The sequence below is a fragment of the Triticum aestivum genome, chromosome 1D (genome assembly GCF_018294505.1).
Source record: "Triticum aestivum cultivar Chinese Spring chromosome 1D, IWGSC CS RefSeq v2.1, whole genome shotgun sequence".
Lineage (NCBI taxonomy): Eukaryota > Viridiplantae > Streptophyta > Magnoliopsida > Poales > Poaceae > Triticum > Triticum aestivum.
Window position 1 is genome coordinate 278,564,999 of NC_057796.1, and position 72,089 is coordinate 278,637,087.

General features: G+C 47.6%; 1 protein-coding gene across 1 annotated transcript; it reads right to left on the reverse strand.

The window, feature by feature from the left end:
• Nucleotides 1-22,234: 22,234 nt before the first annotated feature.
• On the reverse strand, nt 22,235-24,478 carry LOC123181462 (uncharacterized). Its single transcript, XM_044593721.1, has 2 exons — nt 24,171-24,478; nt 22,235-23,551 (listed from the first exon to the last, which is right to left on the reverse strand). The coding sequence occupies exons 1-2, from the start codon at nt 24,228-24,230 to the stop codon at nt 22,811-22,813; spliced, it is 801 nt and encodes a 266-aa protein (XP_044449656.1). The 5' UTR covers nt 24,231-24,478; the 3' UTR covers nt 22,235-22,810.
• Between the last annotated feature and the right edge of the window lie 47,611 nt (nt 24,479-72,089).

A 72,089-nucleotide genomic window follows, 5' to 3' on the forward strand; every position in this document is an offset into this window, starting at 1 on the left:
GAATTGATCTTTCATGACAAGATTCAGCAAAGTAGAATTAATTTCACAAGATTCAGCATCGGTAAGAGGAGCAATCGGAGTGCTAAGAAAATCATTGTTGTTGGTATTGGCAAAGTCGCACAATTTAGTATTATCTTGAGCCATCGTGACAAGCAAGCAATCCAACACACAAGTAAACAAGAAGCAAGCAAAAAAGAGGCGAACGGAAAGAGAGGGTGAATAAAACGGCAAGGGTGAAGTGGGGGAGAGGAAAATGAGAGGCAAATGGCAAATAATGTAATGCGAGGGATAAGAGTTTGTGATGGGTACTTGGTATGTATTGACTTTTGTGTAGACTCCCCGGCAACGGCGCCAGAAATGGCTCGTTGTCGGGAAATCAAATATTGACTTGACTTGGTGCACACCTCCCCGGCAACGGCGCCAGAAATCCTTCTTGCTACCTCTTGAGCACTACGTTGGTTTTCCCTTGAAGAGGAAACGGTGATGCAGCAAAGTAGCGTAAGTATTTCCCTCAGTTTTTGAGAACCAAGGTATCAATCCAGTAGGAGGCCACACGCAAGTCCCTCGTACCTACACAAACAAATAAGAACCTTGCAACCAACGCGATAAAGGGGTTGTCAATCCCTTCATGGCCACTTGCAAAAGTGAGATCCGATAGAGATGATAAGATAATATTTTTGGTATTTTTATAATAAAGATAAAAAGTAAAGATTGCAAAATAAACGGTGCAAGGAATAACTTGATAACGAGAGATTAATATGATGGAGAATAAATCCGGGGGCCATAGGTTTCACTAGTGGCTTCTCTCAAGATAGCATAAGTATTATGGTGGGTGAACAAATTACTGTCGAGCAATTGATAGAAAAGTGCATAATTATGAGAATATCTAGGCATGATCATGTATATAGGCATCACGTCCGCGACAAGTAGACCGACTCCTGCCTGCATCTACTACTATTACTCCACACATTGACCGCTATCCAGCATGCATCTAGAGTATTAAGTTCATAAGAACAGAGTAACACATTAGGTAAGATGACATGATGTAGAGGGATAAACTCAAGCAATATGATATAAATCCCATCTTTTTATCCTCGATGGCAACAATACAATACGTGTCGTTTCCCCTAATGTCACTGGGATCGAGCATCGCATGATTGAACCCAAAGCTAAGCACTTCTCCCATTGCAAGAAAGATCAATCTAGTAGGCCAAACCAAACTGATAATTCGAAGAGACTTGCAAAGATAACCAATCATACATAAAAGAATTCAGAGAAGATTCAAATATTGTTCATAGATAATCTTGATCATAAACCCACAATTCATCGGATCTTGACAAACACACCGCAAAAAGAGTTACATCGAATAGATCTCCAAGAAGATCGAGAAGAACTTTGTATTGAGATCCAAAGAGAGAGAAGAATCCATCTAGCTATTAACTATGGACCCGAAGGTCTGTGGTAAACTACTCACACATCATCGGAGAGGCTATGGTGTTGATGTAGAAGCCCTCCGTGATTGATGGCCCCTCCGGCAGAGCGCCGGAAAAGGCCCCAAGACGGGATCTCACGGGTACAGAAGGTTGCGGCGGTGGAATTAGGTTTTCGTGGTGCTCTTCGATGGTTTGGGGGTACGTAGGTATATATAGGAGGAAGAAGTAGGTCGGTGGAGCCATGAGGGGCCCACGAGGGTGGAGGGCGCGCCCAGGGGGGTAGGCGCGCCCCTGCCTCGTGGCCTCCTCGGTGATTTCTTGACGTCCACTCCAAGTCCTCTGGATCACGGTTGTTCCAAAAATAACTCTCCCGAAGGTTTCATTCCGTTTGGACTCCGTTTGATATTCCTTTTCTGCGAAACACTGAAATAGGAAAAAAACAACAATTTGCACTGGGCCTTGGGTTAATAGGTTAGTCCCAAAAATGATATAAAAGTGTATAAATAAGCCCATTAAACATCCAAAACAGAATATATAATAGCATGGAACAATCAAAAATTATAGATACGTTGGAGACGTATCAAGTGGTAGCAATCATAGAAGACTATATGATGGTTAAGTATGTGGACTTGCCTAAAGGCTCCGATACGTGACCCTTCCTGAAAAGATGATGAATTGTAGTTTCAAAGTTGACTGAGAACATAGTTTGTTGGTTTTTAATACAGTTTTGCTTTATACTTCAATAGTGTGATGAATTGTCACTTATTCATGAGAAGTCTATGAGAAGAGTCTTATGTTTAAATTTGTTGTTGTTATAATAATGAACATGATGCTTCTATGTCCGTATTTTGTTTTTATCGACACCTCTCTCTCTTAAAGCATGTGGACATGTTTTTCGATTTCGGTTTTCGCTTGAGGACAAGCAAGGTCTAAGCTTGGGGGAGTTGATACGTCCATTTTGCATCATGTTTTCTTACTGTTATTTATGATGTTTTTATCCATAGTAATGCTTTTTGGAGTAATTCTAATGGCTTTTCTCTCATAATATGCAAGGTATACACAAAGAGGGAGAATTCCGGCAGATGGAAATCTGGACCTGGAAAAGCTATGTTGGGCTACCTATTCCGCACAACTCCAAACAAGCTGAAACTTCACGGAGATTTTTTATGGAATATTTGAGGAATATTGGAGAAAATAACTTCTAGAGGGGGCCCACCAGGTGGGCACAACCCACCTGGGCGCGCCAGGGAGCCCAGGCGCGCCCTGGTGGGTTGTGCTCAACCAGGCCCACCTCCGGTGCCCATCTTCTGGTATATAGGTCACGTCGACCTAGAAAGAATAAGGAGAGGACTTTCGGGATGGAGCACCGCCGTCTCAAGGTGGAACTTGGGCAGGAGCACTTTTGCCCTCCGGCGGAGCGATTCCGCCGGGGGAACTTCCCTCCCGGAGGGGGAAATCATCATCATCATCATCACCAACAACTCTCCCATCTTGGGGAGGGCAATCTCCATCAACATCTTCAACAGCACCATCTCATCTTAAACCCTAGTTCATCTCTTGTGTTCAATCTTGTTACCGGAACTATAGATTGGTGCTTCTGGGTGACTACTAGTGTTGATTAAATCTTGTAGTTGATTACTATATGGTTTATATGGTGGAATATTATATGCTTAGATCGAATATGCTATTTAATACTCCTTTGATCATGATCATGATTATCATTTGTGAGTAGTTACTTTTGTTCTTGAGGTCACGGGAGAAATCATGTTGCAAGTAATCATGTGAACTTGATATGTGTTCGATATTTTGATAGTATGTATGTTGTGATTCCCTTAGTGGTGTCATGTGAACGTCAACTACATGACACTTCACCATATTTGGGCCTAAGGGAATGCATTGTGGATTAGCAATTAGATGATGGGCTGCGAGAGGTACAGAAGCTTAAACCCCAGTTTATGCGCTATTCCGTAAGGGATAGATTGGATCCAAAAGTTTAATGCTATGGTTAGAATTTATTCTTAATACTTTTCTCGTAGTTGCGGATGCTTGCGGGAGGGTTAATCATAAGTAGGAGGTTTGTTCAAGTAAGAACATCACCTAAGCACCGGTCCACCCACATATCAAATTATCAAAGTAGCGAACACAAATCGAACCAACATGATGAAAGTGACTAGATGAAAATCCCGTGTACCCTCAAGAACGCTTTGCTTACCATAAGAGACCGTTTTGGCCTGTCCTTTGCCTCAAAAGGATTGGGCTATCTTGCTGCACTTTTGTTACTAGTATCATTACTTGTTCGTTACAAATTATCTTGCTATCAAACTACTCTACTACTTACAATTTCAGCACTTGCAGACATTACCTTACCGAAAACTACTTGCCATTTCCTTCTGCTCCTCGTTGGGTTCGACACTCTTACTTCTCGAAAAGAGCTACAATTGATCCCCTATACTTATGGGTCATCAGGAGCGAGCTAGTGTGCTTGACACGTCGGCTGTGGACTGTAGCCGACGCACCTTCTCGCGTAAGCCATAGGCGTACTATACACCGACGGTGCTCCAGGATATTTTGTACTGCATCTCACATGGTTGGTGATAATAAACTGTGTGGGATCTACTTGATTTTTCATCTTGATTTGAATTACATAATGGGGTCAGAGCGGCAATGGACGGCGTTTGAATTGCTAGAACTTTTATCTGCAATGAACATGCAACTATATGTGTGTCATAAAATAATTGGAATTATTCAGGGTTCATTTGGAAATTTTATACATTACATTGGTTTTCTAACCATTTCAGGTGCACAATTCAAAATTAAACTACATGCACATGCTCTGGTGCAACAACATGGGTTGTAAAATCATATATGTGTCCATGGGTTTATGCTTATGTCCCATGCAAGAAATGGGGATGAATTTCGAACACCACGGCACCGTGGCTCTTCGGCAAAAATCGACGTACTTGCTTTTGTAATTCTAGTAAATCCAAAAGTCATCTGAAATTCATGAAATTTGGCATGCTATCATGGAGCAGCATCAATATGTCGTGGTAAAATTTTTGTCCCATTTGGGGCAGGTTTGGGTATATGCTTCTCACAAACCAGAGCTTCTCACAGCAAGTGTGATGGTTTCGGTAGGGAACGTTTCACCTTTCTGGACGAAACGATATTCGTTGCCTCTTCTTGATTTCAATTATTTTCCTAGTGTCAACATAGAACAACAGGAGTGTTGTGTTAATTTTTGGAATTTTTTGGGGTTCATTTGGGCATTTTTATACATTAATTGAGTTTTCAATGCATTTATGTGCAGAATTCAGATTTGAACTACATGCACATGCTCTAATGCATATAAATTGGTTTAAAATTCAAATTTGTGTCCTTGGTTGAATGCTTAGGTCCCATGCAAGAAATGGGAATGAATGTCAAACACCCTGCCACTGTCACTCGGCCGCAAACGTTGAGATACCTGGTTTTTGAATTCTAGTAAATCCAAAACTCATCTGAAATTCATGAAACTTGGCATGGTATCATGGAGCGACATCAACATGCTGTGGTAATATTTTTGTCCCATTTCGGGCAGGTTTGGTATAAGCTTCTCACAACAAGCATGATGGTTTCGGTAGGGAACGTGCCACCTTTGGGGACGCAACGATATCCGTTGCCTCTTATTGCTTTCAAAAAATTTCTAGTGTCAACATAGAACAACAGGAGTGTTGTGTTAAGTTTTATAATTTTTTGGGGTTCGTTTGGAAATTGTTATACATTAACTGGGTTTTCTAGGCATTTTATGTGCATAATTCAAATTTGAAATACATGCACATGCTCCAATGCATATAATTGGTTGAAAAAACAAATATGTGTCCTTGGGTGCATGCTTAGGTCCCATGCAAGAAATGGGAATGAATTTCAAACACCAGGGCACTGTTAATTGCCGGCAAAACATTGAGATACCTGGTTTTTAAATTCTAGTAAATCCAAAACTCGTCTGAAATTCATGAAACTTGGCAGCTATCATGGAGCGACATCAACATGTCGTGGTAAAATTTTTGTCCCATTTGGGGCAGGTTTGGGTATAAGCTTCTCACAAACCAGAGCTTCTCACAACAAGCCTGATGGTTTCGGTAAGGAACGTGCCACCTTTGGGGATGAAACGATATCTGTTGCCTCTTATTGCCTTCAAAAAAAATTCTAGTGTCAACATAGAACAACGGGAGTGTTGTGTTAAATTTTGGAATTTTTCGGGGTTCGTTTGGACATTTTTACACATTAACTGGGTTTTCTAAGCATTTTATGTGCATAATTCAAATTTGAAATACATGCAGATGCTCCAGTGCATATAAATTGGTTGAAAAATAAAATCTATGTCCTTTGGTGCATGCTTAGGTCTCATGCAAGAAATGGGAATGAATTTCAAACACCAAGGCATTGTTGATTGCCGGCAAAACGTTGAGATACATTGTTTTGAAATTCTAGTAAATCCCAAACTCGTCTAAAATTCATGAAACTTGGCATGCTATTATGGAGCGGCATCAACATGCCGTGGTAAATTTTTTTACACTGGCATGCTATCATGGAGCGGCATCAACATGTCGTGGTAAAAAAATTTACACAGGCATATTAGACCAAATAGAAGTATCGTGCTAAATTTTGGAATTATTCCGGGTTCGTTTGGCCTTTTTTATACATTAATTGAATTTCTGGACATTTAATGTGCATAATTCAAATTTGAACTACAAGCACATGCTCCGCACCAAAGTTGGTTGAAAAATCACATCTGTGTCCTTGGGTGAATTTCTAGGTCCCGTGCAAGAAATGGGAATGAAATTCAAACATCTGTGCATCGTGGCTCGACCGGAAAGATTGAGAAACTTAGTTTTTTAATTCATGTAAATCCAAAACACGCCTGAAAATCATGAAACTTGGCATGGTGTCATGACATGGCACCAACATGTTGTGGTAATTTTTTGGCCGAATTGGGACAAGCTTTGGTATAAGCTTCTTGCAAACCGGAGCTTCTCTCAAGAAGGCTCGTGGTTCCGAGAGGGAACGTGTCACCTCCGTGTTCGAAATGCATACGTACACTGCCTTCTCCCACCTTAATTTTTTTACACATGTAGATTAGACCAAACAGAAGTATCGTGCTAAATTTTGGAATTATTCCGGGTTCGTTTGGCCTTTTTTATATATTAATTGAATTTCTGGCCATTTAATGTGCATAATTCAAATTTGAACTACAAGCACATGCTCCAGTGCACCAAAGTTGGTTTAAAAATCGCATGTGTGTCCTTGGGTGAATTTCTAGGTCCCATGCAAGAAACGGGAATGAAATTCAAACATCTGGGTGTCGTGGCTCGGCCGGAAAGATTGAGAAACTTGATTTTTTAATTCCTGTAAATCCAAAACATGCCTGAAAATCATGAAACTTGGTATGGTGTCATGACATGGCACCAACATGCTATGGTAATTTTTCTGTCCGATTTGTGAAGGGCACACATTAAAAATCAACAAAGCCATTTTGGAACAAGCGTTGTCACGTTACAAAACGGAAACACAAGTATTATTGAAATCGTGGGTGTTCTACTTACCAATTACGTGTCGTGCGGGGTAGCTATTTGAGTACGAGAGGCGTGCGATCAGACCCCTGCGCGTGCTCATCGGGAGGAGAGCCCCTTGACCTCTATCCGCCGCGCATCTCCCTCCCAACGTCTCCATTAATGGCGCCTGAGCCCCTGTTTCACGGCGTGGCTATGTCTCACTGGACTGAGATTTAAGAGAGAAAAATGAAAATCTGAAAAGAAAGTTTTGCATGGATCTTGATGTAAGATCCAACGGACCTATATAGCATCGACTGTGACTTATAGCAAGCATGATGAATATAAGGACAATGACAGTGAATAATAATTGTCTTACATATTTAGGAACATAATTTAAAAAAGCCACATGTGGCAACGCCCGAAATACACAAGGGTAAAATAAGAAGGAAGACAACGATCTGGCTCGCTGATCTCTACTTTCTTGATGCGTTGATGTAGGCCGCGGGAACTAGTCTCCGCGGCGAGCGGTGATGAGCTCTTTCTTGTCCTCAAGATGCTGCTTGAGAGCATCCATGGATTCCTCCACCAGCCTTGTGCGCTCGATGCGTAGCATGGCATTCTCGTCTGTAAGTTTCTCGACGATGACGCTGGTCCTCTTTAACAAGGCAGTGGTCTCCTCCTGATGCTCCGCACTTCCGACGATCTTCGCCCTCAGCAGGTCGCGCTCGGCCAGGAGGTTTGCATTGCTCTCATTTAGTTGCCGGATGACGCCGGTAGCCTGTTCAAAAGAGGCTTTCATGTCTTCCTGCAACCTCGCCCAGCCGGAGATCTGATCCATCTGACTATGGACGATCGCATGCATGCACCTGTAAGAGTCCTCGCCTGCCCGCGAGACATTTTCCCAGGCCGCCGCCGCGCGGGAGGACATCTCTGTTGCATTTGCGGCACGGTAGGACATCTCTTCTGCTTCCGCGGCGCGGCCGGACCAGTCTGCTGCATCGACGGCGCGGCGGGACCTCTGTGCTACTACGACCGCGCGGCGGGACATGCCGGCTGCTTCCGCGGCGAGGCGGGACATCTCTCGTGCTTCCGCTTCCATGCTCGCCTCTCCCTGGTGGCAATGTCTCGACCCAGAACTTACGGTGGCCATGGTAGATGCAAGGGAACGATGATGAATAACTTGTTTATTTTTGTGGATGAGGAGTTGAGGAGGAATGTGCAGTCATCTTGGAGCAGTAGTATTTATAAACAAGTACTAATACGCTCCTAAGTGTGAAACCGTTTAGGTTTTGATCGGTGTGAAAAGGTTTGCAATTAAATAACGTGTGGCAGTAATTTGGAATGTGACGGGACGCAAGCTCAAAATTTATTGACGGTTCTAAGTGCGACACTATTCCTGAAAGGCGTAACGTGGGCACACTTTCTCCGCCGTGTACGTGGCGTTAGCACCATAGGGTGCACCGCAATAGGCAATGTCAGCACACGTCTTGTTCCAAGAACCGTGCGCGCTCGTTATTAACACCGCGCATGCTTATTTTAATTAGAATGTGTGCCCGTCTAGCGCACACACATTGATCTGTCTAACTGTTTCTGTTTGTTGTGGCTAATCGCAAACAGTTCATCCGTGTGAAGTGTATGCGATCAATCGCAGACACTTTGATCTGGCTGACCGTTTATGTTCTGTTGCCTAATCGCAAACAGTTAATCCTTCTGACGCGTATGCCTTCAATCGCACACACCTTTATGTAGCTGCCCGTTTCTGTTGTTCCGCCTCATCACAAACAGTTAATGTGAGTGAACTGTATGCCGTATATCACACACGCCTTCATCTGGCTATCCGTTTTTGTTCTTCTTCCTCATCACAAATAGTTCATTGAACTGAAGCGTATGCCCTGCATCGCACACGCAACCAAAATCTAAACCGTTTTTTATCCATCCGTCATCGCAAACGTTTTGCACCTTTTTTGACGGGTTTTTTACACCACCACTTGCAATTAATGCATCGCACACAGTTTCGTCGAAGGGTCTCTGATCGTAGTGTCGCGTTAGCAGCATCCTACAGTAGTGTTGGCTGATGCCAGGGGTAAGGTTTTCTCCCCCCTTGTGGTGCCCCTCCCCTCTCCTCCAACCTATATATACTTGAGGATTCTGGCCCTTGAAGTGTTGGGAACGTTGCATGGAAAACAAAAATTTTCTACGCACATGCAATGATCTATCCATGGATATGCATAGCAACGAGAGGGGAGAGAGTGTCTACGTACCCTCAGAGACCGTAAGCGGAAGCGTTCACAACGTGGTTGACGTAGTTGAACTTTCTTTGCGCTCCAACCGATCTAGTACCGAACACACGGCACCTCCGCGTTCTGCACACGTTCAGCTCGATGACGTCCTCCACCTTCTTGATCCAGCAAGATGGCGAGGTAGTAGATGAGTTCCGGCAACACGACGGTATGGTGATGGCGATGGTAATGTGATCTCCGCAGGGCTTCGCCTAAGCACTACGAAAATATGACCGAGGGAGTAAACGGTGGACGGGGGCGCCGCACACGGCTAAGACAATGTTGTATCCTTGTGTGGCAACCCCTTGATGGGGAACGTAGCAGAAATTCAAAATTTTCTACGCATCACCAAGATCAATCTATGGAGTTTACTAGCAACGAGAGGGAAGGAGTGCATCTACATACCCTTGTAGATCGCGAGCGGAAGCGTTCAAGAGAACGGGGTTGATGGAGTCGTACTCGTCGTGATCCAAATCACCGATGATCCTAGCGCCGAACGGACGGCACCTCCGCGTTCAACACACGTACGGAGCAGCGACGTCTCCTCCTTCTTGATCCAGCAAGGGGGGAGGAGAGGTTGATGGAGATCCAGCGGCACGACGGCGTGGTGGTGGAAGTAGCGGGATCCCGGCAGGGCTTCGCCAAGCGCAAGCGGGGAGAAAGAGGTGTCACGGGAGGGAGAGGGAGGCGCCAGGGCTTAGGTATTGCTGCCCTCCCTCCCCCCACTATATATAGGGCCAAGGGAGAGGGGGGCGCAGCCTTGGCCCTTCCTCCAAGGAAGGGTGCGGCCAGGGAGGAGTCCATCCTCCCCAAGGCACCTCGGAGGTGCCTTCCCCCTTTAGGACTCTCCCTTTATCTTATCTCTTGGCGCATGGGCCTCTTGGGGCTGGTGCCCTTGGCCCATATAGGCCAAGGCGCACCCCCTACAGCCCATGTGGCCCCCCGGGGCTGGTGGACCCCCTGGTGGACCCCGGACCCCTTTCGGCACTCCCGGTACAATACCGATAAAGTGCGAAACTTTTCCGGCGACCAAAATAAGACTTCCCATATATAAATCTTTACCTCCGGACCATTCCGGAACTCCTCGTGACGTCCGGGATCTCATCCGGGACTCCGAACAACTTTCGGGTTACCGCATACTAATATCTCTATAACCCTAGCGTCACCGAACCTTAAGTGTGTAGACCCTACGGGTTCGGGAGACATGCAGACATGACCGAGACGACTCTCCGGTCAATAACCAACAGCGGGATCTGGATACCCATGTTGGCTCCCACATGCTCCTCGATGATCTCATCGGATGAACCACGATGTCGAGGATTCAATCAATCCCGTATACAATTCCCTTTGTCTATCGGTATGGTACTTGCCCGAGATTCGATCGTCGGTATCCCGATACCTTGTTCAATCTCGTTACCGGCAAGTCTCTTTACTCGTTCCGTAACTCACATCATCCCGTGATCAACTCCTTGGTCACATTGTGCACATTATGATGATGTCCTACCGAGTGGGCCCAGAGATACCTCTCCGTTTACACGGAGTGACAAATCCCAGTCTCGATTCGTGCCAACCCAACAGACACTTTCGGAGATACCTGTAGTGCACCTTTATAGCCACCCAGTTACGTTGTGACGTTTGGTACACCCAAAGCATTCCTACGGTATCCGGGAGTTGCACAATCTCATGGTCTAAGGAAATGATACTTGACATTAGAAAAGCTCTTAGCAAACGAACTACACGATCTTGTGCTAGGCTTAGGATTGGGTCTTGTCCATCACATCATTCTCCTAATGATGTGATCCCGTTATCAACGACATCCAATGTCCATGGTCAGGAAACCGTAACCATCTATTGATCAACGAGCTAGTCAACTAGAGGCTTACTAGGGACATGGTGTTGTCTATGTATCCACACATGTATCTGAGTTTCCTATCAATACAATTTTAGCATGGATAATAAACGATTATCATGAACAAGGAAATATAATAATAACCAATTTATTATTGCCTCTAGGGCATATTTCCAACAGTCTCCCACTTGCACTAGAGTCAATAATCTAGTTCACATCACCATGTGATTAACACTCACAGGTCACATCACCATGTGACCAACATCCAAAGAGTTTACTAGAGTCAACAATCTAGTTCACATCACTATGTGATTAACACTCAATGAGTTCTGGTTTGATCATGTTATGCTTGTGAGAGAGGTTATTAGTCAACGGGTCTGAACCTTTCAGATCCGTGTGTGCTTTACGAATATCTATGTCATCTTGTGGATGCTACCACGCGCTACTTGGAGCCATTTCAAATAATTGCTCTACTATACGAATCCGGTTTACTACTCAGAGTCATCCGGATTAGTGTCAAAGTTCGCATCGACGTAACCCTTTACGACGAACTCCTTTTCACCTCCATAATCGAGAAAATTCCTTAGTCCACTAGATACTAAGGATAAGTTCGACCGCTGTCATGTGATCCATTCCCGGATCACTATTGTACCCCTTGACCAACTCATGGCAAGGCACACTTCATGTGCGGTACACAGCATAGCATACTGTAGAGCCTACGTCTAAAGCATAGGGGACGACCTTCGTCCTTTCTCTCTCTTCTGCTGTGGTCAGGTCTTGAGTCTTACTCAATACTCACACCTTGTAACACAGCCAAGAACTCCTTCTTTGCTGATCTATTTTGAACTCTTTCAAAATCATGTCAAAGTGTGCATTCTTTGAAAGTATCATCAGGCGTCTTGATCTATCTCTATAGATCTTGATGCCCAATATGCAAGCAGCTTTATCCAGGTCTTCCTTTGAAAAACTCCTTTCAAACAACCCTTTATGCTTTCCGGAAATTTTACATCATTTCGGATCAACAATATGTCATTCACATATACTTATCAGAAATGTTGTAGCGCTCCCACTCACTTTATTGTAAATACAAGTTTCTAACAAACTTTGTATAAACCCAAAAACTTTGATCACTCCATCAAAGCGTATATTCTGACTCCGAGATGCTTGCTCTTAGTCCATGGAAGGATCGCTGGAGTTAGCATACCTTTTAGCATCCTTAGGATCGACAAAACCTTTCTGATTGTATCACATACAACCTTTCCTTACAAAAACTGGTAAGGAAACTTGTTTTGACATCCATCTTCCAGATTTCATATATGCAGCTAATGCTAACATGATTCCGACGGACTTAAGCATCGCTACGGATGAGAAAATCTCATCGTAGTCAACTCCTTGAACTTGTGGAAATACTCGTTGCCACAAGTCGAGCTTCATATACGGTAACATTACCGTCCACGTCCGTCTTCTTCTCAAAGATCCATTTATCTCGGATTTCATGGCTTCTAACCATTTGTCAGAATATGGGCCCACCATCGCTTCTCCATAGCTCATAGGTTCATCGTTGTCCAACAACATGACTTCCAAGACAGGATCACGTACTACTCTGAAGTATTACGCATCCTCGTCGTCCTACGAGGTTTGGTGGTGACTTGATCCAAAGTTTCATGATCACTATCATAAGCTTCCACTTCAATTGGTATAGGTGCCACAGGAACAACTTCATGTGCCCTGCTACACACTAGTTGAAGTGACGGTTCAATAACCTTATCAAGTCTCCACCATCCTCCCACTCAATTCTTTCGAGAGAAACTTTTCCTCGAGAAAGGACCCATTTCTAGAAGCAATTACTTTTGCTTCCAGATCTAAAATAGGAGGTATACCCAACTGTTTTGGGTATTCTTATGAAGATGTATTTATCCGCTTTGGGTTTGAGCTTATCATCCTGAAACCTTTTCACATAAGCTTCGCAGCCCCAAACTTTTAAGAAACGACAACTTAGGTTTCTCTAAACGGTGTCGTCTCAACGGAATTGCGTGGTGCCCCTTTTAAAGTGAATGCGGTTGTCTCTAATGCCTAACCCATAAACGATAGTGGTAATTCGATAAGAGACATCATGGTAAGCACCATATCCAATAGGGTGCAGTTATGATGTTCGGACACACCATCACACTATGGTGTTCCAGGCGGTATTAATTGTGAAACACTTTCCACAATGTCTTAATTGTGTGACAAACTCGTAACTCAGATACTCATCTCTATGATCATATCACAGAAATTTTATCCTCTTGTCACGACGATCTTCAACTTCACTCTGAAATTACTTGAACCTTTCAATAATTCAGACTTGTGTTTCATCAAGTAAATACACTCAGCATCTACTCAAATCATCTGTGAAGTAAGAACATATCGATATCCACTGCGTGCCTCAGCACTCATTGGACTGCATACATCAAAATGTATTACTTCCAATAAGTTGCTTTCTTGTTCCATCTTACTGAAAACGAGGCCTTTCAGTCATCTTGCCCATGTGGTATGATTTGCATGTCTCAAGTGATTCAAAATCAAGTGAGTCCAAACGATCCATCTGCATGGAGTTTCTTCATGCATATATACCAATAGACATGGTTCGCATGTCTCAATCTTTTCAAAAACGAGTGAGTCCAAAGATCCATCTACATGAAGCTTCTTCATGCGTTCTATACCAATATGACTCAAATGGCAGTGCCACAAGTATGTGGTACTATCATTAGTATTTTATATCTTTTGGCACGAACATGTGTATCACTGCGATCGAGATTCATTTTAGGTGCAAGACCATTGAAGGTATTATTCAAATAAACAGAGTAACCATTATTCTCCTTAAATGAATAACCGTATTGCGATAAACATAATCCAATCATGTTCAACGCAAACACCAAATCTCGATGGCAGAGGGAGCATGCGATGCTTGATCACATCAACCTTGGAAACACTTCCAACACATATCGTCATCTCACCTTTAGCCAGTCTCCGTTTATTCCGCAGCTTTTATTTCGAGTTACTAACACTTAGCAACCGAACCGGTATCCAATACCCTGGTGCTGCTTGGAGTACTAGTAAAGTACACATTCATATAATGTATATCCAATATACTTCTGTCGATCTTGCCTGCCTTCTCATCTACCAAGTATCTAGGGTAGTACTGCTTCAGTGACCGTTCCCCTCATTACAGAAGCACTTAGTCTCGGGTTTGGGTTCAACCTTGGGATTCTTCACTAGAGCAGCAAATGATTTGTTGTTTCATGAAGTATCCCTTTTGCCCTTTCCCTTCTAGAAACTAGTGGTTTTACTAACCATCAACAATTGATGCTCCTTCTTGATTTCTACTTTCGCGGTGTCAAACATCGCGAATAGCTCAAGGATCATCATAACTATCCCTGATATGTTATAGTTCATCACGAATCTCTACTAGCTTGGTGGCAGTGACTATGGAGAACCATCACTATCTCATCTGGGAGATTAACTCCCACTCGATTCAAGCGATTGTGGTACTCAGACAATCTGAGCACATGCTCAACGATTGAGCTTTTCTCCCTTAGTCTGCAGGCTTAAGAAACTTGTCAGAGGTCTCATACCTCTTGACGTGGGCACTAGTCTGAAATCCCAATTTCAGTCTTCGGAACATCTCATATGTTCTGCGACGTTTCAAAAACGTCTCTTGGTGCCACAATTCTAAACCGTTAGCATTACGCACTGAACTATCACGTAGTCATCAAAACGTGTATGTCAGATGTTTCGCAACATCTACAGACGACGCTGAGGTTCAGCACACCGAGCGGTGCATTAAGGACATAAGCCTTCTGTGCAGCAATGAGGACAATCCTCAGTTTACGGACCCAGTCCGCATAATTGCTACTACCAACTTTCAACTAAATTTTTTCTAGGAACATATCTTAAACAGTAGAACTAAAGCGTATGACATAATTTGCAAAGACCTTTTGACTATGTTCATGATAATGAAGTTCATCTGATTATTGAACTCCCACTCAGATAGACATCCCTCTAGTCATCTAAGTGATACATGATCCGAGTCAAACTAGGCCGTGTCCGATCATCACGTGAGACGGACTAGTCATCATCGGTGAACATCTCCATGTTGATCGTATCTACTATACGACTCATGTTCGACCTTTCGATCTCTTGTGTTCCGAGGCCATGTCTGTACATGCTAGGCTCGTCAAGTCAACCTAAGTGTTTCGCATGTGTTCCGAGGCCATGTCTGTACATGCTAGGCTCGTCAACACCCGTTGTATTCGAACGTTAGAATCTATCACACCCGATCATCACGTGGTGCTTCGAAACAACGAACCTTCGCAACGGTGCACAGTTAGGGGGAACACGTCTCTTGAAATTTTAGTGAGGGATCATCTTATTTAGCTACCGTCGTTCTAAGCAAATAAGATGCATAACATGATAAACATCACATGCAATCAAATAGTGACATGATATGGCCAATATCATTTTGCTCCTTTGATCTCCATCTTCGGGGCACCATGATCATCTTTGTCACCGGCATGACACCATGATCTCCATCATCATGATCTCCATCATTGTGTCTTCATGAAGTTGTCACGCCAACGATTACTTCTACTTCTATGGCTAACGCGCTTAGCAATAAAGTAAAGTAATTTACATGGCGTTATTCAATGACACGCAGGTCATACAAAAAATAAAGACAACTCCTATGGCTCCTGCCGGTTGTCATACTCATCGACATGCAAGTCGTGATTCCTATTACAAGAATATGATCAATCTCATACATCACATATATCATTCATCACATCTTCTGGCCATATCACATCACATAGCACATGCTGCAAAAACAAGTTAGACGTCCTCTAATTGTTGTTGCAAGTTTTTACGTGGCTTGTATAGGTTTCTAGCAAGAACGTTTCTTACCTACGTAAAACCACAACGTGATATGCCAATTTCTATTTACCCTTCATAAGGACCCTTTTCATCGAATCCGTTCCGACTAAAGTGGGAGAGACAGACACCCGCTAGCCACCTTATGCAACTAGTGCATGTCAGTCGGTGGAACCTGTCTCACGTAAGCGTACGTGTAAGGTCGGTCCGGGCCGCTTCATCCCACAATGCCGCCGAAACAAGATAAGACTAGTAGCGGCAAGAAGAATTGGCAACATCTACGCCCACAACTACTTTGTGTTCTACTCGTGCATAGAAACTACGCATAGACCTAGCTCATGATGCCACTGTTGGGGAACGTAGCAGAAATTCAAAATTTTCTACGCATCACCAAGATCAATCTATGGAGTTTACTAGCAACGAGAGGGAAGGAGTGCATCTACATACCCTTGTAGATCGCGAGCGGAAGCGTTCAAGAGAACGGGGTTGATGGAGTCGTACTCGTCGTGATCCAAATCACCGATGATCCTAGCGCCGAACGGACGGCACCTCCGCGTTCAACACACGTACAGAGCAGAGACGTCTCCTCCTTCTTGATCCAGCAAGGGGGGAGGAGAGGTTGATGGAGATCCAGCAGCACGACGGCGTGGTGGTGGAAGTAGCGGGATCCCGGCAGGGCTTCGCCAAGCGCAAGCGGGGAGGAAGAGGTGTCACGGGAGGGAGAGGGAGGCGCCAGCGCTTAGGTATTGCTGCCCTCCCTCCCCCCACTATATATAGGGCCAAGGGAGAGGGGGGGCGCAGCCTTGGCCCTTCCTCCAAGGAAGGGTGCGGCCAGGGAGGAGTCCATCCTCCCCAAGGCACCTCGGAGGTGCCTTCCCCCTTTAGGACTCTCCCTTTATCTTATCTCTTGGCGCATGGGCCTCTTGGGGCTGGTGCCCTTGGCCCATATAGGCCAAGGCGCACCCCCTACAGCCCATGTGCCCCCCCCGGGGCTGGTGGACCCCTTGGTGGACCCCCGGACCCCTTTCGGCACTCCCGGTACAATACCGATAAAGTGCGAAACTTTTCCGGCGACCAAAATAAGACTTCCCATATATAAATCTTTACCTCCGGACCATTCCGGAACTCCTCGTGACGTCCGGGATCTCATCCGGGACTCCGAACAACTTTCGGGTTACCGCATACTAATATCTCTATAACCCTAGCGTCACCGAACCTTAAGTGTGTAGACCCTACGGGTTCGGGAGACATGCAGACATGACCGAGACGACTCTCCGGTCAATAACCAACAGCGGGATCTGGATACCCATGTTGGCTCCCACATGCTCCTCGATGATCTCATCGGATGAACCACGATGTCGAGGATTCAATCAATCCCGTATACAATTCCCTTTGTCTATCGGTATGTTACTTGCCCGAGATTCGATCGTCGGTATCCCGATACCTTGTTCAATCTCGTTACCGGCAAGTCTCTTTACTCGTTCCGTAACACATCATCCCGTGATCAACTCCTTGGTCACATTGTGCACATTATGATGATGTCCTACCGAGTGGGCCCAGAGATACCTCTCCGTTTACACGGAGTGACAAATCCCAGTCTCGATTCGTGCTAACCCAACAGACACTTTCGGAGATACCTGTAGTGCACCTTTATAGCCACCCAGTTACGTTGTGACGTTTGGTACACCCAAAGCATTCCTACGGTATCCGGGAGTTGCACAATCTCATGGTCTAAGGAAATGATACTTGACATTAGAAAAGCTCTTAGCAAACGAACTACACGATCTTGTGCTAGGCTTAGGATTGGGTCTTGTCCATCACATCATTCTCCTAATGATGTGATCCCGTTATCAACGACATCCAATGTCCATGGTCAGGAAACCGTAACCATCTATTGATGAACGATCTAGTCAACTAGAGGCTTACTAGGGACATGGTGTTGTCTATGTATCCACACATGTATTTGAGTTTCCTATCAATACAATTTTAGCATGGATAATAAACGATTATCATGAACAAGGAAATATAATAATAACCAATTTATTATTGCCTCTAGGGCATATTTCCAACACCCCTCCCCATGTATATATAGGTGGGAGGGGAGGGAAGGCAGCCAGGTGCGCCCTAGGGCTGGCCGCCGGCCCCTAGGGCCCCTACCTTGCCCTGCGCCCCCTTTCCTTGTATGAACAAGGGGAAAGGAAAGAGGGGGAGAGGGAAGGAAGAGGGAGTCCAACTCCACACTTGCCTTTCCTCCTCCCCTTTCCTTTCCCTCCCCATAGGCCGGCCCTATAGAGGGCGCACCAACCCCTTGTGGGCTGGTGTGTTCCCTCACATGGCCCATAAGGCCCATATAATTGCCGAGGGTGCCCGAAACTCCTTCCGGTGACCCGATAAGTACCCGGTACCCTCCGAAACACTTCCGATGTTCGAATACCACCGTCCTATATATCAATCTTGATCTATCGACCATTTCGAGACTCCTCGTCATGTCCTTGATCTCATCTGGGACTCCATCCAACATTCAGTCACCAAATCATATAGCTCATATAATACTATATCGTCAACGAACGTGAAGCGTGCGGACTACGGTTTCGTGAACTATGTAGACATGCCCGAGACACCTCTCCGGTCAATAACCAATAGCGGAACCTGGATGCCCATATTGGCTCATACATATTCTATGAAGATCTTTATCGGTTGAACCGTTATGACAACATACGTATTTCCCTTTGTCCGTCGGTATGTTACTTGACCGAGATTCAATCGTCGGTATCTCCATACCTAGTTCAATCTCGTTACCGGCAAGTCTCTTTACTTGTTCCGTAATACATTACCTCGTGACCAACTCCTTAGTCATTTGCTTGCAAGCTTATGATGTGTCTTACCGAGAGGGCCCAAAGATACCTCTCTGATACTCGGAGTGACAAATACTAATCTCGATCTATGCCAATTCAACAAACACCTTCGGAGATACCTGTAGAGCATCTTTATGATCACCCAGTTATGTTGTGACATTTGATAGAACACAAGGTATTCCTCCAGTATACTGGAGTTGCATAATCTCATAGTTGGAGGAATATGTATTTGACATGAAGAAAGCAATAACAATAAAACTGAACGATCATTATGCTAAGCTAATGGATGGGTCTTGTCCATCACATCATTCTCCTAATGATGTGATCCTGTTATCAAATGAAAACACATGTCTATGGTTAGGAAACCTTAACTATCTTTGATCAACGAGCTAGTCTAGTAGAGGCTTACTAGGGACACGGTATTTGTTTATGTATTCACACATGTAATTAAGTTTCCGGTCAATACAATTCTAGTATGAATAATAAACTTTTATCATAAATAAGGAAATATAAAATAACAACTTTATTATTGCCTCTAGGGCATATTTTCTTCATGAAGACACAAGTTTTGGAGCCTCCTCTAGTTCTCTAGTTCTAGGTCTAGTCGATCCAATTAGAGCTAGATCTAGATCCTCCCTAATCCTCATAATTAGAAGCCAAGTGTGGTTCTAATTTCCTCCATCTAATTCTCTGACAGCGATTAGCTCTTGACGGTGAAGCATTGTCGGGTCGTGAAGATCGTACGCTTGCAAACTGTGGAGAAGTCGTGCTTTTGGCCTTCCGTTCGAGGGATCGTTCGTGAAAGGTAGGAGGGACTTCAAGTACGATCTACACCGGCTTGTCTTCTTTCGCTGCAACTCGGAGTTGGTAACGATCCGACCTAAACCGTTATCGCATCTTCATAGTTTTCCTGGTTGATCATAGGGTGATTTATTTTCTTTTTTTACTACGTTTCCAACAGGGAGCACCTGGCGTTGCAGAGAGCGCTGCACCTGAGGCGTCATTTTCTTCCTGCGATCTCCGGAGGCGATGTTCCAACGCAAGGCTCGATGTTGGAAGCCCAAGATCTCGTGTGGTGTTGTAACCGTTGACTAGCGCTGCAACTGCAAATCTCGCCGAGTAGCAGCTGATGCAATGCAGCGCTTGCTGGTGGTGCTGCAACCATGGATCTTATCGGGGCGGTGGGGATGCTGCAATGAAGCGCTTGCCTATGGCTTTGTAACTGTAGATATCGTCGACAGACGGGAACGCTACAATGCATCGCTTGTCCGTGCCTCCCATGGTGATGCAACTCTGGATCTCGCCGGCGGCGAGGATGGTGGAATGCAGCGCTTGCTCAACTTCAGTATCTCATCAGCGCTGCAAGGAGGTGGTCGTGGCAGCAGACGGTGTTGCAAGGCGGGTTGTGTCGTCACTGTGTTCCAAGGGCGTAACTGGATACACAAGCAAAAGCGAAGGTGCTGCGTGTCACCATCTCGCCGAGTGTTGCGGGAGAGAGTGGGAGATGACCAGTTGTCGTGACGGGCCGTGCAGGGCTTGAGGTGCTGCGGAGACGACGGATCAACTTACTATACTGGATGGTGTGATTAATGTACACGTGGCAGATCCGATGGCAGGCCAGCCAATCAATTTTCCTCAAAATCAGTGGGCTGTCTCCGAGCAGGCAACGTATTTTGCTCCTGCCGACCAAACGGCCCTGTCCACCCCTCCGGCCCACATAAACCCCGACGCATCGGATGACGTCGCCCCGTTGCTATCAATCCACACCACACCACAGCTGTCGTCCGATGCCGATCGCACGACGAGCATCTTCTAGCGTTAGGAACGAAGGAGCGTTAAGCAAAGGCGGCGGCCGGCGGCTAGCGCAAAGCCCCGCTGGCAGCGAAGCCGCCTTCTGCTGCGTTGCACGTACGCCCGCGCGACACGCGCCCGCTCCAGCAAATGGGGCTGTAACACTTCGAAGTGACGGCCCACCCACACGCGTGTGGACCCGGCGTACGGCGTGGGGCGTGCTGACTAGGACATTCACCCGTGCAGCAGCTCGCACGCGTAGGCTGCTACGCGCACATCCACCGGCACCAAATGTTTCCTTCACTTCACCATGCGTTTTTTTCTTCTTTTGCCGGTGTTCACTTCACGATTTTTTGCTAACCAAAAATAATTGTGATTTCCTAAATAACTACTGCTTGCAAGAAACATAAACAACTATTGTTTGTAAACTCCTACGCTTTAGGTGCAGAAGAATATGGCCGTGGTCACATAGAAACGAAACCAGCTTTATGTGAGGGACTTGTTTTTGTGTCTCCACCGGCATTGGCGTGAGAGGCTCACATCCAAGGCCGGTGTATCATCAGTTCTAAATAAAATCCGCGCCAAGTTCCTTTCAATACAACCGTAACATCTGAATCAAACTTTTTTTCTTACTAAATCAAGCATTTTCTTTTACTCTTGTGTTTCCAGAATCCTACTGTACTTACTTTCGTGGCACTCGTACTTCACAGGACATACCTCCGAGGAGGAGCATTACGGCCATTTCATGGTATTCAAAGTTCACAAGGCATGACTAGCAGGAGCAAGCGCAGAGAATTTCAGACCCAAAATCATGTCGTTTGACGATGCCCCATGCCCGATGCATCACATTTCCGCTCGATTTTGCACCGTTCCTGGTTTTGACTCGGCAAAGATCGGCACGAACCAACCAAATCCCAAAACGCAGAGCATCTTTCTGCCCAATCCACGTCTTGATCAATCAACGTCGATATCCACCCCACTGAAAGAGGGCTTTCGTTGCTGCTTTCATATATAAAACTAGAAGAAAAAGTCTCTGCTACCTCCCAATGTTCGTTCCAATTCACACAAACACATTGCAATTTGCAACGCACACTACCACAATGTGTCCGTATTCTCTGAAGACAGCGAGACCAAAGACGGGCGATTCTTGCGGCAGCAAAGGTCGATGCAAAGTTGCAGCACCACGGAGATGGCAAGATGCTTGTGCGATTACTTGGTTCCAATTGAAGAAAAATGTGGCATCTCCCCTCTTGGGTGCAAACAATTCTCGTTCTCGTTCCGCGTCGGCTTCAGCAATAATATACGGCTGCTCGGTCGACCGGCGAATCGCCATCATATCAGAAGCCTTCAAATTCAGCTTAGTTTAATGCCGCAACCGCAGCCACAGGAACAAGAACAAGAAGCCGATTAATTGGTAGTGATAATTATAATTAATCAGGCCGTCACATTCGTGCTGCCCGTGCATCAACGCAAGCTGTGCGGCTTTGCTTGTAGGGGGCGGCATTAACGTGACAGCGTCAGCTAATTGCCAACATCAACGTCAAGCAAGTTTGCAGATGCCTCGCAGTTAAGGAAGGATCAACAAGAGAGATGAATAATAATAATAATAATTAATCCAGAAACTGGCCATTGACCCATATGGAAAGAAGATTGAAGGTTGAGCAACACCATATTTTCTAACAAGCAGTCATCCTCTCCCAGCACTCCATATTTACAGATGAAGAAAGCACAAGCTATCACAAAACCTGATTAACAAGTGGCAATTGCTTATTACTCTAGCTAGCTGACCACTGGCGCATTGCCTGGTATTACCTCAAAACATTTATCACAAAACTCAAGTCTAGTGTGGTAGAAATAGTAGAGCAGGGCCATAATCATATACAGTAATCTCTCTGTGGTGTGGTAATTTTTGGTTTCTGTCCTAGTGATGATGATGATGATTATAAGCAGTAAGAAAAGGCTGGTGCTTTTTCAGCTGTGTTTCCATCCATCCACCTCCCTTTCTTGCCTGCCTGCTTTCTCCCTGAAAAGCTAATGGTGGAATCCACATCGAGAAGCACAACCGAAGGCAATGGCGGGCACCGAAGTGGTGGCCGCTTTCTCGCTCCATTCACTCTGCAACTGGGCGTGTGGGTCGCAGCTTTGTCAATGGCGGGGTGGTGCGCGCCTAGCAGTCGATGATGAGGTTGCCGAACGGCGCGCGGTGCGGGATGCCCTTGCGCCGCTTGGCCGCTGGAGGCGGAGGCGGCGGCGGCGTGGACGGCGTGAAGCTCTGCCTGGCGGCATTGCGCAGAGGAGAGGAGGAGGAGGCCGCCTCGGAGTCCGACGAGCCCTTGGCGCGGCCGGGCCTGCTGGCCCGCATCATCCTCGCCTTGTCGTTGCCGCCCCCGTCGGAGGAGCAGCCGGCGACCTTGCAGCCGAGGGAGCAGAAGCGGAAGTTGTCGAGGAGGCTGCGGCTGCAGACCTCGCAGAGGTTGGCGCCGCCGGCGCCGCCGCCGGCCTTGCCGGGCTGCTTCTGCTGGGGGCGCTCGTTGAGGAAGACGACGCGCGCGCTGTTGATGACGTAGGTCTGCACGCCGGCGATGTCCATGAAGCGCTGGATGTCCGACACCCGGATGACGTCGTGGTAGGAGGAGCGGCGGATCTGGATGGTGTGGTGGCCGCGGTGCGCGTGCGCGAGGCACAGCGAGCAGAGCGCCGCCGCGCCGGCGGCCGCCCCGGCGGCGCAGTCGAGGCAGAACATGTTGCACTCGCCGCTCCGGTGCGACTCGGTGTGCGTCTTGCATTGCGCGAAGAAGCGCGCGGACAGCAGCGGGCGCAGCCACTGCGGCCACTGCTCCTCCTCCCCCGCCGCCGCCGCCACCTGCGCCTCCGCCTCCTCTTCGTCCGGCTCAGGGGCGCCGCCTCCCTGCGCACGACAACCACAAGAAAGATTGGTCAGTTCAACAAGAAACGTTCAGCGATGGAAACATTGGCATCCTGACAGGAAAGGAACCTCAAGAAATCGATCTCATCTGAACGCTGACAAGATTGCCAGAAATCTAGTACGACTTACTTATCAATCAATCAACCAAAGAGAAGAAACAGAAGAAAACATAAAGGCTAGGACTGGTACCAAATTCCAGGGCATCCAATCCAAATGCTGGAGCAGAGAGAGGACGCAGAACCAAAACAGAAACGCCACCGTTAATCAGGGGGCGGGGGAGAAGAAGGGTGGGTGGCCGGGGTTAACGCACAAGGCAGAGAAACCTCAGGAATCAATCAATGCTTTGACCGTCATTCCTCACAGGATTGACACGAACTGATCCCGCTCCCGCAGCAGCAGGAACAGCAATCCGCACGCCCGATGCAACAGTAACGCAACCAGTTCCCCTCATTCCTCCACCCCGGACGAAGCAAAAAGAAACGCGCACACGAGCCAAGAAACTACTACTACTACTACCAATCAAGCAGGAGAGGAGAGGAATGGCGATATGCCATCGCAGCTAGGTAGGGGGAAAGGGGAGGAGGGTGGGTTAGTCAATTACCATGATCCTCCTGTTCTTGAGGCGGAGCTCCTTGAAGGGCGACTCGTGGTCGATGGCCATGCCCGCGCACCGCACCAAGAACAAGAAGCAGAAGAAGGGGTTGCTGCTCCTGCTGGGGCCTCGGGGGAATCGAAGAGCAGGCGGCGGTTGGTGCGCGTGGAAGGGAAGCGGAGCGGCGGAAGAAGCGATATATGGACGGATGGGCAGGCGGGCAGGTGCTGGGAGTCTAGAAGTAGACGAAGGAGGGGTTTAGTAGAACGGAACGGAAGGGGAAGGGGAATGGGAATGGGAGGGGTCTCTCCCTCCGAGTGCGCGTGTCTCGTTCTTATCGTCCCAAGTCAGTCAGCCGTCCACCCGGGCCGCCAGACCCAACCAAACCAAGTCGTCTTCCCCCTCTCCTCTCTGTGTCTGTGGTGGTATGGTGGCCGCTCTTCCTAAACCCCGGATTAATTAATTGATCGGGCTTAATTAGCAGCGGCAGATGCGTTATTCGCAAAGCGGCCTTCAATTCCCTCCCTCGCATTTGATTACTAACAGGGATTGAAAGCGAAGTGCCGGATTGATTAATTGATTGATTAAGCCTCCTGCTCCGTGACCTCAGGTTTGTGGTCTGATGGTTAGTGAAGGGGCAGGCAAAATGCATGGGGCACACGGCGCGGTGCACCCAAACCCTTCTTCTTCCTTGGGGGTTTGGGCACGTGTTCCCTACTTGGACGAACGGACATTTCACCCCACCCCACTTGATTTGATTTGAGTTGCAACACTTGCACTGTGTTTTGTGGTGGTCCTGATCCCCTAGCCCCGCATGTGTTAGTATAGTGCTAGCTCCACGGCGCGTTTCTCTTTGGGTTACGCTTTCTCCGTGCTTCACAGGTTTAGGCGGCGGCTATAGCTAAGCCAATTCGAATAAATATATGTCACGGCTATTTATTTTCTATAATCTTTTTAACGGTTGATGAAGGCTAAGGCTACTCATTTGTGTGTGTGCTGGGAGTAGAGTAGTAACACACATTAGACTCTTGCTAGTGTTTCACCGTGTGCGGATGCTAAACATGTCACATAAGCGGAAAAAATTAATATGGCATAGCATTTAAAGAGGAAAGAGAGCACTTTGGTGCCCTGAGAACAAACAGTGCCGAATGCGCGAACCTATGCAGGACACAAATGAAGGAAGCTCATCGATGCATGAAAGAGTTTACTCTAGTTGCTAAATAAACAAATAAAAGAAGCTTAGCTAAAATAGATTGAAGACTTCAATTCTTAACTTCTTAATGTGTTTAGCATCTCATCTAAGCACATGTGCATCAAAAAGGCCTTATTACATTAGTCCAAACTCGGAAGGAGAGGATGAGTGGATGACCCAACAATGAAGATGAAAGCAAAGGGATGCATTTGGTACACATATTAGTACTGGGTGAAAACAATTTTCTTTTCTTTTTGCGGGTAGGATGAAAAAAAATGTTGGTCAAGAGTATTTATTTGGTAGCATTGCTTAAGGAAGAGAGAGATTAATTTCCAAAGAAGTTAAATGCTTGCTGAGCAAGCATCCAAGTGGTAATTAACTAAGAATGGCATCCCCAAGTTAATCCACCTTTTGTGGGATATGACAAATTCAGAAGTGCTCCTCCGTATATAGCACGGAATGCACTTGCACTTTCCCGGTCATCTGGCCTGCTGCAGGAGTCACGCATTCCCTCCCTTGACTTTGGCTGGTGCAAGTATACGTACCGTGCTTACATTTGCATTAACCCAACACCGGTGCGGTGCAGCATTTGGCAGTTGAGCTGCCCTCACCTCATCTTTCACTAAAGGGTGTGGTTTCCTTGTGTTCGTGTAGGGTGTGTGATTAAACAAACGAGCCTGTGATAGCTGCCAACTGTAGTGTACGTCAATTCTTGTTCTTTGTTTGGATCATTGGGTGTACTGATGATGCTTAGGTTGGATCGGTTGCACCATCGGTTTTGCCACCTTCCATTCTTTGGATTACTTATTGCTCGTTTCCAGGCCTTCCGCTCCTGCCACCGCCAATAATGCTGCCCTACGAATTCAACTGCTGCTACTAAAAACAGCACATACGAACAGCTTTATCCAAAAATAATGCAAAAAGAATAGGGCAGCAGCTTGGTTTGTTTGTTGAAGCTGATGAATTTGCGTGGGATCAATGGACGCTCTGTTTGCTGTTCCCAACATGCATCGAACAGAGGAGAGGGGGAACTATAAAACTGGAAAGAGGCAGAAAGTGTGGGTTTTTGAAAAGATTCTGCCGCCACTCAATCATGATACTATCATCCACCAAAGCCGCTTTGCGCCTTCTTTATTCACATGCCGCTGCATTGATTCTTTCTCTCTCTCTCTCTCTCTCTCTCTCTCTCTCTCTCTCTCTCTCTCTCTTTTTCTTAATGGAAGCTAGTAGCGGGGAGCAGGGAGGAGGCAGTGGAGCCGTTAACCTTAATGACACACTTCGTCAGATACTTATTATTGTATACATCTAGCGACCCCCCGGATTGCAGGGCCAGCCACATGCCGTGCCTGCCTCCCCAAAAACCCTCCCTGTGTGTGTGCAGCCAAATCAAGCGTGCCCCTTCTTTGCTTGTGTTAACCCTGTGATGTCGCTAGCTACATACATCTCCTGATCAGCAAGCTGCAAAAATAGATAATGCTAATCTTAATGCCACTTGGACAAGAGCATGTTATGCTACTTTATGTGTGTATTCTGGTCTATTTCGTTGTGCGGCAAAAGTTTCTCCGTGGATTGGATGGATCGCTCGGATTTCAGCCGAAAATGACGTGAAGAAATGCGCGAGACCTTTCTCGGAGGGAAAGGAAGCGGAGGTGAATGGGCGGCGGGCACGCACGCGCTTGACAAGTCGCTGCCGCTGCCCATCCGTCCATGGGCGAGTCGACCAGCACCAGCGGGAAGACGCAGCTGACGACATTGCCGTCGCCGTTGCCGACCGTGGGCCGTGACGTGCACCGCCACGAGATAAATGACCCGTCCATGGACGCCAGTACGCGCAGGCTTGTGCTTCTCCGTCTCCGGTTCGCATCGGCGTGGACCGACCTCTGAGATGAGATGTCATCGCTGCTCCCTGCCGTGCCAGCAACTGAATGAATGCATTCTAGCCTCAGTGACAAGTATAACTCGTGCCACGCGGTGAACGTATGTCACGGAGTAGTTTCCGCGAAAATCGTCGTCGCCGTAAATTCGTGAGAAGTCTGAGAGAGCGTGCAGACCGGGCCGGGCCAGGCGGCAGCAGATATGCAGTTAACCATCATGCGTGTGGCGACTTGGATCGTCTCCGGACGGACCAACATGCCGTGGACTGATGTTTGTCCCTCCGTTCCCCACACGGGCGATCACAGGTTAGTGTGATGATGATGAGTCGGAGCACTTTTCGAACGATTGGGGAGAAGGTTACGGAGTTTTGTTGATTGTCCGGCAGGGTCCAGCCTCGCGTGGTTGGTTGGGCACGTACCAAAGCTGCGCTAGTAGCAACTGGAATCTGTGATGTGATGGCAACGGGAGACAATTCTGCCAGGGAAATATCGACGCAAAAGCTTTGAAGGCGACGGCCTCGACACGCTCGAGGGCGCTGGCTGGCTGCTCATCCCTTGCCGTGTGATTCTGGGTGATCTCTTATTATTCAATTGCAAAACCAACTTGTTTAATAACTACCCCTCCTTATTACTTCATCCGTTTCTAAATATAAATCTTTTTAGGGATTATAATATAAACTACTCCCTCTGTAAATAAATATAAGAGCGTTTAGATCACTAAATAGTGATCTAAACGCTCTTATATTTGTTTACGGAGGGAGTACATACAAAGCAATATGAGTGAATCAACACTCTAAAATATGTCTATATACATCGGAACATCCGTATGTAATTCATATTATTTTTTAGAGCGGAGACGCCAGATGTGTCCGGATTTAAATTAATAGAGCCCACAACCAGGCAACGTAACATTACTTCAGGTCTTACAGAAACCAAAAGCCTAACGGGCCAAATGAACGATAGGGAAGTCATGGTTTCAAAGCCAGAGGGGCCGCGAGTGACATTACAAGGCCAAAGGCCATACAGAGCGCGCAGGCTCGCGAGAGAGAACAAAAGTGGCCACTTCGCTAGGCAGTAGCCGCTGGCTCCCTAGCCGTCACATAAACTTGCAGAAGTCGGTCTTGGGTGTGCTTCAGCAGCTCAGCATCCTTGCGCCTCCCCAACGGACTCCACAGCTGTATAAACATGTTGCATTTGTAGATAATATTAGCCGGGCGAGAAGGGAAACAACCTTCTACAGTTAGCTTGTTCCTAGTCAACCAAAGCGCCCAGAGAAGTGCCCCTACACAACCCATATGACTCGTTTGCCGCTCCCCTACATCGAATCTAGAAGGTCCACGAGTTCAGTGGAGGACCTAGGGCCCCACTGCACTCCCGCCACAGCTTGCACCGCGCTCCACGCAAATCGCGTCAGAGGGCATCTGAAAAAAACATGGTTTGCATCTTCAGGTGCGCCACATAACGCACATGGACCCGAAGCCGGGCCATTGCGTTTGGCCACATTCAGAGAAGTGGGCAGTTTGTTTCGAAACATTTTCCAAAAGAAGACTTTGATTTTGAGTGGTAGACGCGTCTTCCACAGGCCCTTAACCACCAGCTGTGCCGGCCCTTGGCACAGTTTGTGGTATAGCGATTTGACCGTGAACTTGCCCGACTCAGTGAGCCCCCAGGTCACTGTGTCAGGCGACGTGGTCAGTGCCGACGAGTTAACCAGGTCAAGTAGGGCCGTATAACTAGTGCGCTCTTGGTCGCTGAGCTCACGTTGAAAGTGGACGGCCGGGGGGGGGGGGGGGTCGAGGCAAGCGCGTCAGCAACAGACATGGCTGGGTCTACTGCTAAGGCGTATAGGTCCTGGAACTCGACCCAAAGGGGTTGCGAGCCCACCCAAAAGTCTAGCCCGAACCGAACCGAACGACCGTTCCCTAAAGTGAACCTTGCCCCCATGGCAAAAGTCGGCTTGATGGCCTGAAGATCATTCTAGAAAGGAGATCCCCACGCCGCCCCTTCCAAGAAGTTCCCATTTGGGAAATACTTCGCGCGCAACAGATCCACCCACAAACCCGTCGCCCCTTGCGACAGCTTCCAAATCCATTTGCACATGAGGGTGATGTTCAACAATCGGGTGTTGGTGATCCCAAGGCCTCCCAAGCAATATGTAATTCATATTGAAATCTCTTCTACGGTGAAAAGTCAAAGCCATTGTCGACGGTGACGAAAACTCAAAAAATTTCAACATCTCCGCTTCACGGAGGTTTCGCAAAAAAAACATTGCCATCCTCAAGGATAATGGGACTGAATTTTCTGCTCATGACAATTTCTTCCTAAACCTGTTAGGAACCCAAAAGATTCTGACTTGCCTTTTCTCCCTCTCTGAACTTTACCCGACTCATCTTCCTTAGTTACCTCATTTAGACCCCCCCTTCCCCACCCGGGAAATCCAGGATGCCTTCTATCAAATGAACTTGCAGGCCAGCCCCGGGCCAGTGTAGGATCGAAAGTATGTCTAGAGGGGGGGGGGTAGACTAGTTGACCAAATAAAACCTAACATTTTCTCAATTTTAGTTGTAGGCAGATTTTAGCAATTACGACAAGTCAAGCAACACCCTACAGATGCAATTCTAAGAGTATAACAGCGAAAAGTAAGACATTGCACATGTAAGTAAAGGGAGGGGTTGAAGAAGGCAAACGCAATGGGGACACGGTGATTTTTGGCGTGGTTCCGATAGGTGGTGCTATCGTACATCCACGTTGATGGATACTTCGACCCACGAAGGGTAACGACTACACGAGTCCACAGAGGGCTCTGTCGTGGATCTAAGACTAACAGTAGAATGGGGGGTAGGTATGAGGAGGCAAGATCCTAGCTATGGCGAAGTTGTACACGCGAGTTTTACGAGTTCAGGCCCTTCGCGGAGGAAGTAACAACCCTACGTCTCGGAGCCCGGAGGCGGTCGACTGGATTATGCACGTGTGAGTTACAGGGGGTGCGAACCCTTGTCCCAGAGGAGGGGGGTGGCTTATATAGAGTGTGCCAAGACCCCAGCTCCCCTCCGTTACACAGGGTTCAATGTTCATAAAGAGTAAGCGTTACAGGTAACGTCCGCAATAAAGTGTTATAAATGGTAATTAAGTCTATGAGTAAACGCATGACCGTTGCTGCGTAGAGTGACTTTAGATCTTCTGTATGTCGAGTGGTTTCTGTGACGGTCGAGTGCCATTGATTCTTCCGAGTGGAATGTCTCTGGTCGAGTGGATGATGGTACCCTTCGAATGCTTCTATCTTTAGGGTTGGGGAGGGTGTCTAGGTCAGGCCTATGACCCTACCCTAGGTACATGGCTTCATCATTAGCCCCCGAATGGTTCAGGGTTTGAGTGGAGAAGGAGTTGAAAATACTTCCGATTCAGCTCTTGCACTTTGGGAGTGTCTGGTTGGGATCGATGAATCAACACGGTGACATCAACTTCTTTTTCAGTCGCCTTGATCCATTCTTGGTTTTGTCGAGTGAACTTTTACTGAAAAGCTTCGAGCGTTGATATGGAGAAAATCTTCCGTCTAACAGGTTGCTCTGTTGTCCGCGGATCTCGCGGGATTCGAATTTTTGGGAAGCGCGCGGGGCGGAGGAGGCCGCAGCAATCGGGCTGGATAAGGCAGGGCCGCCTCGATTTCCGCGCCGCCTTTTTCACCACGTATCGCTCGCGCGAATGTTGCGGGATTTGATAAGATCACCCGGGTCCACAAGTCAGTCACTCGGAAGGAACCTCATATAAGGCGTCGGTCCGGGGTTTTTGAACAGTGCGCTCCCATTCTTCCTCTTCCTTCTCTGTTTTCTCCACCGCATCCGCTCCTGCCCCGGCGCCACTGCTCCGTTCGAGCTCTGTCTGCTGTGATGGGGAAGGAGAAGACGGTGGCAGTGGAGCGCGCGAAGAAGGCGACAGCGAAGGCGAAGGGGAAGAAGTCCAGCCGGGGCGGATCTTCCTCGAGGTCCGGTCTGCCGCGCGGCTGGATCCAGGGAGATTGGATCCGGTCGATGATTCGCCAGGACGACATCGACGATCTGGCCAAGGAGGGATTGATCCCCCACGGATCCGCGCGGCTCCCGGCGGACGAGACTGAGCCCCGACCGCAGGAGGGTGAGTGCGTCCTCCTCGCCACCCGCGTCGACCGGCGGTTTTCTTTGCCTCCCCATCCTTTTTTCTGAGCTTTCTTGAACTTCTTTGGAGCACAACTTCATCATTTCCCCCCCAACACCATCGTGTATCTTGCCACTTTCGTGTCCATGTGCGAAAACTTCTTGGGTTGTCGACCACACTGGGGCCTCTTCAAGCACATTTTCACGTGTCGCTCCCAGTCGGTCAAAAAAGCTAATCCAAGTGATGAGAGGACAAAAGTGATCCAGATGTGTGGGGGTCTTGGAATCCAAATGAGGGGTAAGAGCTCTTTCCCAGCCATAATCCTACCCGAGTCAGTCCGAGGGTGGCAGTCGACCTGGTTTTACTGCAAAGACCAGCCGACTCCCGGTCAGTCGACTGGACTTCCCCCCTTTTCCATGGCTCGAGTAGAGAAGCCCTCCGCCCTGAAAGTGACCCCGGGGGAGAAAGCAGAGGTGAAGGTGCTGGTCGAGTGAGTGGTCCAGCTCATCCGTGATGGCGTGACCGGCATGGATCTGTTGGAAGTCTTCCTCAGGCGACGCATTCAACCGCTTTAAGCCCGTGACCATCCGATGTGGATGTATTCGGGCATTGACGATTCCACTCGGATCCATCCAGAAGAAGTCGACGAGGATACGGTGGAGAAGTGGTTGAGGGGTATCACTGGCAACAAAGATAACCCCAGGGGGGCCAGGATAGTCCCTCCACTTGACAACTCGCACCAAACAGACAAGGTCCAACTCTGAATTGCCGAGTGTTATCTTGATTTATCATGTAACTGCTTGCAATCAACCGACTGACTTTTGTCTTGCTTGTTTTCTTCTAGGCTCTTACTGAGATGTATTCGATGTCCAACGGAGAGCGGGAGCAGGATCCGGAGGGGAAGGCGAGCGGAGGCGAGAGCGGCGAGTGGCATTCTGATGGTGAAGGGGATGAGGAGAGCTCCGACCCGAGTGATGAAGAAGAGGTAGACTCACCTCCCCGTAGGGACAGGCGATCCAAGCTCACCCACGATCCCGCAAGCGCCCGCGACAAGGCAACCGTTCAGACTGGGCAGTCGTCAAAGCGTCCTCAGACGTCTTCTCAAGCGCCGACTGAAAAGGCTCCGAAACAATCCAAGGTCGTACCGCAGAAGACCCGAAAGGCGCTGCCCAGAATCAAAATCGACATCCCTGTTGCCTCTGCGTAAGTGTCCTGTCTTCAGTTTTACCCGAAATTCTGCGTTGTCTATTTTTCCTTGGTTTGACCGAATGAATCTTGAAACTAGCAGTGCCTCTACCTCTGGGACCTTTGCTTACAAAAACGAGGATGAGGACATGGAAGACGCGGTCACCTCCAACCCAGGTATAACCTTTGTGATCTTGTCTTTGCTTTGTCGATTGAACTGCAATATAACCAATCGAGGATGAACTTTTGGCGACTGATCTTTTTGCAGCTCCTCTCAATGTCGTTGATCTCCCTGACGACGACGAGGACGAGCCACAGAGGCCCTTGGGGAGAAGAAACAGGAAAACGTCCGCTGGCAAGACGCCTCAGTCGATGCCGGTGGCGGAACCGGTAATTCAGGACGCCGGCGATGCCAATCGGACTTCCGTCTCCTTCGCCATACCGTTGTCGAGTGCTCAGCCTTCAGCGTCAGCCGTGCAGACTCCCGCCGATCCACCTTCACTTTTTACTGCACATCATGTTCCAGAAGACCAGGTGGGTGCTGCCAAAGAGGCTATACGCCAGGCGGGCATCATGATGGAGAAGATGAAGATGGTGCGGGAGGCCAGCCAAGCTGCTTATGACGCTAGCTTCGCTATCCAGAGCAACGTCCAGGTTAGCAGATTGCCGACTGACTCTTTTAGCTTGTTCCGTTAGGATATGCTACCTGAAAACTCTTTTCAAGGAATCTTTTCATCTGTCTGCGCTTCGCATCCGTACACCCACTGGGTGTTTTGATTTTCCATTGAGCAAACTTGTATCTTGAGTCGATTAGGTTGTGTCAATTGGATTTTTGAACTAGTGGGGGCACGCTGAGTGCACCCACTGGGTGTAGTCCCCGAGACCATAGTTGACTGCGGGTAGTCAACTGTGGTCTGAGAAGCTAAATTTTCCACTCGGTCTGGACGGACCATGTCGAGTGGAATCCGAACTAGTGGGGCACGCTAAGTGCACCCACTGGGTGTAGTCCCCGAGACCGTGGTCGACTGCGGGCAGTCGACTACGGTCTTAGATGCTCTTTTTTTACACTCGGCCTGGACAAACCATGTCGAGTGGAAACTGGACCAGTGGGGGCATGCTAAGTGCACCCACTGGGTGTAGTCCCCAAGACTGTGGTTGACTGCGGGCAGTCGACTACGGTCTGAAAACAAACTAATCTTTCCATCTGTCGATTGACTGTCTCTTGATTACAGAAATCTTGTGAACTCGGAGTTTGTTTTGCTGAATTGGAGAAAAAACAGATTCAGCTCAACCTCGATCTGGAACTGGCCAAGACAAATCTACAGAAGGCCAAGGATGAAGCTGCTGGTAAGAGAAAACTTGTCAACTGACTTGTCTCTGGATGAGGATGAGGATGGAGCGTACATTATACTTGTGGCGCAGCTCCGAGGAGAAGGTTGCAGTCGACCTCGTCATCCTTGCGGATGAGGATGGAGCGTACGTTATACTTGTGGCGCAGCTCTGAGGAGAAGATTGCAGTCGACCTGCACCTCATCGTCCTTGCGGATAAGGATGGAGCGTACATTGTATTTTTGGCGCAGCTCCGAAGAGGAGGTTGCAGTCGACCTGTACCTCGTCGTCCTTGCGGATAGGGATGTGTTTCAAACTTAGGCGAGTACTCGACTGCAGATAAGCCTCCGAGTGGGAGGCATGCTCACCACTCGGTAGGATTTTTCAAACTTAGGCGAGTACTGGACTGCAGCTAAGCCCCCGAGTGGGAGGCATGCTCACCACTCGGTAGGATTTTTCAAACTTAGGCGAGTACTGGACTGCAGCTAAGCCCCCGAGTGGGAGGGTTGCTCACCACTCGGTAGGATTTTTCAAAACTTAGGCGAGTACTGGACTGCAACTAAGCCCCCGAGTGGGAGGGTTGCTCACCACTCGGTAGGATTTTTCAAACTTAGGCGAGTACTGGACTGCAGCTAAGCCCCCGAGTGGGAGGGTTGCTCACCACTCGGTAGGATTTTTCAAACTTAGGCGAGTACTAGACTGCAGCTAAGCCCCCGAGTGGGGGGCATGCTCACCACTCGGTAGGATTTTTCAAACTTAGGCGAGTACTGGACTGCAGCTAAGCCCCCGAGTGGGAGGCTTGCTCATCACTCGGTAGGATTTTTCAAACTTAGGCGAGTACTGGACTGCAGCTAAGCCCCCGAGTGGGAGGGTTGCTCACCACTCGGTAGGATTTTTCAAACTTAGGCGAGTACTGGACTGCAGCTAAGCCCCCGAGTGGGAGGCTTGCTCACCACTCGGTAGGATTTTTCAAACTTAGGCGAGTACTGGACTGCAGCTAAGCCCCCGAGTGGGAGGCTAGCTCACCACTCGGTAGGATTTTTTAAACTTAGGCGAAACGGATTCGCGGCTAAGCCCCCGAGTGAGAGGCTTGCTCACCACTCGGTAGGATTTTTTAAACTTAGGCGAAACGGATTCACAGCTAAGCCCCCGAGTGAGAGGCTTGCTCACCACTCGGTAGGATTTTTTAAACATAGGCGAAACGGATCCGCGGCTAAGGCACCCACTGGGGGACTTGAAACATGTAACAAAGAAATAGCAAACATTTAGGAGACTGTAAAACTGTGTCTTTGATAATCAAACTAGAAGGTATTTCTTATTACATCTGAACGCTTAAGTATAAAAGGGGCGGAGCAACTCCGCATTCCAAGCGCGTGGCTCGTCTTTCTTGTGCTCGACGTTGTAAAGGTGGTATGCTCCATTGTGGAGCACTCTTGTGACGATGAAGGGGCCTTCCCAAGGAGGAGGAAGCTTGTGTGGTTTCTGCTGATCCACTCGAAGAACCAAGTCTCCCTCTTGAAATGCTCGACCCCTCACGTTTCTGGCGTGGAATCGACGCTGGTCTTGCTGATAGATGGTCGACGGGATCAGGGCCATCTCTCTTTCCTCTTCTAGGAGATCAACTGCATCTTGTCGTGCCTGTTCTGCTTCATCTTCTGAGAAAAGCTCAACTCGGGGTGCATTGTGAAGCAAGTCACTCGGGAGTACAACTTCAGCTCCATAGACCAAGAAGAATGGAGTTCGGCCAGTCGACCGATTGGGAGTTGTCCTCAATCCCCAAAGCACTGATGGAAGTTCATCGACCCAGGCGCCTGCTGCGTGCTTGAGATCACGCATCAGTCGGGGTTTCAGTCCTTTGAGAATCAATCTGTTTGCTCTTTCAGCTTGTCCATTCGACTGGGGGTGGGCAACTGAAGCATAGTCGACTCGAGTTCCTTGGGAAGCGCAGAAGGCTCTGAACTCATCAGAATCGAAGTTCGACCCATTGTCAGTGATGATGCTGTGCGGAACACCATATCTGAATGTTAACTCTTTGATGAAGCTGATAGCAGTACTGACTTCAAGACTTTTGATAGGCTTGGCTTCGATCCATTTGGTGAACTTGTCGACTGCCATGAGCACATGAGTGAAGCCGCTCCTACCAGTCTTGAGAGGTCCAACCATATCCAATCCCCAAACAGCAAAGGGCCAGACGAGTGGAATGGTCTTCAGGGCTGATGCAGGCTTGTCAGACATGTTGGAGTAAAACTGGCAACCTTCACATTTGTCGACTATTTGTTTTGCCATCTCATTTGCTCGCGGCCAATAAAATCCCGCTCGGTATGCTTTGGCCACAATGGTCCGAGAAGACGCATGGTGACCACAAGTCCCCGAGTGGATGTCATCGAGGATCACTCGACCTTCTTCTGGTGTCATGCATTTCTGGCAGACTCCAGTCACACTTTCTCTGAACAACTGTCCTCTTATCACAGTAAAGGCTTTGGATCGACGGACGATATGTCGAGCCTCTTCTTCATCCTCTGGGAGTTCTTTCCTAAGGATGTATGAAATGTACGGCACTGTCCAGTCGGGAGCGATGACCAAAACCTCCATGATCAAGTCGACCACGACTGGGACTTCGACTTCAGTCGGATCAGTGGTGCTTTTTGGTTGTGGGGGCTCTTCAGTGAAAGGATCTTCTTGAACTGAAGGTGTATGAATATGTTCCAAGAACACATTGCTGGGAATGGCCTCCCTCTTGGAACGTATCTTTGCCAGATCATCGACTGCTTGATTTTTCAGTCGGGGTATGTGATGGAACTCTAACCCCTCGAACTTCTTCTCTAACTTTCTCACTGCATTACAGTAGCCAGTCATAGCTGGGCTTCTGACATCCCACTCCTTCATCACTTGATTAACCACTAAATCTGAGTCGCCGTAGACCATGAGGCGACAGACGCCGAGTGAAATGGCCATACGCAACCCGTACAGAAGTGCTTCATATTTAGCTTCGTTGTTGGAGGAGTCAAAATGAATCTGGAGAACATAGCCGAGTTTGTCTCCTCGGGGGGATACCAATACCACCCCAGCACCGGAACCATTCAGCATCTTGGATCCATCGAAGAACATGGTCCAATGCTCCGAGTGAATCTGAGTCGGCAGTTGCTGTTCAATCCACTCGGCGAGGAAATCTGCTATTGCTTGGGACTTGATAGCTTTCTTTGCCTCAAACTTGATATCCAAGGGAAGGAGTTCAATCGCCCACTTTGCCACTCGACCAGTTGCATCTCTGTTGTTCAGGATCTCTGACAATGGTGCGTTGCTGACGACTGTAATGGAGTGATTAGAGAAGTAATGTGCAACCTTCTTCGTGGTCATGTAAATCCCATAAACAAGCTTCTGATAATATGGATATCTTTGCTTGGATGGAGTCAGAACTTCAGAAACATAGTATACTGGGCGCTGAACTTTATAGGCTTATCCTTCTTCTTCCCGCTCGACCGTGAGCACCGTACTGACAACCTGTCATGTGGCTGCAATATAAAGCAGTAAAGGCTCTTTGCTGATTGGGGCAGCAAGCACTGGCTGGGTGGAAAGCAGGGCTTTGAGTTCTGCAAACGTTGCGTCAGCTTCATCTGTCCACTCAAACTTGTCAGATTTCTTCATCAGTCGGTAAAGAGGCAGGGCCTTTCCACCGAGACAAGATATGAATCGACTCAAGGCGGCCAAACAACCAGTAAGCTTCTGGACATCATGTACACGTACAGGGCGCTTCATCTGGAGTATGGCACCAACTTTCTCTGGGTTTGCGTCGATCCCTCGTTCGGAAAGAAGGAAACCGAGCAACTTTCCGCCAGGAACTCCGAATGTACACTTTGATGGATTAAGCTTGATATCATACCTTCTGAGGTTGGCAAAAGTTTCAGCAAGGTCAGCCAGCAGGTCGGAACCCTTTCGTGACTTGACCACAATGTCATCCATGTATGCTTCCACATTCCGATTGATTTGAGTGAGCAGACACTTCTGAATCATCCTCATGAATGTGGCTCCAGCGTTCTTCAGGCCGAATGGCATGGTGACATAACAGAAACATCCGAATGGAGTGATGAAATCCGTTTTTATCTCATCGGGTCCATACAGTCGGATCTGATGATACCGGCGTCCAGAAAAGACAATCACTCACACCCCGTAGTCGAGTTGACAATTTGGTCGATGCGGGGGAGAGGAAAATGATCTTTCGGGCAGGCCCGATTGATATGCTTGAAGTCAATGCACATGCGAAGTGAATCGTCCTTCTTAGGGACCATGACAACATTGGCGAGCCACTCGGAGTGGTAAATCTCTCGGATGAACTCAGCTGCCAGGAGCCGAGCCACTTCCTCACCAATTGCTTTCCTCTTCTGTATGGCAGACCGTCGAAGATGTTCCTTCACTAGTTTTACCTTCAGGTCGACTCGCAAACGATGCTTAGCCAGTCCCCTGGGCACACCCGGCATGTCAGAAGGTTTCCATGCAAAGATGTCCCAGTTCTCACGGAGGAACTGGATGAACGCTTCTTCCTATTTACTGTCGAGTGATGTTGAGATATGAGTAGGAGCAGCATTAGGGTCCGTCGGACAAATATCAATCGGCTTGGTTTCACCGGACGACTGAAATGCAGAATCAGTGGTAGGCTTCTTGGAGCGCAACAAATCACTCAGATCTGCGTTCTTCCGGTATTCTTGCATTTCGACTGCTGCCATTTGCGCATCGGCGATTTTTGAACCCTTCTAGAAGCACCCTTCTGCCTTCTGCCGATTGCTAGTGATAGTGATCACTCCTCTAGGACCAGACATTTTCAACTTGAGGTACACGTAACATGGTCGAGCCATGAAACGTGCATAGGCAGGCCTACCAAGAATGGCATGATAAGCACTTTGGAAATCCACTACTTCAAATGTCAACTTTTCTTTGCGGTAATTCTTGGAATCACCGAAAACCACATCAAGGGCGATCTGGCCGAGTGATTCAGCCTTCTTGCCAGGTATGACGCCATGGAAACTCATATTGCTTTCACTGAGCTTGGACATCGGAATGCCCATTCCCTTCAAGGTCTCCACATACAGGATGTTTAGGCCACTACCACCATCCATCAGCACTTTAGTCAGTCGAGTGCCTTCAACAACTGGGTCGACCACCAGCGCTTGCCTCCCAGGGGTGGCTATACGTGCTGGGTGGTCAGACTGGTCAAATGTGATGGCAGTCTGGGACCATTTCAGATAACTTGGTGTTGCCGGAGCAACCATGTTCACCTCTCTATTTATAACTTTCAGTCGACTTTTGCTTTCAACATCAGCAAAAATCATTAGAGTGGAATTGACGTTGGGAAAACCATCATCGTCTTCTTCCTTATCCTCACCCTTGTCCGACTCCTTTTCCTTCTCCTTGGGTTGTTTCTCTCGGAATTGCTGGATCAGGAGCCGACACTGTCGAGTGGTATGTTTAGGGTAAATCAGATTACCCTCTTCATCTTTCTTGATGTGAATGTGACAGGGTAAATCCAACACATCATTTCCATCTTGATCTTTCACTTTCTTGGGGTTCCAGGGTCCTTTGGGCTTCCCCTTGAACTTTCCTTGAGCCACCACTAAAGCTTCACCAGGAGCAGCTGGTTCGGCCTTGCGCTTCTGCTTCCGATTGGAATTCCCTCCTCCGGTTTCATGGGCGACTGTTTTATGTTTGCCGCTCCAGAGTCGGTCTTCCTCTTCACCATTAGCATACTTGGTGGCGATCTCCATCATCCAGGACAGAGACATATCTCTTGTCCGACCGAATTTCAGATTCAACTCTCGATACTTAACACCCTCCTTGAAGGCACAAACTGCTTGGTGATCTGACACATTCTCCACTGTATGATGCAATGTGATCCATCTCTGGATGTAATCTCTCAAGGTCTCATTCGGCTTCTGCACGCAGGACTGCAATTCTGTTAACCCTGCCAGCCGTTTGCAAGTACCCTCAAAGGTTCTGACAAACACTCGGGCGAGTTCTTCCCAACTATATATGCTGCCAGGTGCTAACTGATTCAACCATGCTCTGGCTGAGCCTTCCAACATAAGAGGAAGGTGTTTCATGGCCACTTCATCATTGCCGCCACCGATCTGCACAGCCACTCGGTAGTCCTCAAGCCAAGTGTCAGGCCTGGACTCACCAGTGAACTTGCTGATTCCAGTCGCCACCTGAAGTTGGGAGGAATCACCGCAGCCCTGATGGCTCTGCTAAAGCACTCTGGGCCTGAAACATGTACTCTGCTGCCAGTCGGGTGATCTCTATCATGACCCTCTCTGTGTGCTCTGTTTCTATCGACCAGACCTTGAACAAGAATAGATCTCGCATCAAAGCCCGGCTCCCTGGGGTCGACTAGAATTCTTCGCCTGCCACTGTGAGGGCGTCTGTCATCGTGTTGCCGAGGCACATATGACCCACTCCTCGGGGGAGGTGTGGGCACTCGATGACGGTCATCGTGGTCGAGTCGGCGATCATATTGCTCACGGTTTCTGTACTGATCTCGCCGGTCTCCACGTCCCTCACGCCGCGGGGGCGATCTTGGGCTGTGAGCCGACTGAACTGTGTCTGCCACCACAGACCTGCTATGAATTCTATTCCGTGACTGTGATACTGTTGTGTTCTGCTCTCCTGCAGCCCGGAGTAAAGCCCAGATCTGCATCAAACCTCTGCCAGCTTCCGACTGGGAAGGCTGAATCGACTCTGCTATTCGGGCTGCGGCTGTGAGATTTTGAATCGGAGTTCGGTATACCTGAGTTGGAGGCGGAAAAAGTTGTCGTCGACTGGACTCGGGAATCCGCTGTCGAGCACGCTCGTCGAGTGCGTGCTGGAGGTTCTCCAGTCGAGTGCGCTCAACCAAGTTGGCCAGGCACGCCTCCTCCAAGGCCCGGGCCTCGGGGGTTTCTCCAACAATAGGAGTGTGAAGTGCATCCATGTTACGGCGGCGAAGCTCTTCCCTCTGCTGCGAAGAGAGGGGCTCGGGGCGGTACTCCTCGTGGACGCGCGATGGATCGCCGCCGCCATCGCCACCGTCGTCAAGGGGGAAGCCAGGAGGACTGCGCGGTCCGTTGATCATCAGGACTTCCGTCGCGGGGTCACTGCTGTCGCACTCGGATGCAGTCTCGACGGAGCTAGTCGAACAGGTCGTAGAGAGTTTCGTCGGGCTCGATTGCCGCAACTTGCGGGGTGGCCGATTGGTGGGCCACCGCATGCCTCACCCACCGCTGGAGCCGCGACCGACCGGAACGCTTGCGCCGGCGAACAGCGGGGAGCGAGGATGCCACAGGAGCCGACCGATACTGAGTCGACGGCTGTCGAAGAAGGACGCCGCGGACGCATGCGCGAAAGTGCGTTGCCCCGCGGACGGGGAGCGCCTCAACGTCGCGTGGAGCCTCTTGGAGCCAAGCGGAGTCATCAGCGACGAACACGAGCGCGCCGAGATGGATCTCGCGGCCCTCGGCCAATCCTCCGCCGGAAACCATGATGATGGGGATCGGAAAAATCGCAACTTCTCCAACAAGTCGCTAAGACACCTGCCCCACGGTGGGCGCCAACTATCGTGGATCTAAGTCTGATAGTAGAATGGGAGGTAGGTATGAGGAGGCAAGATCCTAGCTATGGCGAAGTTGTACAGGCAAGTTTTACGAGTTCAGGCCCTTCGCGGAGGAAGTAACATCCCTACGCCTCGGAGCCCGGAGGCAGTCGACTGGATTATGCGCGTGTGAGTTACAGGGGGTGCGAACCCTTGTCCCAGAGGAGGGGGGTGGCTTATATAGAGTGCGCCAAGACCCCAGCTCCCCACCGTTACACAGGGTTCAATGTTCATAAAGAGTAAGCGTTACAGGTAACGTCCGCAATAAAGTGTTATAAATGGTAATTAAGTCTATGAGTAAACGACCGACCGTTGCTGCGTAGAGTGACTTTAGATCTTCTGTATGTCGAGTGGTTTCTGTGATGGTCGAGTGGCATTGATTCTTCCTAGTGGAATGTCTCTGGTCGAGTGGATGATGGTACCCTTCGAATGCTTCTGTCTTTAGGGTGATGCCCTTCGGGAGGATGTCTAGGTCAGGCCTATGACCCTACTCTAGGTACATGGCTTCATCAGGATCCACCCACGAAGGGTACACGAAGAAGCAACCTTGTCTATCCCACCATGGCCATCGTCCACGAACGACTTGCCTTACTCGGGTAGATCTTCACGAAGTAGGTGATCTCCCGGCCCTTACAAACTTCTTGGTTCAACTCCACATCATGTCAGAGTCTCTCGAGCGACACCTAACCAATCTAGGTGACACCACTCTCCAAAAGGCAATGGAAGGTTTGTTGATGATGAACTCCTTGCTCTTGTGCTCCAAATGATAGTCTCCACAACACTCAACTCTCTCTTTCACAGATTTGACTATGGTGGAAGAAGGATTTGAGTGGAAAGCAACTTGGGAAGGCTAGAGATCAAGATTCAAATGGCAGGAATGGAATCTCTTGATCTCAACACATGAGTAGGTGGTTCTCTCTCTCTCTCTCTCTCAGAAAATGAGTAGTGGAAGTGTAGGCACGTTCTGATGGCTCCCGTATTGAGTAAGAGGGGCTGGAGGGGTATAAATAGCCTCTACACGAAATCCAACCATTACACACTTTTAACCCAACTCCGTGGCACCGACCTATGTAAAAGATATGAGCGTTGGAGGTCTTAGTGGGACCAACTGGAAATAACTCGGATGAACCAATGTGCAATGGTTAGGGAAAGCCTCGTTTCGGTGGCACCGATTGCATCAACTCGGTAGGACCGAAGTGAAGCAATAAGGCAACAGAAAGGTTGGCACACCGTCTCGGTGAGACCGATTGCAAAAACCGCTGAGACTGAAATTATTGCAACAAGTGAAAGAAGGTTTGCCAGGCCGTCTCGGTGGGATCAATCGCAAAACTCGGTGAGACCGAAATAATTGCAACTGGTTACAGAAGGTTGGGCAGGCAAAACCGATAGGACCGAGAACCATATCGGTGGATCCGATTTGTTAGGGTTTGGTAGTGGCAGTGTCCAGATGAACTCGGTGGGTCCGGATAGGGAAATTTCAGTGGGGCCGAGTGGGAATGTAGTGTTTTGGACATATTTGGGTAGAGAAATTAGTTGAGAGTTTTTGGAGCAATATCACTAAGCACTTGAGCAAATAGGTCATAATCAAAACCTCATCCCCTTTTAATAGTATTGGCTTCCCTATGGACTCAATGTGATCTTGGATCACTTAACCAAAAATCTAGAGTCTTGAGCTTTTGCCAATTCATGTCCTTAGCATTTTGAGGGGTCCACAATCACTAGTCCTTGCCATGCCAATCATTGAACATCCAAATATCTTTAACTTGAATGGACATTAGTTCAATGAGATATATGTTGTTATGATTACCAAAACCACCCGCGGATTAGTTGCACTTTCAATCTCCCCCTTTTTGGTAATTGATGACAATATATAGATCAAAGCTTCGACAAATGATTAAATGAATGAAATACATCATCGCTTTGAGAAGTATGTGATAAGCAAGAGCTCCCCCTAAATTTGTACATTATTAAAAAATTGCATTTGAATGCAAATGCACAATCGATTAATATCATGGGTCACTCTTTCATGTCACATACAACTTGGTGGAGCGCACAAAATGATATGAATGGAATAGTAAGCACGCATCACCAAAACACAAGTGAATGATCATATAAGGATAATGATAACGATAAGCATTAAGCATCACATGATGCATAGTATGATCAATCACACACGTAGTATCTCACAAGCATAACGAACCAAAGTAGCTTGAATCAAATAGTAGCAAAAACTCGAGAAAACCAACAAGCAAAAGCAAAACACACACACACACACTCTCTCTCTCTCTCTCTCTCTCTCTCTCTCTCTCTCTCTCTCTCTTTCTCTCTCGAAGCCTAATGATCTATACAAATTCTCCCCCTTTGGCAACAAGTACCAAAAAGTTCAAATAGGTATAGAGCTATACTTCTCTCTAGGCACGATCCTTGGCAGCTCTTGATGGCGATCTCTGGCTGGCAGCTCCAGTGTGCGTAGATAGCATGGAGAGAAGTGCATCCACGAAACCTTCAGCTGATGTCTGCTGGGCTGGTGGAGTAGAAACTGGAGGTGGAACTGATGAAGCAGTAGCTGGGGCAGAGGCTATAGTCCTCGTATCTGCATCAGGCATTTCAATAGACCTGGGTGCGCTAGGCACTGTCTGGAATCTGTCTGTCGTCAGTATGTCATCTCCATTGTCCTCTGCAGAAGCTCTGACAACGTCAACATCATCCTTCAGCTTTGTCACAACTGACTGAACCTCTGTGATCTTTACATCAAGGTCATATATCTTTGTCTCGACTACCCGCTCTAAGCTCTCCTGGTTCTTGGTGAGGTTGGCCAGACTTCGCTCAATCCTCAGGGTTGCTTCTAGCAGATAAGTCATTTGGTCATTCTTTGTCTTGAGGTTGGCAATGGGAGCATTGGGAGCAGATGCCTCCTAAGCTGCTTTAGCTGCAGCAGCTGCCTGAATCTTCTCCTGTTCCTGAGCAGAAGTAGGGTGTGAAGGATCCATCACCACTACATTGTCCTCGAGCTCTGGCAACAATGGGATTTGCTCGTGATTAAGAAGGTATGTGCTCCTGCCAACCTTGGAGTTGATAAGCAACTGAATGTGCGGAGCAAAACCACATGATCCCTTCTGGTTAGCTGCGGTTCTCTTAATAGTTTCAACAATGAGTCTCATCACCTTGAACTTCTGAGGTGTATCAAATAGGTGCAACAGATTGATGGAGTGGCCACGAATCATCTTGTCATCTCTAGACTTGGGAAAAAGAGTGTACCTCAAGATAGTGTTGATGGTGGCCAAACCAGCTAGCAGGTGCTTCACTGAACCAAACTTGTGTGTCTCAACATCTTTCGCAGGAATAGGCTTGTACATGTTTTGCATGGAATTATGGTCCATCATGGGCTTAGCATATACATCAATGTCATTCTCTTCTTCTTCTGGAGCACCAAGACGAGCAGCCCATTTAGAGATGGTTGACTGGTACTTGTTTCCCCCGGTCATCCACACTATCCTCCCATCTGGATATAAATGAGTAGTAGAGTAGAATTGCATGATCATCGCATCATTCCACTTTGTAATCTTCTTCCCGACAAAAGCATCTACACTAACAAGCTTGAAGCTCTCATGAACATGGGGGAAGTTGTCTTCATTTGCATCAATGTACTTCCAATCAACCCATTTCATATCACTGACAATAGGCTTCTTATCTAGCAACACTGTTTCATAGAAGTCTTGTTGCTCTCTGGTGTGGTATCGATAGTCACAAGCAGTCCTTCTCCTCACAGCATACAAATCAGACAATCTCGACTAGCTCAAACCTTTATCCTTCTTCAGCATCATGTTTTCAACACCTGGATGTGTGTTGTCATGATATGGAATCTTGGGCCTCAACCTCCTAAGCACTAGTGGCTCATCATCAGCATCAGCTGCAGGCACTAGGGCCTTGTTCTTCTCACTAGCAAAAATATTTCTTTTAGACCTCTTGGGTGCTGGAGCTTTGGGTTTGGACTTGGAGGGGGCAGCAGACTTCATAGCATGTGCCATAAGTTTTTGAGACTTGGCAGGAGGTGGATTAGCTACTGGATTCTCCTCTTCCTCTTCACTTTTAGGCATATCATTTCTCCTCATTGAAGTGGGTTTGAAAACCGCATGCACAGACTGTTTCCTTACTCTCTTTTTCTTTGTGGGCTCCTCCTCAGAGATCTTGTCCTTCTTGGACAAAGGAACTTTCCTAACAACAATTCTTCCCCTGGAGCTTGCAGATGGTCTTATGATGGCTGCTGCGGACTCCTTCGCAAGCACTGTCTTCTTCTTCTTCTTTGATGTTGCTTCACTAGCAACAAAGTCCTCATCCTCATCATCTGAGGTTCTCTTCTTTCTTGCCCTTGTAGCAGCTTTGGGGAACTCTGGAGAACTCCTTTCTCCCTCATAGAAACTGCCTTCAGGACTAGATCTTGCACTCATATCAGCATGTGCTTCTGAGACATTCTGACTATCACTGGCCTCTGACATCTTGCAAAGCTGACCCTGTGAATAGATGGCTATGGGCAGAGTAGATGAGTCATTGCAAAAAGCAAATACTTTTCAAGAAAATTGAGTTCAAATCTTAGTTTCAAGTTTTGACAGGAGGCATTTCGGTTCCACCGAGTTGATCATCTTGGTGATACCGAAGCACTTAACAGAAACATGGCACATCATTTCGGTCAGATTGAAAAGTGGCTCGGTGTCTCTGATATGCTAGGGTTTCACTGAAACTTTACTATCGGTCTCACCGATTAGTACTTCTCGGTGGCACCAAGATGTACTAGTGCAATGGCCTAGGCCAGATTAGTGACTCCGAAAATTTCAAATCGGTCGGTCCGAGATGCATTCACGGAAACTTAAACCTAATTTTTTTTGCTCGAATCTAATCTACGGAATTTTCAGTGTAAAGGAAGGTTTCAATCCGTGGCAAGAATAAGGCTATCCATCAGTGCATTGAATCATAATTTAGAACACGGAGTGGGTTGAATCTCACCCTAACTTGGTGGAGATCCTCTATGGCGGCAACAGCGGGGAAGATTCCCGTTGACGGCGACGGATTCCGGCGGCGAGGACGCGCAGGAGACAAGGGCGACGATCCGAAGACCAAGGCGATGATAGCAATGGGGGTGCGGAGTCATGATTTTTGAAGAAATTTTCAACGTACGGGCCGCGGGGATATATATACCCGTGTGCTGTCGGTGGCTCAAAGTGGAACAACTCGGTGGCACCGATATGTGTAACTGCAAGCAGTATAGCACATCGTTGACTCCGAAATGGTTCAACTCGGTAACACCAAAATGGAAACCTAGATCAATCTAAATGATTTCGGTTTGACCGGGTTTGAGTGGATTGGTCCAACCGAAATGCATAAAGAAGGTTTTGGAGTTCAGTCCTTCTTAGACCGCTGACTTCGAGTGCACCTCACCCGGAAGGTTTGAAAATGACTTGTTCAATAATTTTTTTGATGTAGCAAGAATAGAATTTGAGACAAGAAAGCATAGAGAAGGTGCTTAGGCATTCTTGTACATCCACTTGGCCTGAAAAACCAAGACAATCAAAACAAGAAATGGATGTCCTCGGATGAAGAAAACATGCAAATCAACATGCTCACACAATAAGATAACAAATGAAATATGTGTCAAACATGCACAACCAATTCTAGCATCTATCAAGCAATTGGCGATGACTAGGTCATCTATATAAGAGTATATTGACTTAGGAGTGAAATGAAAACATTTGATCATAGGTCATACTCATCGTTTAAGCACAAATGGGGTTACCACTTTTACATAAAGCATTAGTGTATTCACACCATTAGAGTTGCTTTAGCTCAATTTTTAGAGCAAAGCCCCCCTACATGTGATATCCCCCCAAAGAGGGATGAACTAACCTTGAGTTTTGTTTATGATGACTTCATGTAGATAGTGAAGATGTGGGTGCTCAATGTTGATGTAGTCCGTCAAGAGTTTGGAGCAATCCTTTGGAATTTTGCACTTTCAGTACCTACATGGGTTAGTCCCACAAGGAAGATACAAGGATATCCATAGACATAGAGTGAATTCCACATATGATGATGTCCATGAATGCATTGAGTTACCTTGTCCCTTATCTTACCAACAATAGGGTGTGTGACTCCATGAACTAGTGCAACATGTGGAAGTTGGTTGCACAAGTCCTTGCCAAAATGAATATGAGTGAAGTATGGTGGCGGAGTCACCCTCAAGAACACTCTAGTTCTTCTTCTTTGGGACCCACATCAACTTGATGGGAATCCTTGGAGTTGTAGTTGAACTTGATGAAATCTTGGAAACCCATTTGACCATGGCTTTAGGTGCTTCTTCAAATGAGTACTCTTCTTGAAGCTTGTCCTTGCCTTTTAGCCTGTGGTCTTGTGGTGGAAGATCATCTTGAGCTCGTGTTCCGTCAAAAGAAGTGGGGTCATACTTCTCTTATTGAGGAAGAAACTTTGTCTTGGGGTATTGATCTTATTCCCATTCAACTCCATTGGCATTGAACTTTCGTTCAAAACCAACACCTTGATTCTTCCGGTGTCTTCCTTGCTTGCGTACAATTTCTTTGAATTGCTTACTCCCGGCAAGACTCTTGTAAACATCTTTCTCTATAATTCCCTTCAATAAGATATTTTCTTGCTCAAGTGTAACTTGTCTAAGAAAATCATTAGTGGAATCAAGAGAATTACTAGAAGCAACAACATTGGATTTAGCATGGTTATTGTTACTACTAGAAGAATCTTTCTTGCTCTTGTTACTAGGTTTAACTTGTGGCATGTAAGTAGACAAGAGGAGCCATTGGCAATGTAAGAAGAACTCTTCTTTTGATTATCATCATTGGTTGCTTTTAGAAACTCGTGCTCTTGCTCTAAATTTAGCTTCCCGAAGCGTAGCTTCTCTTGAGTTCTTAGGAGCTCTCTATGATCTTCTTGAGTTGTTTCGTTAGCTAACTTAAGAGTGTTTACACTGGTACCGTTACGTGCTATACAAACGGTTTTTAACCCCTTTCAGCAACGGAGTTTTAAACCGCCGCCTACTGAGTGTGGGCGATAGGGGGGTCCTTCCCACATGACCCAAAAACCACCGGGGATAGGCGAGCAGCTACTGACGATCACCATAGAATAAACGTATGAGAAGTCATGACAGTCCCACACATTACATCTCGATGTTACGTTTATGATCTGAGAGACATACGAAACGATTACGCCGCTACAGTCGTGTGAAAAGGTGGATATCAGAAACATTTAATCTACCGATGTGTTTGCAATAGCTACGTTATCGCACAAAGTTCAAAAATGTAAAATGTGTGCGGTGCCTCTACAATCGCCAACGTGTCCATTTTCATAACTGTGTGCTATAGGTATTCCTATCACACATGCATACAGTTTTGAAACGTTTGCCATATTACCATGAATCGCACACGCATATGTGACGAAACCGTGTGTGCGTCCGTCGGGCATCGTAAACGTTTCACGTCAAAGAACCGTCTATTCTCTATTTTTTTCATCGCACACGTTGTTTTCTTTCTAACCGTGTGTACATTATTTTATTCGCTCCTATTTTATTTTATTTTTCCCTGTAATTTATTATTCGAATTGGAAATTTGAAATATGAAACATGGAATTCAAATTCTTAGCACAATGGTTGAACAACCGATCCATAAATAAAATTCTCAGTACAATATGTTCAGTAATTACAGGATTAGGCAACAATTAACTATGATGAACCAAACTATTTGGAGGGGGTAAAGGTGAAGAGACAAGTGTAAATCATTTTGGCTGCTGATGGTGTTGAAGAAGCGGAATGCCCATAATGTGCCCTCCTGCATGCCATAGGCACGGACAACTTTTGTCCAACCCCGTGTGACGATCGCCCACCCATCCTTCACCACCTTTAGGAAGACTTCTAGACCATTATCATGGTACTATGAATTATATACTTTAACCTTAGTTGCCTCCACTCCACTCATGTAGTTTGCAAGGTAATCATCAGTAAATTGCTTCGGAAACCACCGAAAAGAGAAAACTTTCAGATACTCATGTCTAATAGAATAGCTTGTTGTGGGTAGGGGGGAAAGGCAACACATTACTTACCATCCTAAGTTCACTGTTGTCTTGGACAAAGTGTAAATAAAGAGCTTAATTCCCATCACCGCCTAACAATCTTTCTTAGTTTCCTCACTTGACGCTTGCTCATGAATATGTCATTGCCCCATACGCAAAAGGGGTCGAAGCATGGATCAGTACCGCTCACACATGTACTTACAAGCAACCAGTAAATGCTAGAAGCTAAACTACGATTGCACAAATGATGTAAAATACAACTACCTCCATTCCTAAGTACAAGTATTTTTAGAGATTTCAATATGAACTATATACGGATGTATATAGACATAGTTTAGATTAGAATCTAGATTCACTCATTTTGCTCCGTATGTAGTCTATATTGGAATCTCTAAAAATACTTATATTTAGGAACAGATGGTGTATAAGACATGGGCAGCTAACCTCGACGGAAAACAACAGCATCGCCCATTGTAGCCCCGTGTAAGTACATGGAAAGGCAATATTAACTGCAACAAGGTTAACATCCACCAAAAATAGCAAATGGTAATAAAACGGCAGCATCTGTAGTGATATGTTCACTGCGAAAGAGTAGCATGATAGCAAAGGGACGGATTAAAAAATGGATAGAATTGTTTACTACAATAGACAACCTAGTATAGCCATTCTGGTACTGATAGAAATGAAATTGACAGAGTTAAACATCGGAAGGTAGGTGCTGCTAGAGCAGAGAATGGCCCTGCTGTCTATAAAAAGGTAGGGAAAATAGATAAGATGGGTTAGGCGTGTTTACTACAACATGCTTAATACATCAACCATACAAAACATGGCCATTGCAACTGGTATTGGTAAGATTCAACTGGTCAGTTCATACTTGGTAAGTCCTGAGGGGTAGTTGCTGGGGCACTTCATATGGACAAGAGCCTGCCCCAAGTCGGCCGCAGCAGAGGCGAGGTGTTCCTCCGAGTCGAAGCGTGGATCAGTGCTGTTGACATGTGTACCTACAAGAAGCAAGTAAATGTTAGAAGCTAAACTACAATTGCACAAATGATGTAAAATACTGTAAGACATGGGATGCAGCTAACCTCGACGGCAAACAACAACATCGCCCGTTATGGCCCTGCGTAAGTACATGGAAAGGCATGTTAACTACAACAGGGCTAGCATCCACCAAAAATAGCAAATGGGTAGCATTTCTAGTATATCTTCATTGTGGAGAGTAGCACGGTAGCAAAGGGACAGATTAAAAAATGGATACAACTATTAATTGCAACAGGCTTAACATCATCCCAAGTCATGTTTTGTAAGTTTGTAGCTCTATTGGCGAAATTGAGCTGGACAGTTCATACTTTGTCGGTGTACATAAGTAGGGGCTATCCTTTTGACCCCTTTACTTGTGCACGGGCAGTCAGAGCCACGCACCACGGCCACACCTAGCAGGGCAAGGGAGGGAAGCCAGAGAGAAGCCGAAGCCCAAGACAAACAAGGAAACTCCAAGACCAGAAACACCAAAGAGCAAGAGGGCGAGGTGGACTCCCCTGGCAAGGCCCTTGCCGGGGCGGCCTCCGCGGCCCCGGCAAGAGCCTTGCGGGGGCAACTTGCCCAACACCAACAGAGCGAGCCACCCTTGAGCCCACGGGGTCCGACCCAACCAAACCACGTTGGAACCAGGGCTCGGAAGGCACCTCCGTGGTGGCATGCAGATCTTCATCAAGATCATAAACATATGAGATCAGATGAGGACCAGAAGACGGCGACCCTCAGCGGGATCCCAGCCGAGGGAATCCACAAGACCCCCGGCAAGCGCCTTGCCGGGGACGACTGCAACGCCACGGCAAGACCCTTGCTGGGGGCATCCGTGGGGCCACCGTCAGGCCCGCGCCGGCCAAGACTCCACCGCCATCCCCAAGCAGCTGCTAGCTCAACCAGCTGGGCAGACACCTGCGTGGCGACGGGCGGCCTCTACACCAATTCAGCAAGCACCTGCGTGGTGGCATGAAGATCTTCGTGAAGACCCTACCACCGCGCCACCTCAGCTGCCTGCCTGCCTACATGGCGCCACATGCATCGCTGGCCTGGGCGCGTGTCGAAGCAAGGCGAGGCGGCGACGGACGGGACGAGCCTCGTTCCCGTCCCCGATAAAGCTAATGGACACCTAAGTGATGCATTAAATGCGTCTTGTCCTGTAATACGGGTGATAAGCTCGCAACACTCTAGACCTTTCCACCTCCTGTGTGCCACTGTGGCGACCCCTTTTGCCTATAAAAGGAGGCCCGAGGTGACCAGGAGAGGGATTCGCCTCTTTTGGGCAAGTGACACCCCGTAGCTAGCTCAAGAACACAAGAACACTCAATACATCCACCAAAGCAGGACTAGGGTATTACGCATCCTCGCGGCCCGAACTTGGGTAAACGATCCGTGTTCTTCTTGTTAGACATGCTCTTCTCGCGACCCCCCGCGCGCCGACCGTAGAAGGGATTCCAGTGATCCCATAGGTGTCATTTCCACCGACATCTTTGGTGTGGCGGGTAGGGGGCGCAGTTGTGAGAATCTGGTTTAGCAACCAGCTTAGCAGTTCCTCGTGGCCATGGTTTCTAGGGAAGAAGACGGCCAAGAGAGCGGCGCTGCCTGCAAGCGCGAAGGGCGCTAGTGCGGTGACAGGAAAGCTAATCATGCTGAACTTCCAATATTTCCTTTTTATATAAGGTTATTTCCCTCGGAGATCTTGTTCTTTGTATGGAAAACCTGCACGCAAAGGGGCCCTCCCGAGATTGGCAACGCCCTTGTTCTGTTTCGAGTCTGTTCAACAGCTCAAGCGGCCGCGTCGAGAGTGGCAGGGTAGGCTTCCGCAACCGGCAACGCTCTCGATTCTGACTTGAGTCAAGCTCGACAGTTCGAGCGGCCGCGTTGGGGGCGGCAAGGTGGTTCGCCCGGCAGCAAGCACACCCGGCAGGCCATTGGGGATCCGTCCTCAAGACGCCGCCCTGGGTTTACACGCCGGCAAGCCTACCCGGTTAACGTAGGGTGGACATATAAAGGAAAATCGAACAGGAAAATAACATGCATTGTATCAAAAGTACTCCAGAGTTATATTACATCACTTGTTGCCGCAGTTCTATATAAAGATAAAAATTGTCTTGGTTGTGAACCTGCAGCAACGAAAAGAAACAGGGTGCCTAATCCCGGCGCTGGCCTCCACCCTCTGGATTCCGTCGATGCGTCTGATGATGGGCTTGATACGCTCCTTGAGCGCCGCGATGTCCGCATCCTCCGGCAAGCTCTCCAGCGCAGCTTCGAAGTCGAGGTCAGGATTCCAGTGCGCCACCTTGGCGAGGACCTTGGTCATCGCACCCCGGCAAAGCCTCCGGGACTCATCGGCTAGGGAGGCCTCCCGGTTGGAGTGAAGCTGCTCCAGGGCCCCGAGGACGCCCTCAAAGAACAGGATCAGCTTGGCGTTGGGACTCCCGCTGCGCTCCAGGGCATACGTCACATTTGGCATCCCCATGGTAGCCAGTTGTGTGGTGATCCTGCCGGCGACGTCCACAAGGCGGCTGATCCAGTGGTTCTCGCTCTCCACAAAATCCTTGTGGTTGACGGCCTCGTTCTTCCGCAGCAGCTTCTCCTCCTCCAGATTCTTGGTCAGGGTCTCCTCCCGGGCCCTGACCTCCGAAAGCGTCTCCTCAAGGCCCTCCAGCTTCAGCGTCAGGTCCTTGATGGAGTCGTTGGCCTTGGAGAGCTGCTCAGCCTTGCCAAGGACTGCGCCCTGCGCCTCCACAAGGGCACTGTTGAGCGTGTTCTTCTCCTCGGCCAGCTTCAGGGTCTGGTCGTTCAGCCCGTCCCGCTCCACCTCCAGCTCCTTCACCTTGTCGGCGTGAACCAGAGCCTGGGCATCGAGCGCCTCCCTGTGCCTCTGCTCCAGCTCTTGGGTCCGCTGCACGACGAGCTTCTCCACCTCCTCATCCTTGCCGTGGAGCGTTGCGGCAAGCTTCTCCTCACGCGCGGCAAGGTCCTCCTCCTGGGAGTTCAGCGCGGCCTGGTGCTGGGTCCGAGCGACCTCGGCTGCGGCGGCCAAGTTCTCCGTCGTCTCCTGGGCCTTCTCAATGTCGGCCCGCTTCATGGTGAGCTCCATGTCGCGCTTGGCCAGCTCACCCTGGGCGGCCTTCAGCTCCTCGCAAGCCTGGCAGAACCAAGTCTGCGTCTCGGCGACGCACACCTTGAGGTCCGCCTCCGCCTTGTCCACCGTTGCCATCCTGGACTAGACCTTGTCCAGGCGGGCGCGGTGAAGAGCCTAGAGCTTCCAGAAATTGGCGCCCATGGCCTAGAGAAGCCGCTCCTCCTGAGAACCGTCGCCACCGGTGCTCGGTTCGTCAACAACCTCGAGCCTGGCGGCGGCAAGCACCTCCTCGTCGAACACCTCTCCCTCGACGGGCGCCCTGGAGCTCGACGCCCCTGGAAGGTGGACGAAAAGGTCGTCACTCACCCTCAGATACCTGCCGGAGCCAGAGGCGGCGGAGGAGGAAGGCTGGTCGTCAACCACCTCCTCCTCGGCAGTGGCCTTGCCGGCCTCCCTGGCAGGTCCCTTGCCGGCCTCCTCGGCAGTAGCCTTGCCGGGCTCCTCGGCAGGCCCCTTGGCAGCGTCCTCACCAGCACCCTTGGCGGCCTCCTCGGCGGTGATCTTCTCGGCCTCCACCTCGGCGGCCTTGGCGACATTCTCAATGACGGTGTCTATGTCCTCCTGGTCCGCCGACGGACGATCTGGATACCAAGAAGGGGATGAGACAAAGCCAAGACCAAGAGTCAGCAAGGAAAGAAAAAGAACGGGGACGGAAGGCGAGCGACTTACCCGTGCCGGGCTGGGAAGCAGAGGTCCCCTCCCCGCCAACATTTGGCGCCGAGGTGAAGCCACCGGCGCCGGGGTTCTCCTCATCCTCCTCCGTGTGCATGGGCTCGGTGCTTGGCGCCCTTGCCGGGGACGCCCCTCGGGGCGGTGTGGTTGATGGGGGCGGCGTGTTGGGAGTAGCCCTCTATGGCTCCTCCTGCTGCTGTCCTCCTCCTGCAACCACGACAAGGTCAGCACCAAGAGATCGTGCCCCCAACACACGTCGACGAGGGGTGAGCGGTGAACTTACGCTGGGGGCTGTGCCGGGGGCTGCTATCCGGGGTGCTCAACACCACCAGCGGTGTACCAGAAATCCTTGCCCGGGGCTGGCTGCTCGCCGAAGCCCTGGCCCTCTTCACCCTCTAGGCCAGTGTCTCCGCATCCCTGCAAAGATAAAGACGAATCAAGATAAGTGGCATGATCCTGATGTCTACTACACAACCTTCTTCTTGTAGAAGTTGTTGGGCCTCCAAGTGCAGAGGTTTGTAGGACAGTAGCAAATTTCCCTCAAGTGGATGACCTAAGGTTTATCAATCCGTGGGAGGCGTAGGATGAAGATGGTCTCTCTCAAACAACCCTGCAAACAAATATCTCTTGTGTCCCCAACACACCCAATACAATGGTGTCGGAGTAATTGGCCACGGATACCCCGAAGACGGCAAGACAATATTTCAAGACATCGGGGCTAGCAAAGCCCCTCAGTCCGACTACCCGGCTGCTCCTGCCGGCTCCCCGTCCGACTGCTCTGCCCGGCCGGCTGTCGGCTGCCGACTGCTCTGCGCCGACCAGCCGGCTGCCGACTGCGCCAACTAGCCGGCTGCCGACTGCAGCCTGATCCGACACCGACGTGACGGCCATACCGTGGACGAGACGGCTGTACCGCGACGACATCATCTATAGTGTATCTGTCCCTGGGCACTGTTTTATAAAGTGAGACAGGGACAAGGAGGCATGCACATCACGTCCACACCATCATGGGCATGGTACCCCATGCCCACTTGCCCCCCACGCCACTACCTAGCTTAGGTAGTAAGCTAGCTCACCTATATATATGCCACCCATCCATCCATCCACTCCAGGCTCACACACACGCATGCATCCATGCCCACTCACGGTGGAGCTCTCTCATGCCCGCTTGCTAGCTAGCTCATACACCTATATGAGACATATACAAAGCCAGATGCCTAAGGCACTGAGCTCAGATACAGCTCCAGGAGCACTCTGTACGACAGATATACCACATATACTCAGACATGCAGGAGTAGGGGTGTTATCTCTCCGGAGAGCCCCGGACCTGGGTAAACTAGCGCGTGCTACTCGCATACCTGCTCCCGGTCCTATCAGTAGCAGTCTTACCCTCACACTAAGCCCTTGTGGCATCTGTCGCCTCGCAAGCCCCCCGTGAGAATACCACGACAAATGGTAAATTGTATAGGTGCACTAGTTCGGCAAAGAGATGGTGATACAAGTGCAATATGGATGGTTGGTATAGGTTTTTGAATCAGAAAATATAAAAACAGCAAGGTAACACGTAATAAAAGTGAGCGTAAATGGTATTGCAATGCTAGGAAACAAGGCCTAGGGTTCATACTTTCACTAGTGCAAGTTCTCTCAACAATAATAACATAATTGGATCATATAACTATCCCTCAACATGCAACAAAGAGTCACTCCAAAGTCACTAATAGCAGAGAGAAAACGAAGAGATTATGGTAGGGTACGAAACCACCTCAAAGTTATCCTTTCTGATCGATCTATTCAAGAGTCCGTAGTAAAATAACCTGGAGCTATTCTCTCCGTTCGATCTATCATAGAGTTCGTACTAGAATAACACCTTAAGACACAAATCAACCAAAACCCTAATGTCACCTAGATACTCCAATGTCACCTCAAGTATCCGTGGGTATGATCATACGATATGCATCACACAATCTCAGATTCATCTATTCAACCAACACAAAGAACTTCAAAGAGTGCCCCAAAGTTGCTACCGGAGAGTCAAGACGAAAACTTGTGCCAACCCCTATGCATAAGTTCACAATGTTACAGAACTCGCAAGTTGATCACCAAAACATACATCAAGTGGATCACATGATATCCCATTGTCACCACAGATAAGCAGATGCAAGACATACATCAAGTGTTCTCAAATCCTTAAAGACTCAATCCGATAAGATAACTTCAAAGGGAAAACTCAATCCATTACAAGAGAGTAGAGGGGGAGAAACATCATAAGATCCAACTATAATAGCAAAGCTCGCGATACATCAAGATCGTACCACCTCAAGAACACGAGAGAGAGAGAGAGAGAGAGATCAAACACATAGCTACTGGTACATACCCTCAGCCCCGAGGGTGAACTACTCCCTCCTCGTCATGGAGAGCGCCGGGATGATGAAGATGGCCACCGGTGAGGGATCCCCCCTCCGGCAAGGTGCCGGAACAGGGTCCCGATTGGTTTTTGGTGGCTACAGAGGCTTGCGGCGGCGGAATGGTACCTCTTGAGCACTGCGTTGGTTTTCCCTTGATGAGGAAAGGGTGATGCAGCAAAGTAGCATAAGTATTTCCCTCAGTTTTTGAGAACCAAGGTATCAATCCAGTAGGAGGCTACGCGCGAGTCCCTCGTACCTACACAAAAAAAATAAATCCTCGCAACCAACATGATAAGGGGTTGTCAATCCCTTCACGGTCACTTACAAGAGTGAGATCTGATAGATATGATAGGATAATATTTTTGGTATTTTTATGATAAGATGCAAAGTAAAATAAAAGCAAAGTAAGAAGCAAAGGAAATAAATAAGTGTTGGAAGATTAATATGATGAAGATAGACCCGGGGGCCATAGGTTTCACTAGTGGCTTCTCTCAAGAGCATAAGTATTTTACGGTGGGTGAACGAATTACTGTTGAGCAATTGACAGAATTGAGCATAGTTATGAGAATATCTAGGTATGATCATGTATATAGGCATCACGTCCGAGACAAGTAGACCGACTCCTGCTTGCATCTACTACTATTACTCCACTCATTGACCGCTATCCAGCATGCATCTAGAGTATTAAGTTCATGAAAACAGAGTAACGCCTTAAGCAAGATGACATGATGTAGAGGGATAAATTCATGCAATATGATAAAAACCCCATCTTGTTATCCTCGATGGCAACAATACAATACGTGCCTTGCTGCCCCTACTGTCACTGGGAAAGGACACCGCAAGATTGAACCCAAAGCTAAGCACTTCTCCCATTGCAAGAAAGATCAATCTAGTAGGCCAAACCAAACTGATAATTCGAAGAGACTTGCAAAGATAACCAATCATACATAAAAGAATTTAGAGAAGATTCAAATATTGTTCATAGATAATCTTGATCATAAACCCACAATTCATCGGTCTCAACAAACACACCGCAAAAAGAAGATTACATCGAATAGATCTCCACGAGAGAGGGGGAGAACAGTGTATTGAGATCCAAAAAGAGAGAAGAAGCCATCTAGCTACTAACTATGGACCCGAAGGTCTGAGGTAAACTACTCACACTTCATCGGAGAGGCTATGGTGTTGATGTAGAAGCTCTCCATGATGGATGCCCCCTCCGGCGGAGCTCTGGAACAGGCCCCAAGATGGGATCTCGTGGATACAGAAGGTTGCGGCGGTGGAATTAGGTTTTTTGCTCCTGTTCTGATCGTTTGGGGGTACGTAGGTATATATAGGAGGAAGGAGTACGTCGGTGGAGCAACAGGGGGCCCACGAGGGTGGAGGGCGCGCCCTGGGGGGTAGGCGCGCCCCCTACCTCGTGGCCCCCTGGAATCTTCTCTTACGTAGGGTACAAGTCTCCTGGATCTTGTTCGTTCCAAAAATCACGCTCCCGAAGGTTTCATTCCGTTTAGACTCCGTTTGATATTCTTTTTCTGCGAAAGTCTGAAATAGGCAAAAAACAGCAATTCTGGGCTGGGCCTCCGGTTAATAGGTTAGTCCCAAAAATAATATAAAAGTGAATAATAAAGCCCAATAATGTCCAAACCAGAAGATAATGTAGCATGGAGCAATAAAAATTATAGATACGTTGGAGACGTATCAAGCATCCCCAAGCTTAATTCCTGCTCGTCCTCGAGTAGGTAAATGATAAAAACAGAATTTTTGATGCGGAGTGCTACTAGGCATAATTTCAATGTAATTTTTCTTAATTGTGGTATGAATATTCAGATCCGAAAGATTCAAGATAAAATTTCATATTGACATAAAAATAATAATACTTCAAGCATACTAACTAAGCAATTATGTCTTCTCAAATTAACATGGCCAAAGAAAGTTCATCCCTACAAAATCATATAGTTTAGTCATGCTCCATTTTCGTCACACAAGAATGCTCTCATCATGCACAACCCCGATGACAAGCCAAGCAATTGTTTCATACTTTAGTAATCTCAAACTTATAAACCTTCACGCAATATATGAGCGCGAGCCATGGACATAGCACTATGGGTGGAATAGAATATGATGATGGGGGTTATGTGGAGAAGACAAAAAAGGAGAAAGTCTCACATCAACGAGGCTAATCAATGAGCTATGAAGATGCCCATCGATCGATGTTAATGCAAGGAGTAGGGATTGCCATGCAACGGATGCACTAGAGCTAAAAATGTATGAAAGCTCAACAAAAGAAACTAAGTGGGTGTGCATCCAACTTGCTTGCTCACGAAGACCTAGGGCACTTGAGGAGGCCCATTGTTGGAATATACAAGCCAAGTTCTATAATGAAAAATTCCCACTAGTATATGAAAGTGATAAAACAAGAGACTCTCTATCATGAAGATTATGGTGCTACTTTGAAGCACAAGTGTGGCAAAGGATAGTAACATTGTCCCTTCTCTCTTTTTATCTCATTTTTTATGGCCTTCCCTTTTTATGGCCTTTCTCTTTTTTTATTCCTCACTTGGGACAATGCTCTAGAAAATGATGATCATCACACTTCTATTTATTTACAACTCAATGATTACAGCTCGATACTAGAACAAAGTATGACTCTATATGAATGCCTCCGGCGGTGTACTGGGATATGCAATGAACCAAGAGTGACATGTATGAAAGAATTATGAATGGTGGCTTTGCCACAAATACTATGTCAACTACATGATCATGCTAAGCAATATGACAATGATGAACGTGTCATGATAAACGGAATGGTGGAAAGTTGCATGGCAATATATCTCGGAATGGCTATGGAAATGCCATAATAGGTAGGTATGGTGTCTGTTTTGAGGAAGATATAAGGAGATTTATGTGTGAAAGAGCGTATCATATCACGGGGTTTGGATGCACCGGCGAAGTTTGCACCAACTCTCAATGTGAGAAAGGGCAATGCACGGTACCGGAGAGGCTAGCAATGATGGAAGGGTGAGAGTGCGTATAATCCATGGACTCAACATTAGTCATAAAGAACTCACATACTTATTGCAAAAATCTACAAGTCATCAAAAACCAAGCACTACGCGCATGCTCCTAGGGGGATAGATTGGTAGGAAAAGACCATCGCTCGTCCCCGACCGCCACTCATAAGGAGGACAATCAAAGGACACCTCATGTTTCAAATTTGTTACATAACGTTTACCATACGTGCATGCTACGGGACTTGCAAACTTCAACACAAGCATTTCTCAAATTCACAACTACTCAACTAGCACGACTTTGATATTATCACCTCCATATCTCAAAACAATCATCAAGCATCAAACTTCCCTTAGTATTCAACACACTCATAAGAAAGTTTTTACTAAACTTGAATACCTAGCATATTAGGATTATTTAAGCAATCCATGCTATTTAAGACTCTCAAAATAATCTAAGTGAAGCATGAGAGATCAATAGTTTCTATAAAACAAATCCACCACCGTGCTCTAAAAGATATAAGTGAAGTACTAGAGCAAAACTATATAACTCAAAAGATATAAGTGAAGCACATAGAGTGTTCTAATAATTTCCAAATCATGTATGGCTCTCTCAGAAGGTGTGTACAGCAAGGATGATTGTGGTGAACGAAAAAGCAAATACTCAAATCATGCAAGACGCTCCAAGCAAAACACATATCATGTGGTGAATAAAAATATAGCTCCAAGTAAAGTTACCGATGGAAGTAGACGAAAGAGGGGATGCCTTCCGGGGCATCCCCAAGCTTTGCCTTTTTGGTGTCCTTAGATTATCTTGGGGGTTCCATGGGCATCCCCAAGCTTAGGCTCTTGCCACTCCTTGTTCCATAATCCATCAAATCTTTCACCCAAAACTTGAAAACTTCACAACACAAAACTTAGCAGAAAATCTCGTGAGCTCCGTTAGCGAAAGAAAACAAAAGACCACTTCAAGGTACTGTAATGAACTCATTCTTTATTTATATTGGTGTTAAACCTACTGTATTCCAACTTCTCTATGGTTTATAAACTATTTTATTAGCCATATATTCATCAAAATAAGCAAACAAGACACAAAAAACAGAATCTGTCAAAAACAGAACAGTCTGTAGTACTCTGTAACTAACGCAAACTTCTGGAACTCCAAAAAATCAGCCAAAGTAGGACGACCTAGGAAATTTGTTTATTGATCAGCAGCAATTGGAATCACTATTTTATCACGTTCTGGTGATTTTTAACAATTGTTTTCGTGAACAGAAAGTTTCTGGAAATTACAGCAAGATCAAATAACTATCATCCAAGAAGATCCTATAGGTTTAACTTGGCACAAACACTAATTAAAACATAAAAACACATCTAACCAGAGGATAGATCAAAGATTTATTCCTAAACAGAAGCAAAGCAAAAAAACTAAAAATAAAATTGGGTTGCCTCCCAACAAGCGCTATCGTTTAACTCCCCTAGCTAGGCATAAAAGCAAGGATAGATCTAGGTATTGCCATCTTTCGTTTTCAACCTTTTAGCGGAATCAAGCTCGAATCCGGGAGGTTCTTTACATTTCCCTTCATATTCTGAAATTTTTAGATCTAAAGAATCCAACCGCTTATTGCAAAGAGTAATCAACATATTCATACGGTGAATATTTCCGCTAACGTTCTTAAGAGGTTCAAGAGACTTTTGTAAAATCTTAGTTACTTCGCAAATGTTCTCAAAAACTTGCGTTTCCTCTTGGGTATGATGAGGCCCCTTTTGTTGAGGTAGAGTTCCTACTATACCTTCTATAATTTCATGCGCAATACTGGAATCAATTTGAATAAAATTGCCTTTGGCAACGCAATCCAAAAGTTGTCTATGAGACATATTTAGTCCAACATAGAAGTTGCGAAGCAAAATTCTAAAATTCACCTCTAGGGTACAATTACGATAAGATTCCATCATTCTAAACCAAGCATCTTTTAAGTTTTCTCCTTGTCTTTGTTTGAAGTGAAGAACCTCAAACTCGGGGGACAAAGGAGCAGATAAGGGACTAGCCATAACGACAAGCAGACGAGAAAGAGGCGAATGAAAAAGAGAGGACGAATAAAACAGCAAGGGTGAAGTGGGGGAGAGGAAAACGAGAGGCAAATGGCAAATAATGTAAAGCATGAGATAAGGGATTGTGATGGGTACTTGGTATGTTGACTTTTGCGTAGACCTCCCCGGCAACGGCGCCAGAAATCCTTCTTGCTACCTCTTGAGCACTGCGTTGGTTTTCCCTTGAAGAGGAAAGGGTGATGCAGCAAAGTAGCGTAAGTATTTCCCTCAGTTTTTGCGAACCAAGGTATCAATCCAGTAGGAGGCTACGCGCGAGTCCCTCGTACCTACACAAAACAAATAAATCCTCGCAACCAACGCGATAAGGGGTTGTCAATCCCTTCACTGTCACTTACGAGAGTGAGATCTAATAGATATGATAGGATAATATTTTTGGTATTTTTATGATAAGATGCAAAATAAAATAAAAGCAAAGTAAAAAGCAAAGGAAATAAATAAGTGTTGGAAGATTAATATGATGAAGATAGACCCGGGGGCCATAGGTTTCACTAGTGGCTTCTCTCAAGAGCATAAGTATTTTACGGTGGGTGAACGAATTACTGTTGAGCAATTGACAGAACTGAGCATAGTTATGAGAATATCTAGGTATGATCATGTATATAGGCATCACGTCCGAGACAAGTAGACCGACTCCTACCTGCATCTACTACTATTACTCCACTCATTGACCGCTATCCAGCATGCATCTAGAGTATTAAGTTCATGAAAACAGAGTAACGCCTTAAGCAAGATGACATGATGTAGAGGGATAAATTCATGCAATATGTTAAAAAAACCATCTTGTTATCCTCGATGGCAACAATACAATACATGCCTTGCTGCCCCTACTGTCACTGGGAAAGGACACCGCAAGATTGAACCCAAAGCTAAGCACTTCTCCCATTGCAAGAAAGATCAATCTAGTAGGCCAAACCAAACTGACAATTCGAAGAGACTTGCAAAGATAACCAATCATACATAAAAGAATTCAGAGAAGATTCAAATATTGTTCATAGATAATCTTGATCATAAACCCACAATTCATCGGTCTCAACAAACACACCACAAAAAGAAGATTACATTGAATAGATCTCCACGAGAGAGGGGGAGAACATTGTATTGAGATCCAAAAAGAGAGAAGAATCCATCTAGCTACTAACTATGGACCCGAAGGTCTGAGGTAAACTACTCACACTTCATCGGAGAGGCTATGGTGTTGATGTAGAAGCCCTCCGTGATGGATGCCCCCTCCGGCGGAGCTCCAGAACAGGCCCCAAGATGGGATCTCGTGGATACAGAAGGTTGCGGTGGTGGAATTAGGTTTTTTGCTCCTGTTCTGATCGTTTGGGGGTACGTAGGTATATATAGGAGGAAGGAGTACATCGGTGGAGCAACAGGGGGCCCACGAGGGTGGAGGGCGCGCCCTGGGGGGGGGGGCAGGCGCGCCCCCTACCTCGTGGCCTCCTGGAAGCTTCTCCTACGTAGGGTCCAAGTCTCCTGGATCTTGTTCGTTCCAAAAATCACGCTCCCGAAGGTTTCATTCCGTTTGGACTCAGTTTGATATTCTTTTTCTGAGAAACTCTGAAATAGGCAAAAAACAGCAATTCTGGGCTGGGCCTCCAGTTAATAGGTTAGTCCCAAAAATAATATAAAAGTGAATAATAAAGCCCAATAATGTCCAAAACAGAAGATAATATAGCATGGAGAAATCAAAAATTATAGATACGTTGGAGACGTATCGCGGAACTCCCGATCTATTGTGTTCTTCGATGTTTTTAGGGTATATGGACATATATAGGCGAAAGAAGTCGGTCAGGGGAGCCACGAGGGGCCCACGAGGGTGGGGGGCGCGCCCAGGGGGGTAGGTTTGTAACAGCCTGGCTTTTGGCCCTTTTCTTTTTCTTTTGATTTATTTGGTTTTTGCTCTATTTTTCTTTTTGGAGTGGTTCTGTGGCCTTGTCACTTGGGAAATCATCTTCAATTCTTCTCCCAAGTGGTTCATCATCCTCAAATCTTTCCCAAGGTCATGCCATTCCCATCCTAGCCCAAATCCCAATATTCTTTTCTTGGGGAAAATTCCTTTTTCATTAAAGGAATAACCTCAATTGCCCTAGGTTGTGAAGCAACCTATATTTCTGTCCATCCAAAAATTCCCATATAATTCACAAAATTCCTTTGGGTCATATGTTCCACAAATATGCCCAAACATTCCTGTCCTAGCTCAAAAATAATTCCCCAATAATTATTCTTCATTTCTGTTCTGAATGGCACTTTGTGAAGGAAGTGTCATTTATCTTTTCCTAGTTGCTCCCAAACTCCTTGGGAATTATTTTATGTCCAAATAATTGCCTCATGCACAAGTTCAACTTTATTTTCCAAGCCAATCTTCCTCAGTGATTTTTCAAAGTTTCTGTTAGACAGAAGGCTTTGTGAAGGAAGTACTAGCTAGGAGTATCCAAATGAGTTAAACTTTTGCACACTCCTTCATGTGCTCATATTAACCCCCTACACCCATTTTCAGCCTCATCCAATCATCTATGTGAGCACAGGAGCAAATCTTTGATCCTGGCAATATTTTCAGGTTGTGAAGCAAGTGTATTTTATATTGTTTCAAAAATCCTAATAAATTACCAGATCATTCATATACCCATAAAACATCTCTCCACCCTATTTGGCATCATTTCAATGAGCCATTTGATCACCAAAATTATTCCAAGTTTCTGGACAGAAATGATGTTTGTGAAGCAAGTACCATTTTGCCTTGTCCATTTGGTATGAGCTTTTTACAGCATCTTTATATGTCCATATCATGAGGATTTGCCAAGTTGCATCCCGTTCCATAACACCATGTGAGTGCATCATCCAAATCTTGATTCTGGACCAATTTTGGGGTTACACAGCAACTATATTAGTTTGTGCTCCATTGTGCTCCAAAACCTCCAGGATCATAGTCCCTCTGTAGCTAATAACCCCAGACAACTCCACTGACCACAATCACTCCCCTGTTGATCTCCACTACACGGCCAAGTTTACTGCAGTAAACTTCAGAAGATGATTAATATTTAACCAGAGCGTTTTTCATCGATCTACTAGCGCAGTTGAAACCTCCCTTAGAAGAACTTACCACTAGACAACACACTCCAGCTCATTTCCCCCGCTACATGCCAGTGCACGCGGTGACCGCGTTATTGGCAAGCCTGTGCGCACGCTCTGCTGCCGTTGGCCGCGCCCAGGATGGATTCTTGCTCGGGCCCCTCCTCCTCTTGTCGGCTTCGCGCGCGTGATCGTGTCCAACAGCTAGCCTGCATCGTCGCCGTCCCCCTGGACCCCTGTCCCCCTCCGGCAGCTTCCTCACCGACGCAAGCCGCCGCGTGCCCACGGATGAACTGTGGCGATTTGGCTCGGTTCCTCACCGTCTTCTTCCTCCCTGCGCTCCCTTGGCCGCCTCTGCCCCGTGAGCTCTTCCTCCTGTTCCCTCTCGTCACCTAACTCCGAGCTCATGCGTGTGCACACGCGTCCGCGGCGCCGGACACGCGTCCGCGGCGGCGCCAGCGCAGCACCTCGTCCCTCGGCTATTTAAACCACTCCCGAGGCCTCCCGAGCTCACCATCGCCCCTGCCTCACTCCTCTAGCCACGCCCAACATCTTCCCTGAGCTCGAGAAGCTCTCGTGCCCCTCCCCTTGCCGAAGCCTCGCCGCCGGCCTCTACTCAAATTCGAGCTGGGCAGTGCCCCTCCCCCTCTCTTTCCACCACCAGTAGGCTCCTCCACCACCTAGACTTTGCCCCCGTGCTGTCCCTCCCCTCCGGTGGCCTTCTGCCATGAGCTCGCCGCCGACCGAAGATCGCCGTCCGCCGCGGCTGGCCTCCCGCTCAGCCGAGTCCTTCCCCGCGGCTGCATCTTGCCTGGATGGGACCGCCTCGGTTCCCAGAGCACAACGGTGGGTCGGGCGCTGCCGTTGATGGCCGGAGCCGGCTGGGCGAGCCCCCCGTCGGCGACCTCCTTCTGGACCGCGGGCGAGACGAAGACGACGTTGACCCCGCCCCTGGGCGCCGCCTGTCGGCCTCTCCGCGCTGACCTGACCGGCCCGCTGACGTGGATAAGTGGAGGCGTATTCCCCCGAATGCGTCTCCCCTCCATGGAAGCGTATTCGTCCTCTCCTTCGGGCTAAAATACGTTTCCCTTTCTGGAAAACATATTTCCTGAGAAGGCGCTTTCCGTTTTTCTGGCTGAGGGCCTGTTTGTGATGATTTTATTACAAATAAGTCCCTGGCAGAAAAATAGCTATATTAACCGTAGCTCCAAATCAGGTGATTCCAAAGCCCACTTCTTCGTTTCGTCGAGCCCATTCTAATGGAATCACTTTCACCGAACGCTTTCCGGTGATTCGTTCCGCGAGTTTCTCGCACTTTCTCCCGGTGATTTCTTCCACCCCAGGCAAGCCACACCCTCCATCTGCATGATTGCAATGCAGTGACATGGTTTATTTATTTAAACTTGTTTAAAATATTGTTCTAGCTACTTGTGATTTGTTCATGGCATTCTCGGAGTATTGTTTTGATCTTGCTTTTGCCATGATATTGCTTGGAGTTCTAGGACTTATATTTTGATGATTATGTGGATGACATGTGCCTTTGGATTCTTAGTGGATATTATGATTATTTTCATGATGGTATCTGGGATTATTTTGGAGTATTACTTTGGATATCATATTGCCTTTGGATTATTAGTGGCTAGTGTTATTTCCATCGTGATGCTAGATGATATTATGTTTTGGAGTATGATGTTGGAGATGATGCTTGCATGTGGATCATAGTTGGATAGTTAGTTCTTGATATTTGAGTAGTAGTCTTATCGTTCTCGGATTCATCATGATAGTGGTGTTATGCTGTCCTCGGAGTATTTTGGTAAGACGATATTAAGCCTTGGATTATTTGTGGGATATTGCTATGCATTGGATTATACACTACTAGGGAAAACCTTATACACAGAAATTTAGCAGTAGCGCGTGTCAAAAATGGGCGCTAGTGCTAAATAGAAGTAGCGCGCGTGCGAAAACCGCGCTATAGATACAATAGTAGCAGTAGCGCGTGCACATGAAAAAGTGCTACCACTAATATTCCCATTGCTAAAACGACATGCTACACATAGCAGTAGCGGTCTTGAGAGAAGCGCGCTACCGCTAGGACATAAGTAGCAGCGCGTTTCGCGCGGACAGCGCTACTGCTAATGGAAATAAAATAAAATGAAAAACAAATGAAAAAGTAAATGAAAAAGGAGAAAGGAAAAAATAAAATGTAGAGCAAAATAAATGAAAAAGCAAAAAAAAGGAGAAACGCGTAGCAGTAGCGTTTGTTCGTAAGAGGCGCTATAGCTAACGTAGCTGCAACGCGTTTCCTAGACCCCCGCTGTAGAAACAGAAAAGGAAATAAGAAATATGAAGGAAATTACATAGCTATAGCAGTAGCGCGTTTTGTGAAAATCGCTATAGCTAACTTAGCTATAGCGCGTTTCGCGAAAAGCGCTACCGGTAAGTTTGACTTAACCAAAAAACCGTTTCCCCCGGCCACCACTTCTCCCCCAAATCCCTCGACCCACCCCGCTGCCGTCTGCTCGATTCGCCGTTGCCCCACTTCGCCACCGTCTCCTGCCGACGTCGACGCCCCCGGAGCCACCAGAGCCGCGCGCCGTCGACGCCACCGGAGCCGCGCGGCCTCATCAACGCCACCAGAGCCGCAGTCGACGCCACCGGAGCCACAGTCGACGCCACCAGATCCTCCCTCGCCACAACTGCCTCCCTCGCCGTCACCGGAGACGCCCCTGCCTCCCTCGCCACCACTGCCTCCCGCGCCACCACCGGAGCCATCCTCTGTAAGCCCCCACCCCTCCTCTCTCTCTCCCTCTCTAAATTAGTTAGGAAAAGAATTTAGTTAGGTTAATTTAGTCAGGAAAATAATTTAGATAGGGCTTTGACAGAGACGCCCCTGCCTCCCTCGCCGTAGGAAAAAATTGTATATGCTTAACTAGGGCAGTAGGGTTAGGGTTGTAGTGTTTAATTACAAATGTTAGGAAAGTAAGGTTTAACTAGATGTTAACTAGGGTGGTAGGATTTAGTTTAGAGAAAAAAATCAATATAAAAATATAAATTTCTATTAGTGTTGCAAGTCAAGTAGGTTCTTAATTTTTAGTGAATTTTTATTAGGACAAAAATTTAGGACATAATTTGAGTTCTAGGTTCATAATTTGAGTTCTAGGGTTCATCCATCTATATTTGGTTTTTGAATTGAGTTTCAGAGAGCATGAGATTTGTGTAGATTTTCTTGAAGTGTCAAACACTAGGAGATGCAAATTTGAAGTGGTCATGATATATGAAAAATCCTCAATTGTGTTTGCTCATTGATCATAATCGACATTGAAGTGGTTCAATTGTGCCCAAGTGGCCTTTTGTTGTTTCCAGGGAATGAAGCCGAGTGGCCTATGTTTTGCCGGAATGTTTATTCATTTCCGTTCCGGCAAAATTCAGGTTCTCGATTTGTCCACTTTTTAACAAAGGTCATGCAAATTTTTTTTTGAATTTCGGCATGACTTGTGCTACAAGTAGGACATATCGAGTGGTCGGGATTTGCCGCACCGGGAAGGAGTCAACGTTCCTGCAAAACAACAGGCCTTTTTATGCCATTATTCATTTTATTAGGTCTAGAATTAATTGACTAGATTTAATCGTAGGAAACATGGCTAGAAACGATGAAGGACAGGGTTCTGGTGATTGCGACAACGTCTACCGGGCGGCAGGCGAATTTTTGAGCCTTGCCGATGAGACTGAGACCGGCGCTGAGACTGAGACCGGCGCTGAGATTGAGACCGGCATCAAGACCGGCGCTCAGACTAAGACCGGCGCCGAGACTAGCGGAGCCGGTGTAGAACCGAAAGCAAAGAGGCAACTGCTTCCTAACAAGCTCAGGACTACTAGACTAGTGGTCATGGAGGTGGACGACGACAATTTTGAGCCAAAAGCGCCACAGGAAGCGCGCGCGTGCTATGGCAATCAAATAGGCTGCATCGTACGGACAACCGCCACCATCAACGATGAGAAACTACAGAAGATAGATAATATGAGGACCTCCCTCCTAAAGAAGTTTCACCAGATATTCTTGTTCCCGGGCCGGAATGAAAAGGATTATAAAGATCCAGATAAGGACCCGGCAATGAAGAAGATAAACAAACACGCCATGACCAAGTTTAGCGACGCGTTGGCCGCTTGGAAAACAAGGGTGAAAGCAAGGATCATCGACAAGAAGGAACCCTACTCCGAGATTGTAAAGGATAATCTGACAATCACGGAAGAGCAGTTTCAAATATTCAAGGCGGCTTGCGAGGCCGAAGCTGCCAAAAAAAAGTCTAAGTACATGAAGGGGATTCAACAGAGGAACATTGGGAGCCACCACCTCGGAAGCCATGGTTACGGCGGGAAGAGGTCCAAATGGGACAAGGAGGACGCGGAAGCCGCGAGTCTGGGCATCCCAGACCCCTTGGCGGAGTTCACCATCCCGCAGGAGCGTGACGTCCTTAGGGCCCCGCACCGTTGGGACCCAGTGAAGAAGGTTTTAGATACGACACGGTCACGACGGAGTTCGTCAGACTGCTGGTAATTTTAGTTTTTGATCAATTTGACTGCACGTTAGTCATATTTGTAAACGATCCTTGTGCCTTTTGTAGAGAGAGCAGCACAGGATTGCGGCCGAAAGCGACTCGCCGTCTGAGGCGTTGGCGAGGCCCAAGTGGGACACTCCATTCAACCGGGCATTGAACATATTGAAACAACTCCCGGTGGATACTCGACCGTCGTATGGACGCGTGCACGGTGTCGGAGACGGCGCCACGTGGAAGAAGTACTACAGTGACACCAAGGAGGAGAGAAAGGAAAGACAGAGGTTAACCGAAGAAAACATCGACAAGAAGGTTGAGATTGCGGTTGAGAAGAAATCATCTCAGATAGTCGCAACAGCGGTAGCTGCCGCAAAACAGATGGTTGTAGATATGTCCACTTCCTTGGTTCTGGCCGTTTTCAATTGGACCAGGCAAAATACAGAAAAAATGCAGCGGACTTTCCCCTTGCTGACTTCTTGGGGAGCAGCTCGACTAGCGTTGCACCAGCACCTGCAGCTGCACCTGCTCCCGCACCGGACGTGCTCGGCGGTGCTTCGTCTTTGGCTGAGCTCGACGCCCTCACGGTATCTGTCACACCGGCCCCTTCAATAAATGTATAATCTCCCGTTTTCGTTGCCTTTTGGATGTCTCACGTCGCAGACTTTTCTTTGTAGGCTGACGAAACCCCATGCACCATATTGTACACCATCGGTGACCAGAAGGTGGACGTGGGGAAGGCGATGATAATGAAGCCGAAGGAACCATTGTTCCACAGTCGGCCGATCCCCCCGAACCTCTTCAAGGTTTCCGTGGCCAGTGTCAAACCGGGCCATGAGAATTTGCCTCCTCTGGTACTAGGGGGGATGACGACGAGACCCCGCGGCGGCTTGGTGATTGTTGCAATGGGTGGCTCCTGTTGTGGCCAAAGAGTCTGCTTCGTCTGGAGGCGGTCGGGAGCACCCCCACGAGCACGCAGCCTCAGCAAGGTATGAACATCAACACCCCACCTACCCAATTAGCGTCGGGTGTCGGGTTGGGTGATAGCGGACGGGGTAAGGAAGAGGCTCCATTAGTCGCTGATGACGTCACCATGGATGAGGATGAGGATTTACGATGGCACTCAACAGTATGTCTATACTGGCGCCTACTCAGGGTTTGAGCGTCATGAGTCGGTGCCTGAATTGCCGCCTCCGGAGGCTCAACGTATTATAGACGACCTTCCGGCAAAGAAGCCTAGGAAGAGAGCGAGGAAAGGCAGGAAAGCTGATTCTATGATCCAGCCGCCTCAGCAGCCTCGGGTTCAAGACCGTATAGATATCACCGGTGCGGATAAATTGCATATCCCCGGTCAACCAATCCTACATGCAGCAGCGCTAAGGGCCAGATTCGACAATCTTAGGAGTCTTCATGACGATGTGCTACGGATAGAGAAAGGCCTCATCGCCTCGAAAGATCCAGGATACCCACTCTACGTGGTTAACGTTCCACGGCAATTGTCGTACGTCGGCTTCTTCCCCGCGGATAAGTTCTTCCTTCGATTCGATTACATATTCGACATGTTTCACGTGAAGAAGCTAGATTTTACGTTTGTCCGCCTTTATGCCTTGCACATGAACTACATCATTGGGGTTGAGCAGATACCTCATATCTGTGTCGCTGACCCGTACTTCATGCACGAGAGCTTCTTGGGAGTCTGCGCAAAGCACCATGAATACGCGAGGGAATACATCGTCAATTTCATGCTCGCCAATAAGGACAAGGAGGCGATTCTCGTGCCTTATCATCCCCTGTAAGTCATCCGCACAGATATCATTCCTTCGATTTCAATCATTCATTTGCATGGTGGAGGCTAATTAATTTGAGGTGTACTTATTTTGCGCAGCGGCGGGCGCGCCGTCCTCGTCATCCTCTACCCCCGATACTCCCACGCTCTTTACTTGGACTCGTCGAAGAACATTCACAAAAAGGATTACACCCACATAAAGGATGTTCTCGACAGTGCTTTGTTTTACTACGAAGCACGGGGTGGAGAGGTCATGGACAAGAAGAGAAGGGGTGGCAGGCTCGCCTTCGGCCATAAGACCGACTTCTCCTGCATCCAGCAACTGAGTGGTTCTCTTATGATGGATTCTATGTCCTACACCACATGCTGGAGTACAGACGGGATCACCAGAACCTTCGCTTGTCACCTACATCCGGCGATGCCCATATTCTGCAACGGGCAAAGAACGTAGGAGATATCGAGGATCATCGACTTCGAGCCGAGTTCTATCACATCCAGCACGAACTTGCCCAAATCATCATGAAGGAGGTCGTCGGAGAAACAGGGATGTTCTACGAAGAAGGACAAATGTTGAGGGAAGACGTCCGAACACGGGTAGCCTCTCAGCGTCTCGACCTGAAGCCTTTCACTAGGCTCGGGGACTATCTCCCTGACTTGGATGGATGGCACGACATATTGGAGTGATTGTCGATATATGACAATGTGTCCGTTTAGTCCATCCTTTGCGTATGACGAAAC

Coding starts and splice junctions, on each gene's coding strand:
- LOC123181462 (XM_044593721.1), bottom strand. CDS start 24,230: ATGGCCATCGACCACGAGTCGCCCTTCAAGGAGCTCCGCCTCAAGAAC. Junction 23,552..24,170: donor TCAAGAACAGGAGGATCATG/GTAATTGACTAA, acceptor TGTCGTGCGCAG/GGAGGCGGCGCCCCTGAGCC.